Genomic DNA, 67,472 nt, shown 5'->3' on the forward strand with positions numbered 1-67,472 from the left:
CAGAAGTTGCAGTGAGCTGAGATCGCACCATTGCACTCCAGCCTGGGCGACAACAACAAAACTCTGTCTCAAAAAAACAAATAAACAACAACAACAACAAAAAGAAAAACAAGCAAACAAAAGCAGGGCTGCCCATAACCTCTGGAAAGAAAGAACTCTCGTGGTCAGTAATCTCCTCTTGGGCATGAGCGTGAAAATAAGGACTCTTGAATTTGCTCGCCACATCAGAGGCAGCATTATAGGGGGGCTTTTACATGTGTATGTCATCCAGCCTCAGGGCAGCCCCTTGATGATAGATTGTGTTACCCTCATTTTCTCCAGGGGAAAACTGAGGCTCAGAGGTCGTCTTGCCTACAGTGACTATTGGCAGGACTGAGGTCTGACTCCTCCTTGTAGGTTTTCCCAGAAATCAAAGCCTCACGTGACCCCCTCCTCTAAGGCATGGCAGAACCCAGCTGTCTGTTCAGGCAACGGGAAGGAGAGGGTGGCCCACCTGGTGGATTTCAGGGGTGCTGCCACCTGGAAAGTGTCCCTCAAGAGCTCACCAGCAGTGCCTGGAACTCAGACCAAAATCACTCTCTTGGGTGTTTAAATTGTAAATATGTTTACCTGTATTCAGTCTCATCCTGTTTCTTGTTTGCTTCTCCTCAGTCCACAAAGCATTCAACACTCACCATTCTAAAAATAATAAAACTGAGCTGGGTGCGGTGGCTCACGCCTGTAATCCCAGGACTTTGGGAGGCCGAGGCAGGTGGATCCGCTAAGGTCCGGAGTTCGAGACCAGCCTGTCCAACATAAAGAAACCCTGTCTCACTAAAAATACAAAATTAGCAGGGCATGGTGGCGCATGCCTGTAATCCCAGCTACTCAGGAGGCTGAGGCAAGATAATTGCTTGAACCCGGAAGGCAGAGGTTGCGGTGAGTCAAGGTGGCACCATTGCATTCCAGCCTGGACAACAAGAGTGAAACTTTGTTTCAAAATAAATAAATAAATAAATAAATAATAAAAATCATAATAATAATACTGGCTAGGCATGATGGCTTATGCCTGTAATCTCAGAACTTTGGGAGGCTGAGGCAGGAGGATTGCTTGAGCCCAGGAGTTCAAGACCAGCCTGAACAACATAGCAAGATCCCATCTCTACAGAAAGTAAATAAATAAATAAATAAATTAGCTGGGCGTGGTTTTACTATAGTCCCAGCTACTGGGGAGGCTGAGGTGGAAAGATCGCCTGAGTCCAGGAGTTCGAGGCAGCCGTGAGCTATGCTTGTACCACTGCTCTCCAACCTGGGCAACAGAGCAAGACCTTGTCTCTTAAATAATAATAACAATAATAAAACTGAAAACGTTTCACACCTCTGCCTGCCCCTCTATTTATAACCTTATCTTTGATGTTTCAGCTCTTTGAAAAAGTGGGATCACAGCACCACTGCATTTTCTTATCCCCCTATAACAAGTTCTGGAGTTGCTAAAACAATGTATTCCTAAGGTGACTAGTAGGTGACTCCTACTTGTCACCTGTAATGGTATCTTTCAGTCTTCTGCTTACATGACCTTTCTGCTTACATGACCTTCTGACAAACTCATTTGTTCTGATTTATGGCACTCCGATGATACTCTCCTTTGCCTGCATGGTAGATTGATCTCCAATTTGCAATCTATCCCTTCTTCCGTTCCTCCCTCTTTACCTCCCTCTCAGCCAAAGATCTCTCTTTAGAAACCATCACCGAAGGTAGAGGTACCAATCTCTATGCTTTGACACCTCCTTCTGCTCCTCACTCTCCACATTCATTTTTACAAAGTTTTTTTTTTTTTTTTGAGACGGAGTCTCACTCTGTCACCCACGCTGGAGTACAGTGGCATGATCTCGGCTCACTGCAACCTCCACCTCCAGGGTTCAAGCGATTCTCATGCCTCAGCCTCCCAAGTAGCTGGGACTATAGGAACCCGCCACTATGCTTGGCTAATTTTTGTGTTTTTAGTAGAGACGGGGTTTCCCCATGTGAGTCAGGCTGGTCTCAAACTCCTGACCTCAAGTGATTCACCCATTTCAGCCTCCCAAACTGTTGGCGTGAGCCACTAAGCTCAGCCACGAAGTCTTACAAATTCTGCGTTTTTAAATTCATCCTGCCGCCCGCATTATCTCTGCTCATACCCGCTTTTAGGTCACTTTTAAGGAGAAGGCTCCTAGCTGGTTTTCGTGCTGACAATATTTCCCCAACCTCCACATGGCTGTCAAAGAGATCTTTTAGAAAAACAAATACAGCAAATACAGCCACGTTAAAACATAAATGCAGGTCTGTCTGACTTCTCCTTACTTACTGTAAGTTCAGGTCTGAATGCCCCCTGGCTGGTGTGTAAGCCTCTTTTTACAGGAATCTGACTGTGCTTTGCCAGACCTGCCTACAGCTGCCACTGCCATTATCTGCCCTGAGTACACCTGCCACTCCTCCCTGTCTTTACTGCTCAATTCCCATTTAGTAGAAGCTACTCTTGTCTATGCTTCAAGGTCTAGCTCAAATGTCACCTCCTCTGACCAAGTTTCTCTCTTCTACCCTTACTCCCTTCCCCCAAGAATGGCAGAAGGCTGGGTAGGTCGCTTTGTGCCCCCACCTCACTTGAGTCCTCCCACTTCCCAAAGCCCCTCTATTATATGGAGGTGCTGGGCAGGCAGAGCCAGGTTTTATCCGACTTTGTTTTTCTGGTAGAGTAACTGAAACATCGTAGGTGCATAATGAATGATCATGATGACCATGGAAATAAATGAATGAGTGAGTGAGCTACTGAGTTACAATCATTCTTTCAAGGACTTTCAGGAAGGAGGGAGGGAGAGAGACAGGGATGCGGATAGAAGATAGTTTACTGGGTCACCAGCCAGAGTTCAATGAAGGACCAAGTCAGTTTCATTGGACAGAAGCAGGCTGGTGGCTTAGAACCAGAGAGCTGCCTTGAGAACCCCAGGAGAGGGGAGAAGCCCTGGTGAACAGAACACAGATGAGACAGAGCGAGGGGTGCATCGGGCTCTGGGTGGCCTGTGCATTCCAAACTGAAAGGGGGCAGAACATTGACCAGAATACACCACTTCACAATTTTTCCTTGAGCCTTTTTGTAGAGTAACAGTTTTCCACGCTTGTAGAAAACTCCCTATACTTAGAAAGCTAGATGCCTCTGAGGAGTCAGATTTCAGTAGTGTGATAAGGGCTCCGCCTGGTGGATCTACATAAAATGAGAAAAGAATCTTTTTTTATTATTATTATTATTATTATTATTATTATTATTATTTTGAGACAGGATCTCACTCTATCATCCAGACTGGAGTACAGTGGTGCAATCAGCCTCAACCTCCCAGGCTCAAGCGATCCTCCCACCTCAGCCTCCCAAGTAGATGGAACTACAGGCACATACCACCACACCTGGCTAATTTTTAAAATATTTTGTAGAGACAGGGTCTCACTACATTGCCCAGGGTGGTCTCAAACTCCTAGGCTAAAGCAATCCTCCAGTCTTGGTCTCTCAAAGTGCTCAGACTACAGACATGAGCCACCATGCCTGGCCTAAGAATCTTTCCTATTTCTCTTCCTCTTATCCAGTTATTGAATTTTCTCTATTTTTGTGGCTGTGTTAGTTTTCTCTCACTACCGTAACAAATTATGACAAACACAGTAGCCGAAGGCAACACACAATTATGATCTTACTCTTCTGTAGATTAGAAGTCCAAAACCAGTCTTACTGGGCTGAAATCGCGGGGCTGGCAGGTGTTCCTTCTGAAAGCGAGGGCTCTGGGGAGAGCTCCTTTCCTTGCCTTTCCAGCTCCCAGAGGCCACTGCATGCCTTGGCTCATGGCTCCTCCCTTCACCTGCAAAGCCAGCAAAACGGCGAATCTTCCTGGCCCTTCTCCAGCTGTCGTGTTGTCCCCTGACCGCGACCTCAGCTGGGGAAGCTTCTCTTCTTTGAAGGATTCGCTTGATTAGATTGGACTTGCAGGAACACCTCAAGATCATCTTCTTATCTCAAGATCCTTAACCTGAATCACAACTGCAAACCCCTTTTGCCATATAGGGATCATATTCACAGGTTCTGAGGATTGGGTTGGGGACATTTTTGTTGAACCATCATTCCACTATCACTGATTGCCACATTCCAAGTGCCAGAGTAAATAATGAAGAGTATGTTCCCTCCCTCATGGAGCTCTCACTCTATCAAGGGAAATGGACTTGGAAACAGCCTTGGCATCATGCACCTTATATAAGGCAGAGACACCGTGGGAACACTGAGGGGGAAACGCTATCTATATTAGTTCTCTCACTGCTATAAAGAAATATCTGAGGCTGGGCCCAGTGGCTCACACCTGTAATCCCAGCACTTTGGGAGTTTGAGGCAGGTGGATCACTTGAGGTCGGGAGTTCGAGACCAGCCTAGCCAACATGGTGAAACCCCATCTCTACTTAAAATACAAAAATTATCCGGATGTGGTGGCACACCTCTGTAATCCCAGCTACTCAGGAGGCTGAGGCAGGAGAATCGCTTGAACCTGGGAGGCAGAGGTTGCAGTGAGCCGAGATCACGTCACTGCACTCCAGCCTGAGCAACAGACACTCTGTCTCAAAAAGAAAAAAAAGAAAAAGGAAAAAGAAATATCCGAGACTGGGTAATTTATAAGAAAAGAGGTTTAATTGGCTCATGGTTCTGCAGGCTGGACAGAAAGCATAGTGGCTTCTGCCTTTAAGGAGACCTCAGGAAACACAGTCACGGCAGAAGGCAAAGGGGAAGCAGGCACATCTCACATATCCAGAGCAGGGTGAAAGGTCTCGCGAGAACCCACTCACTATGGTGATGAAGGACGATGATGCTAACCACTCCCATGATCCAACCACCTCCCTCCAGGACCCACCTCCAACATGGGGGATTACAAATGAACATGAGATTTGGGTGGGAACACAGAGCCAAACCATATCACTAGCTCTGCCTGGAGACCTCAGAGACAGGTTCCCAGTGGGGAGGCTTCCTCAGCCCGGAGATGAATTAAGAACAACATTGACGGGATGCTGCTGTGGCTTCAATGTCCCCCGCCAAACTCACGTTGAAACTTCATCCCCAATGTGGCAGTATTGAAAAGTAGGGTCCTTGAAGAGGTGATGGGATCACAAAAGCTGTGCCATCAGGAGTAGATTAATCCATTCATAGACTAATGGGTTAATGGATCAGTGGGGTATAAAGAGAAACTAAGACCTGAGCGAGCATATTAGCACACTCAGTCCCTCCCCGTGTGACACCCTACACCACCTCAGGACACTGTCTAGTCCCCACCAGCAAGAAGCCTCTCACCAAATGAGGCCCCTTGGATTTCTCAACCTCCAGAGCGGTAAGAAATAAATTCTTATAAATCACCCACTTGCAGGCATTCTGCTATAAGCAGCAGAAAACAAACTAATACGCATGCCTTATCTACAACTGGAGCCTACTCCACCCACTCTGTATAGACTGTTTTACTACTTGGCTTCCAGGAGGGAGGGAACAGTATGAAAAGAACACAGATGCATAACTACATATAGAAATGGTTCTCGGCCGGGCACGGTGGCTCAAGCCTGTAATCCCAGCACTTTGGGAGGCCGAGACAGGCGGATCACGAGGTCAGGAGATCGAGACCACCCTGGCTAACATGGTGAAACCCCGTCTCTACTAAAAATACAAAAAACTAGCCGGGCGAGGTGGCAGGCGCCTGTAGTCCCAGCTACTCGGGAGGCTGAGGCAGGAGAATGCCGTAAACCCGGGAGGTGGAGCCTGCAGTGAGCTGAGATCCGGCCACTGCACTCCAGCCTGGGCGACTGAGCGAGACTCCGTCTCAAAAAAAAAAGAAAGAAAGAAATGGTTCCCAAGGGGCCTGGGAGCTGTGTCAAGTGTAGCTTTAAATGTTTCTAAATGACTTTTATCCTCAGAAAACTTGGTTCAAATGCAATCTTACCTGGATATGCAACAAGTCAAACAAATGAAAATAATGATTACACTGGGGCTTCACTGACTGGGTGTGAAGGAAGCTTTGGCTGCTGGAAGTGTGGAGGATCCCAGAGACCGTCTGGAGCAGTGGTTCCCAGTGTTTTGTCTTTGCTTTTCAAGCAGCATAAACATTCCTTTAAACAAGATTTTAGGTGAACATGTGAAGCAGGGTAACCCCAAACTCTGGCCACCCATCTCCAGGGACAGTCTAGAGCTCTGGGGGCCTGGGTGAGCATCCCCAACCTAGACCAACCAAAGATCTTAACCAGACCCAGAGAGCAGCCAAAGCTAGTATGGGAAGGGTGACAGAGAGGACAACCTGTCACCTGCATGCTTCCCCACACTAAGGCTCCGGCACGCATGAGAGAGCCACGAGAGGCATGCTATCCTGAAACAAAAGAGATGCAGAGAACGTATTCCAGACGTCACTGTTAAACAAACCATGGTGGCAGTTTCTGCCCATCAGATTCCTGTACGTAGAGACTAATGAAATTCCCCAACCCGAAACTCTAGAGAAGTTCAAGATCCCCACCATCCCGGAAGGGTGAAAGCTGCACTGGAGTCCTGTTAGGAGCAGGAGGAGCCCTCAGCCCTCGGGGCCCAGGGCTGTGGAGAAGACAGGGTGCCCCGCTGACTGTTTCACCTCAGCACACCCTGGGTTTCCAGGAACAGGCAGGGAGCTAAAGATGATGAAGTTTAGGGGCCTTTAGGGCCTCAAAACTACAAGCTATTCCTCAAAGACCAAGCCTCACGTGCCTCTGGGTCCAGAGGTGCTAAGGCGGGGCTGTGGTTGAAGGGTTTCTAAGGCAGTCTTTCTCTTGCCCACCTCAAAAATCCTACCTGGGCAGGCACCTCTGGGTCCTCTACAGTTTGGGGCATGTATCATTCATTCTCAGTGGAGAGTCATGCAGATGCTAGAAATCAAAAGCGTTTTTATTTATTTTTAATTTTTAATTTTTGTGAGGTGGATTTTTGCTCTTGTCACCCAGGCTGGAGTGCAATGGTGCAATTTCAGCTCACTGCAACCTCTGCCTCCCGGGCTCAAGCCATTCTCCTGCCTCAGCCCCCCAAGCAGCTGGGAGTACAGGTGCCTGCCACCATGACTGGCTAATTTTTGAGTATTTTTAGTAAAGAAGGGGTTTCACCATGTCGGTCAGGCTGGTCTTGAACTCCTGACCTCATGTGATTCACCTGCCTCAGCCTCCCAGAGTGTTGGGATTTCAGGCATGAGCCACCACGCTCCGCCAAAAGAGTTTATTGGCTGGGGCAGGACGATGGAAGTAAGAATGCAGGTCAGACTCAAATAACAGCCTTACCTCTTCACTTAGATATCCAGATGTTCTTTTTAGCAAATTAAATTTTCCAATTTGCTTTTCCTTTGTAAAAATAAAATTACTTTGATATTCTAAGTATAAATGCACTAATTGTGCTACGTTTAAACGCATCCAACACACATAATTTTAAAGTGTTTTATGAGAAATTCTGAACCTCCAATATACAACGACCCTTCTCCTACAAACCACAGTTATTCCAAGGGCATTTCACTCTGTCTTCCACATGCAAGAGCTTGTAGCAGGAAAAAAAAAAAGAGACAAATGAGAAAGAGAGAAAGAAAAAAGAAAAGAGAGAGAAGGAAGGGAGGGAGGGAGAGGAGGGGAGGGGATAGGATGGGAAGGGATGGAGGGAGGGAGAGGAGGGGAGGGGAGGATAGGAGACGGGAGGGGAGGGGAGGAGAGGGGATGGGATGGGAAGAGAGGGAGCGAGGGAGGGAGCGAAGGAGGGAGAGAGGGAGGGAAGAGAGGAAAGGAGGGAGAGAAAAGAGGGAGGGAAGGAGGGAAGGAGGGAAGGAGGGAGGGAAGGAGGGAGAGAGGGAGGGAAGAGAGGAAGGAAGATATGCATGTGTATATTTTTATCTATGTCTATGTCTAAACGGGTCAGCACATATATTGAATTCACACTATATGTGACCTGCAACAGATACTGAGGATGCCAGCATGGATATGGGAACAGTAATTAGCCTGGAAGAGCACATGTATACTGAGGGAGATGGTTTGTTACAATACAACTGCTATGTTATGTTCTCTTGCTATAGCAGAGGGAAGAGCCCAGTGTTCTGGGGATGCTCTACGCCTCCCATCTAAGCTGGGTTTAATAGCTTAGCGGTAAATATCTGTGGTCCATTTGATTGATGGATTCGAGCTACAACTATAGTAGCCTTTGTAGGAGAAAGAAGCACCATAGGGAGCGCCTAAGACCCACAGCAGACACTGATGTTCTCCGTTCTGTCATCTCAGGCTCTGTCTGAATTCTGCACCAGGATAAGCAGAAAACCAGCAAAACAGTTGCCATCTTCCATGAAGTCTTCCTAGATTTATGCCACACGGCTCCCCGTCTGCATCCCCAGAACACTGAGCTCTTCCCTCTCTTATAGCAGGAGAACATAATGCAGCAGTTGTATTTGAGCGAGATCTTGAAGGAAGACCGCAAGCTTTCTGTCTACTGTAAGGGAAACTCATTTCAGACTGCAGAAACAGTGTGAGCTGGGGTGTGGAGGATGAGGAGGGATGGCAGCTGGTCCAGGCAAACGACAGAACCAGGGAGAACAGCGGGCACTGCTACTGCATCACCCTCCTTGGCAGCAGCTTGGCCCTGACTGCGGAGGGGCAGGCCAGCTCAGGGGCATCTCAACTCCCTGAACCAGTGCTGAATATTCCCTCATCAACCTGGCTACCAAACCTTCTTCTGAAAATGAGAAGTAACTTGTTAACTATCAGAGCTTTCTCACAAAAGAATGGGCTTCAGGAGTGGTACTGAGGTCCCTGTGAGAGGAGGTATGTAAGCAAAAGTGATAGGATAGGCCTTTTTTTCCAGGCTGTAGTAGAAGGGAGGTTTGGGACTAGAGAAGACTGGCCTAACAGACCCCCCCTCAGGTTTCTTCCAGAGCTAAGAGGCCATGATTCCCTTTGAAAGTAGAAGTTCCTGCTCTCCTATGGGGAATGGAAAAACATGTCCAGAGAGGTTAAGTGACTTACCCCAGGGTACACAGAAAGTTATCTGAATCATTCTCCAAACATTTCTTTCTTTTTTTTTTTTTTTTTTTTGAGACGGAGTCTTGCTCTGTCGCACAGGCTGGAGGGCAGTGGTGCGATCTCAGCTCACTGCAAGCTCCGCCTCCTGGGTTCACGCCTTTCTCCTGCCTCAGCCTCCTAAGTAACTGGGACTACAGATGCCCACCACCACGCCCAGCTAATTTTTTTTTGTATTTTTAGTAAAGACGGGGTTTCACCGTGTTAGCCAGGATGGCCTCGATCTCCTGACCTTGTGATCCACCCCCCGCTCAGCCTCCCAAAGTGCTGGGATTACAGGCACGAGCCACCGCACCTGGCCCAAACATTTCACTTTCTACGATCTGATCTCAAGTGGACCTTTAGACAGCTGAGAACAGATGCTGGCTCTTGTCTCTCTGCATCCTCTTTACCAACTTTGCAAGCATCAGACAGCAGCTGGACCACACCTAGATATGCCTCATGTATGCAGCTTCAGTTCTGCCAAGCAGGGCCATGCCCAAATGTGAGAATAATATGTTTATGTGGACCTTGAGCAAGACACTGTGAGTTGAGTCCTGACTTCACAACTGCAAGCAGGAGGCTTCCCTCTGCAAGCGGCACTTGTTGTGACTAATTGAGGGGTTTGCAGTGAACATGTCCCTTTGCCTCCTGCAGGTCCTGGCATCCTAAAGCAAACCTTGGATCTATCAACACCAGTGATACTGAGAAGCAGATATTCTCTTCACTCTGTTCTCCTTCCCAGCATCCATCATGCCTCTGGGCTACAATCCTGCCTCCAGAAGTCCCAGCTGAATTCACAAAGATGTTCTGGAAAGGAAGGCAATCTTCCCAAAGTTCTTGAGAGCCTGGGACATGCCATTTGTACAGAACTCTAGAGTATGCAACATGGCTTCACACAGGTCACTCCATTCGGACCCAGGGCTCTGGTACAGGTGTCATCCAAACCTTCTCCTGCACACACGCAGCAAAGCGAGGCCCAGGGGTGACGCCCTCTTGAAGTCATGGAGAGAATAAGTGGAGCAGCAAGAAATTGCAGCTCACTTTTCTAACCCTGAAGCCTGGGTTCTCCTCTGCACACACCAGATGGCCTGTTGAGCAAGGCTTGGGTATTCCTTGACAAGGGGTGAGCAGGGCTGGGATCCAGGATGAGTTGAAGTGGGTTGAGGATTTTCCAGGGCTCGCAACTCTAGCCGGAATGTGAGCAGGCCACAGGCACAGAAATCAGTCTTTAGAGCTCGCTGGGGCCACACGTGGGTGCTGGGCTGAGGTGGTGGCTTGTGGTTGTGAGTGCTGGAGATCACTGTTCAATGCAGGCCAGGTCCCATCCAGGCAGGAGGACCAGGCACTAACTGGCCTGCTCTGCCCTTGATCTGGTGTCTGTGCATCTGCCCGGCAGACACAGCTCAGAGGCCACCAGGGCTGAGCTGTGGCCCCGGGGCCACCCTCTGTGAGGCTGTCGGGAAGACAGAAAGGGCCACAGGGCAGCTACAGGGACAATGAGTGGCTTGCTGGTGAGGCACAGTAGGAGGCCAAAACCAAGGGAACGAACGAGAGCTTACAACCCCAAAAACAGATGGTGTCTTGTAGCAAACAGACACTGAGAACCCACAGCCGGGGCTCTGAAAGGGGAGGAGGCCTGCCGGGATTACCATTGAGTCCCATATGGGCCTCCCTGCTTCCCGTTCATCCTGTGTGACAGCCACACCAGTCTTGCAGGCCTGTCTGTCTTCCTTTGGTTTCAGTGCCTTAGGAGACAGTTCACAGACCCTGGCCCGAAGACCACCTGCTTTTAGAATCCAGCCCACCCCATCCTCCCAGCCTCGCTGCCTCCTCCCGCACCAGCTCCTCACTCACTGCCTCACCTCCTGGCCTTTGATCACTGTGGCCCCTGGCTCCAAATGACTCCACCTGTCATCCGGTCATTTGATTCCCTCCCATCCTTGAGGACCCACTTTTTGGGACCGCAGTTGTCTATAAAGACCTCCCTGGCCCCTCACTCTGAGCATCACTCTCTCTAATCCCTCCAGGGCTTGCCTGGCCCCACCACATACTGTGCTTCTCCTGCACTGCCTGCCTAGGCTCTCCCAGCCTCTAGAGGATGGGCTGGCCATGCCTTGTCTACACCTCCCATGTAAGCTGGGTTTAATAGCTTAGCGGTAAATATCTGTGGTCCATTTGATTGATGGATTCGAGCTGCAACTATAGTAGCCTTTGTAGGAGAAAGAAGCACCACAGGGAGCGCCTAAGACCCACAGCAGACACCAATGTTCTCTGTTCTATCATCTCAGGCTCCGTCTGAATTCTGCACCAGGATAGGCAGAAAACCAGCAAAATAGTTGTCTTGCCACTCAATCCACAGGTGCAGTGACCTGCAGACTAGCAGTCATAACTGGCGTATTGTCTGGTTTTCGCAGTTACGAGCACACACTTCCCCTCCTCTGGTGCTTGCAGCATTCCTGGGGAAGGCAGGGTAAATATAGTCACCAAGTCTTACCACACTCCATGAAATAAGATTCAGAGAGGAGAAGACATCTTCCCACGGCCTCCCAGGGCAGGCAAAATCCAAACCACGTCTTTGATTTTGAAGCCAGACCTCCATCCAGTATGACATGGTTATTTTAGAAAATGAACATGCCAGAACTAATTATTTTTCAGGTGTTTAGTACCCACGACGTGTGTCCAGTGCTTGTAATGCCTAATCTCTGACTCTCATGCCTTTTAATGGTCTTCCATGCCCAACATTAAACCTCATTTCAGGTCTGATCAACGAGGAAAAGTTAGGTTTTGTAATGGAATGAAAGTGATGCGGAGGAATTGAATCAACTGTAAGATAACATTTCACACAGGATTTGCAGGGCATAACTGTATTTCATCAACAGAGTTACTCAAGTCATTCATTTGAACGCAGAATTTTTTCTTTAATGCAGTCCTATGCCAAGGAAAGCCCTGCCAGTTTCTGATTCTCAAAGAACATAGAAGGCACGTTCTCTCTTTCTCTGCAGCCTTTCAGTGATGCTATTTGCAATGCTTCTTTTGTTTCTGAAGAGGCAGACAGAGGCCCAAGCCTGGTGCCATCAGGGAACTGAAGTTTTATCTGACGTGGTGGACACTTCCCAGGGATCTCCGCAGCCCAAACTCTGTCTCTCTTTCACTACTGAGCACTGATCTGAGGAGTCCCATGAGAAAATGTCAATATTCAAAAGGCTTAGAAAACAGAAAGTAAACAGATTTGCCAGTCAGAGGTGCGTAAAACATTCCACTGGTCCACCTAAGGAACTCTGGCTGATTCCAGTTTAGTGTTTCTCTCTCAGGTCCTAATAAAAGGTAAAAGCAGGATATGCAGAATCCTAGAATAGTTGGGCTGGTAAAGACCAACCTCCCTGTTTCATAGATGAGGATGCTACACCCAGATTAGGGAAATGACAGCTAGTGAGTACTCTCAGTGGGATTCCCTCTCCAAGTTCCAATCAACCAAGATTTTCCAAGCTCGTGTACTGTGGAAAGTTCTGAGGAGGGCAAGAGAAGTGTGTGGCATAGAGGTACCCTTGACCACACAGTCTGGCCTGGGGAGATACCATTCTTACACCCTGAATAGTAACAATAACACTGGCAGTGGCTATGGCTATCTGGGTAAGTGACTCTGGGGTCTTTTTTTGTTTTTTTTCTTTTAGGAGGTAGGGTCTCATTCTGTTGGCCAGGTTGGAGTGCAATAGTACCATCATAGTTCACTGTAGCCTCTAACTCCTGGGCTTAAGTGATCCTCCTGCCTCAGCCTCCTGAGGAGCCAGAAGTACAGGCACATGATACCACACAGTAAGTGTTTGTTATTATTTTTGGTTTTTTCTTTACAGAATCCCATATAGATTTGATTAGTACCAGCCAGATGGTAGGCAATGCTTGTTGCACTGAAGTCAGTCATTACAATGTTGTCACTTTGAGGTAAATCATTGACACATCCAGTAAGCTACTTTTTAGGATTATCCTGGGGGTGGGGCGGGGAACACAGCCTGAAGAAAACAGAATTTTCACCCACTTATTTTGAGAGCTGGGAGAAGTTCAGAGGCAAGACAGAGCGAGAGGCAACCACCCTTGGCTCAGGAAGGCTGGAGTTGGAAAGGAAGACAAGAATGTAGACAAAGGAAAAGCAGGGAAGGGAGAAGAGAAGGCGGAAAATAAACTGTATGAGTCCGTTTTCACACTGTTGTAAAGACATACCAAAGACTGGGTGATTCATAAAGAAAAGAGGTTTAGTTGACTTAGAGTTCTGCATGGCTGGGAGGGCCTCAGGAAACTTACAGTCAGGGCTGAAGATGAAAGCGAGGCAAGGATCCTCTTCACACGGCGGCAGGAGAGAGAAGAGTGAGCGAAAAAGGAATTTGCCAAACACTTGTAAAACCATCAGGTCTCACGAGAATTCCCTCAAATCATGAGACCAGCATGGGGGAAACAGCCCCCTGATCCAATCACCTCCCACCAGTTTCCTCCCTCAAAACTTGGGGATTCCCATTCAACATAAAATTTGGGTGGGGACACAGAGCCTAACCATATCATAAACTTTACTTAAAATGTGTAAAGGTGTTACTTAAAATGTGCAAGCCAGTGTGTGTAAGGCCCTATTACTTTCTTTAATAGAAAGTAAAGTGCATCAAGTCTCAAGTCTCAGAATTTGGTCCAGGCAGATCCAATCTACCAGTTTGGTGTCTGAGCAATTTAGTATGGGCTCTACTGCCCTCTTCTGGAAATTCTGGGAATTGGTCTTCTGGCTGTCCGTCACAAATACTAGAAATCTGAGGCCAATTTCATTGTCAAAGTTGAGACAGAATTCAGCAGGTGGCTCAGAAGGAAGGAGAAGCAAGGTGAAGGTAACATAGCACATTTCTTAAAATATGCAGAAAAGTTTCTACAGCCCATTTAAACATTAATAATAAAATTCACTGTTGCAAAAAAAAAAAAAAAGGAAAAAAGCCTTGTATTGAGTTTTGTTCGTAAGCAAAAGGTGTTGAAAGACTGATTACTTAAGGAAAGGCCTCAGACTTTGGAGTCAGACCCACCTGAGTTCAAATCTGGGTTCTGCTGCTTGTTGCGTAAGTGACTATGTGACCTCAAGCTGATTATTTAACCTCTCAGGCTGTTCTCAGCTGTAAAATGGGGACCACAATGCCCACCCCAGGGGGAGGAAGTGAAATGATGCATTTAAGAGAACCAACATGTCATAGACTCCCTTTCAAGAAATTCAGGTAGAGGAAAGTATACAATCCTGATGAGAAAAATGAGGAGAGACCCGCGTAAGTGGAGAAGCACTTATTACGGTCAAGAATAGGCAGAAGTAATTGATGGGGAGAGAAGTCAGAACAGTGGTTACCTCTGGAGGTGGGTGGGTGTTGACACAGGAGGGATGGAAGGAGCTTTCTGGAGTGCTGGGTGTGCTCTCTATTTGGTTCTGAGTGGTAGTTACACAAACACATACATTTGCCAAGCACACACTTAAAATTTGTGCACTTTACATACATAAAGTATGTATGTACTCCCCCTTTAAAAAGAGGGGAGAGGAGGAGAAAGAAGAAGGAGGAGGAGGAAGAGGAGAAGAAAAAAAAAACAAAAAGCCTTTTTTTTTTTTTTTTTGAGATGCTGGAGTGCAGTGACACAATCTCGGCTCACTTCAACCTCCACCTCCTGAGTTCAATGGATTCTTCTGCCTCAGCCTCCTGAGTAGCTGGGACTACAGGCATGAGCCACCATGCTCAGCTAATTTTTGTATTTTTAGTGGAGATGGGGTTTCACCATGTTGGCCAGGCCTATCTCCAACTCCTGATCTCAGGTGATCCACCCACCTCGGCCTCCCAAAGTGCTGGGATTACAGACGTGAGCCACCGTGCTCGGCCCAAGAAAAAGGTTGAAAACAGTGTTGGGGCAGGGGAGATCCTAGAACTTGAGTCAGGATAGTTACCTCAGCTCTTTAAAGTCTGTCTCATCTCTTCTACCTGTTCATGACACGATCTGTATTCGTTCCGAAAATTATGGGAGGAGGCATCTGCGTGCAGACGATGAAGAATTTCTGCTGCCACAGCTATGAGCAGATGGCGTGAAGGCGAACTCACCTGTGATTCAACCCAGACGAAGGCAAAGCCTGTGAGACGTGAATGAGTGGACGTGATTTCCAGAAGAAACCCCTTGGCTCAGGGTGGCAGGGGCTGGAGGCCAGGATGGACTGAGAGGCAGGGGCTGGAGGCCAGGATGGACTCAGAGGCAGCCAGAGTCGAGTTGAGGGATGCGTAGGTTTTGCTACTATAATTTCTGGAAAATGTTTCAGGTGTGGGGCGTCAACAAGAGTGGAAATTGCCACATCAGCTCCCACACCTTTGCATACCAAGAGTACTACACATGCCACAAGCAGTTCAGCTAGGGCTCTGCTCCAGCTACTTGCTAAGAAGAGTTGTCATGCCACATAGAGAAGGAGAACCCTTCACTTCGGCCTCTTCCTACAAGCATGACAAACAAACACAGGCCCACAGGCCCATAGGCCAAACTCTCTTCCACAGTGAAGGAGCTCAAAACCGGATCATTCCAATGTCCTTATGAGCAAATTAAAACTCTGAGGAATTTCCCCCCATTTTCCTTCAAATGTGCTGGAAAGATTTGAAGAAAGACTCTTGTAAGCTCTGGTAGCTACTGTATGAAAAGATTTAAAAGGAAATAACTTGGGGAAGTAAGCAATAGCCCATGAAAGATAGAAATGCTTTTTAGACATTGTTGGAATGAAAATGTTGGGTGAAAACTGATAAGAACATTAGCAAAAGTAAGCTGTCTGAATACCAAATTACACACAAGGAGACGCCAATAAAAATAGTCAACTTTTACCACAGAACGCAAGACAGAGGAATTGAAGGTGATGTAAGGTATGGGGCTGGGGGGAAAAAAAGGCAGATTCATGGGAAAAAAGAAAAAGTGTAGGGAAGGACACCTCAGTCCCATCCACCACGCCCTGAAGTCAGCCAATAGCCCTGTCATCATGCAGGGGGAAGGGTTTATTATGTGGAAAACTTGAAGCGGAGAGGGTACAAAGTGAGGACTCGCCATGGAGGCAGGGGAGCGGCACCACACTTCACACAGTGAGAGTGACCTGGCTGAGAGTCTGCTCCCCACCCTGAGCCCCCATTAGCCACTTTGTTCCAAGAAGTTTGACTCTACCCATCCTCACCACCAGGAGGAAGAGTCTCCACTGGAGGAATTACAAGAAAAGTCCTACAGACACTGATATTGGGGAGTTCTCCAACACAAGAGCCAATGCCTACCAGTCACCCTAAGAGCTCACAACCCCAGTCTTGCATGTAGACTTCCAGAAGCTTTACAATGCATGCAAGATATTTGAAGACAGTCTCTGAGTGAAAGAGCTCAAAACAAGCAAAGATTGGAACTGAGGGCTGAGCGCGGTGGCTCACGCCTGTAATCCCAGCTCTTTGAGAGGCCGAGGCAGGTGGGTCATGAGGTCAAGAGTTCAAGACCAGCCTGGCCAACGTGGTGAAACCCCATCTGTACTAAAAAAATACAAAAATTAGCCAGGCGTGGTGGCGGGCACTTGTAATCCCAGCTACTCAGAAGGCTGAGGCGGAGAATTGCTTGAATCCAGAGGCAGAGGTTGCAGTGAGCCAAGATTGCACCACTGCACTCCAGCCTGGGTGACAGAGGCAGACTTCATCTCAAAAAAAAAAAAAAAAAAAAAAGATTGGAACTGAAGAAACATAAATGTATGGAGAAAAAATAGCTTGACCCACCCTCAGAGAGAGAAAAAATATCTCAACCATAAAATGAGATTAGGAGGCCATGAGGAAATTCCGAGAGCTCTTATAAATTAAATTACGATCGCTGAAAAAAAAATCTGAAGAACAGCTAAATATAGAATTGAGAAAGTCTCTTAGAGAGTGGAATAAAATAAGTTAAAATGATTGAATAGTAGGAAAAGGAAAGATTAATCAATCAATCCAACATCCAACCAATAGGATTTCTGAAAGAAAGCAAAGATGTAGCACAATCAAAGATAATAGTACAATAAAATTGCCAGAACAGACAACATGAATTTCCAGATTGAGAGGGCCCACTGGGTGTGCAGCACGATGAATAAAAAAGACCCCAACAAATACTTATTATTGTGAAATTTCTAAAGACCTGGAATAAGATTCCAGTAACTAAAAGCAACCACAGACCTCATTCAAAACATGGAGAATCAAATGGCACAGGGCTTCTTAACAGCAATGCTGAGACCGTGTCCAAAGAACAAGCACTGGAAATATGAGGGAAAATAATATTCATTTCAGAATTCTGCACCCAGGCAATTATCAGTCAAGTAGGACATTTTCACACACATCTGATGTCTCAGATTATATGCCGCCCTTGCACCCATCGGAGGAATTATTGGAGGACATACTCCACCAGAAGATGAAAATGCACCAAGAACAAGAAACCAATTTCAGGAAACTAGAGTCCAGTTTAGGAGAACCACACAAGAAAAACCAGCCCAAAGCCCATGCAGGTGGCTTTGAGAATGAATCCAAAGGACACAGGGCTGGAAACAAATGAAGCCAATAGATGACCTGCTATGCTCAGAAACGAATAGTCAAGAGGCTTCATAAAACGGTTAGTGGACTTGAGAAGAATGGGTGAGAGCAATCTGGAAAATGAAGTAAACAAAGCAACTCCAGAAACAGCAAAGTAGACATCATCAGCTTCACCAACAACAAAATGCAGAGCAAGGTGGTGAAATCAGACACCATCCCTGGTTCTGCAGAAAGCATTGCTAATAAGGTCATTATAATGCAAATACTTAAGTGACTAAATAATGAAATAATTAAGTTTGAAGGTTGAAGGACGGGAAGAAGCCAGTAAAGATACTCAATCTCCACCTATCATTAAAGAAAGACAATAGGCATGACCAAAAAAAAAAAAAAAAAAAAAAAAAAAAGGCAAATCAAGAAAGAACTGAGTAAGCAGACTTTGTAGATGTAAAAAAGTAAAAATAATAAAATAGATAAAAGTGTGAAAGTGGAGGACAGGATTCGGGAGTGGGAAAAGATGACAGAAAAGCCTGCTGTTTTCTGTCATATACTTGAGGTATTATTACTTTTTAACGATGTGATTTTAAAACTTACTAGACAGTTACATTAAGACATGAGATAGTAGCAGAAAGAGAAAGGCTGACAGATAGATGACTAGAACTGAATTGAGAATCCAGAAATAAATGTTTACATTTATAGTCAATTGACTTTCAGAAATGATGCAAGTAAATGCAATGGGGAAAGAATCGTCTTTTCAATAAGTAGTGCTGGGGCAACTGGATATCTACACGTAAAAGAATGAAATTGGGTCTCTACCTCCCACCATATACAAAAACTAATACAAATGGATCAAATATGAAAATGTAAGAGCTAAACCTAAAAACTCTTAGAGGAAAGCATAAGTGTACATCTTCATGACCATGGGGTAGGCAACGGGTTGTTAGATGTCATGCCAGAAGCATAAGCAGTAAGAAAAAATAGACACATGGAGGACTTCATCAAAATTAAAACCATGTGTGCTCCAAAGGACACCATCAAGAAAGCAAAAAGACAACACACAAAATGGGAGAAAATATTTGCAGACCACATATCTGATAAAGAATTTGTATGGAGAATATATATTTTAAAATTCTTACAATTCAATAATAAAAAGACAAATTTTTTTTTTTTTTTTTTTTTTTAGATGGAGTCTCTTTCTGTCACCCAGGCTGGAGTGCAGTGGCACAATCTCAGCTCACTGCAACCTCTGCCTCCCGGGTTCAAGCAATTCTCCTGCCTCAGCCTCCTGGGTAGCTGGGACTACAGGCACACGCCACCACCCCTGGCTAATATTTCTATTATTAGTAGAGATGGAGTTTCACCATGTTGGCCAGGCTGGTCTTGAATTCCTGACCTTGTGATCCATCCTCCTCGGCCTTCCAAAGTGCTGGGATTACAGGCGCGAGCCACCAAGCCCGGCCAAGACAACCACTTTTTAAAAAATGGACAAAGGCTCTGAATAGACATTTCCGTAAAGAAAATATATACATGGTCAATAAGTACATGAAAAGATGCTCAACATTATTGATCATCAGAAAAATTCAAATCAAAACCACAAGCGACCATTTCGCACCCCCCAGGATGGGTATAATTAAAAAGACAGACAATAACAAATGTTGGCAAGGATGTGGAGAAATTGGAACCTTCATCCACCGCCTGCGGAAATATAAAATGGTGCAGCTACTTTGGAAAACAGTCTGGCAGCTCCTCAGAGTTTTAACATCAAGTTGTCATAGCACCCAACAGTTTTTTACTCCTAGGTATATACCCAGGAGAAATGAGAACCTGTGCCCACACAAAAACTTGTACATAAATATTTAGAGCACCATTATTCATAATAGCCCAAAGGTGAACACAACCCAAACGTCCATGAGCTGATGAATGAAATAAGATGAACAAATGAGATGTAATATATTCATATAATGGGACATTATTTAGTAATTAAAAGAAACGAGGTACTGATACATACCACAACACAGATGAACTTTTAAGTTTTTTTTATGTTTACTTAATCCCAGGTGTGGGATTACTTAATACAGATAAACCTTGAAAACATGCTTAGTGAAACAAGCCAGTCTCAAAAGACCACATATTGTATGATTCCATTTATATCAAGCATCCAGAATAGGCAGATCTATAGAGAGAGAAAGATTAATGGTTACCTGGGACTGGAGGGTGATGAAAGAAAACTCAGGGATAGTTAATGGGCACAGAATTTCTTTCTGGGCTGATGAAAATATAAAATTTATAGCGGTGATGGTTGCACAGTCCTGTGACTATACTTACAGCCACTGAATAGTACACTTTAAATGGATGAATTGTATGGCATGTGAATTGTATCTCAATAAAGCTGTTATCAAAAAATGGCTTTTGGCTGGTGGCAGTGGTTCATTCCTATAATCCCATTACTTTGGGAGGCCAAGATGGAAGAATCTCTTGAGCCCAGGAGTTCAAGACCAGCCTGGGCAACATAGTGAGACCCATCTCATCAGTTTCCTCTTCTGTGGGATAAGATAATTGAATTCACTGCTAAAAGAAAGTAGCACTTAAACAGGATTTTTTTTTTTTTTAGGCAGAGTCTCGCTCTGTTGCCAAGGCTGGAGTTCAGTGGTGTGATCCTGGCTCCCAGCCACCTCCACCTCCCAGGTTCAAGTGATTCTCCTGCCTCAGCCTCCTGAGTTACTGGTGTGTGCCACCACACTCAGCTGATTTTTTTGTATTTTTAGTAGAGATGGGGTTTCTTCATGTTGGCCAGGCTGGTTTCAAACTCCTGACCTCAGGTGATCTGCCCTCCCCAGCCTCCCAAAGTGTTGGGATTACAGGTGTGAGCCACCGCACCTGCCTTAAATAGGGTTTTATGGTTGATAAAGTATGTTCTTTCTCTATTTCTTATTACCTCATTCATCTTAATTACACTCCTGTTACAACCGGGTCATTGTTATTCTCATGTTACAAATAAGAAAGTTTTCACTGTCACATGTTTCTATGTGGTGGAGATGCCCCAGAGGGCTTTGCTTTGCAACACTGTAACACTGCTGCCCCACCTGCTCCCTGTCATTCCATGAATATCATGGCAGATCTACTTTGAGCACCAGGCCACCTGCACATGAACACACAAAACTTCCTGCTTTCCTGTGATGATTTGTTCAGCAACCTGTTGTGACCTGCACCCTGATCAGCTGCCCCTCAGCACACCCTAATTCTACCTAATAGGTATAATTGCTGGCTGGGTGCGGTGGCTCACACTTGTAATCCCAGCACTTTGGGGGACCAAGGCGGGTGGATTGCCTGAGCTCAGGCATTTGAGACCAGCCTGGCCAGCATGGTGAAACCCTGTCTCTATTAAAAATACAAAAAATCAGCCAGGCATGGTGGCACATGCCTTGTAATCCAACTACCCCTTGGGACACTGATGCAGGAGAATTGCTTGAACGTGAGAGGCAGATGTTGCAGTGAGCCAAGATCGTGCCACTGCACCCCAGCCTGGGCGACAGAGCAAGACCCCGTCTCAAAAAAAAAAAAAAGAAAGAAAGAATAGAAGAAAAATTGTCAATTACTGACCTAGGGTCGGTAGTCAAAACAAGCAGAGTATGATCCCCAAAATGCACTCTTCTCCCTTATGATTTCCAGAGACTACATAATGACTCAATTTCGATGACAAATCCTAAAAGACCTTGACCATGCTCATGCCTCTAACACTGTACTCTTCATTCTCCAGAAGAAAAAAGAAAAAAGGGGAAGAAGAAGCAGGGAGGAGGAGAGGAGGACAAAGGGGAGGAGGAGAAGTGGGGGGAGGAGGAGAGGGAGTAGGAGGGAAAGGAAGAGGAGGGAAAGGGAGGGGGAGAGTGAGTGGGAGGGAGAGGAAGAGGAGAGAAAGGGACGGGGAGGGGGAAGGGAGAGAGAGGAAGAGGAGGGAAAGGGAGGGGAAGGGAGGGAGAGGAAGAGGAGGGAAAGGGAGGGGAAGGGGGAGGGAGAGGAAGAGGAGGGACAGAGAGGGGGAGGAGAGGAGAGGGGAGGAGGAGGGACAGGGAGGGGGAGGGGAGGGGAGGAGGAGGAAGAAGACAAGGAGAGGAAGACAACAAGGAGGGCAAGGAGGAGTGGAGGGGAACACAACACACTTTACTTCTAATAATTTCTTGATAGCAACAAATGAAAACCTGACATGACGTTTGTGTTTCTGGGGTGATGCTGGCTCTCAGCTTTGTGTGACTGCTCAGATTTGTCTTTGGTTCCTCGCTCAGGTCCTGCTCCTGGGCTCACAGAAGGCCATCCCAAAATGGGCCAGTGGCAGATGGAGCCCCAGAAAGCCAGAGCTACAGAAGTGGATGCCAAAGCCCAGAGACGTGAAATGACTTGTCCCAGGTCACACAGCTAGTTAATGTCATAACTAGGCTAGGACGTCAGGATTAGGTCTGTTTATTCCTGATCTGGTCCTCCCTCAACCACCTTGTGACTTGACCATTTCTCTCTTCAGCCCCTCCCAGCAACAGCAGAGAGCGCTGTGTACCAAAGCCACCATGCTCCAATCCTGCCTTGTTGCAGAGAACGTTATATTATCCTGTCCCATACACGAAATTGTAGTGGTGAGCTCAGCAGAACTGAATTGTGTACTGCAGCAGCCATGGGGTGTCAAAGCCTGCAGAGAATCGGCCACACATCCAGGGAAGGTGTGTGGAAGGGCTGCACCGCCCTTTCTTCAAATAAGCCTCAGAGGACTGACTCCTACAACCATTACAGAGCTGCCTCCAGGAATAGGGAGCTAAGTTACTAGTGAATTTATTTAAGGCTGGGCAACAAAGCAAAACCCTGTCTCTACAAAAAGTAATAACAATTTAAAAAATAAATAAATAAACTGGGTGTGATGGCATGTGCCTGTAGTCCCAGCTAGTCTCAGAAGGCTGAGGTGGGTTGAGCCCAGGAGGTGGAGGCTGCAGTGAGCCATGACTGCACCATTGCACCCCAGTCTGGGTGACAGAGCGAGACCCTGTCTCTAAAATTTTTTTTTAAAATGATTTTAGGTAGTTTAGGCTTTACCTTGGAAAAATTAATTCCATATGTAAGAGAACACAGTGGGGGAAACTATTTCCTAATATTCACCCTAGAGTTAGCCCTCTAGTGATTTCAGGCTTCCTCCAGTGGTGTTCTGAGACTGTGGCCATCACAACAGGCCTTCTTAAAGGTGTAGGCTACCTTAATAGGATTAATACCTTAATCCCCTTGAGTTTGGTTCTCTCCCCATAAGAACTTTCCTGTCACTTGCCACACTGCTGTTTCTGCCACCCATTCATCATCCCATGCGCTCTCTGCATTTCTGCTTAATTTAAGGTGCTGTAGCTGCCACTCTAGTGTGGAATTGCCATACTTCTCCTGCTTTTGCACTTGGGAAAGGATGTGTCTTCTGATTTGTTTCTAATGCTCTGATAAACTCCAACATTTTCCTAGCTTATTGAGCACCATGGCTCATTAGTTGCACTGTTTTCTTTGCTCCATGGTAATTGGTGGTAGAAAGCCCATCTTTCTGTAAAGAGTTTTATAGTCTCTGCACCTCCTCCCTTTCACCAGGGAAAAATGCATCTCTTCAGCTGTCCCACAGTGGAGTGGAGTGCCATTCTATGACACTTTCATAGAAAATTTCTTGTGGCTCATCTTTGCTGGGTGGCATTTTCATTGTTAGAAGAAATTCATCTGACCTGTGAATATGGGAAATTGACCATGCATTCTCTTCTTTACAATAGTGGCCTTCTTTATAAGGCCACTAATAAAGGCTAATTCCATTTCCTATTTTTGTGGAATTCTCCTTTTCATACTCTTCCATATATAGGCTACATTTATGATCTTTAACCTACCTCTGGTCTATAATTTTAAAAAGTGTTGTGACTTACTTTGTAGTGTTAGGTGTTGACTGTTTTTTTGTTTTGTTTTGTTTTGTTTGTTTTTTTTGGTTTTTTTTTGAGACAGGATCCCCCTCTGTTGCCCAGGCTGGAATGCAGTCACACGATCATGGCCCAGTGCAGCCTCCACTTCCCAGGCTCAAGTGATTCTCCTGCCTCAGCCCTTTGAGAAGCTAAGACTACAGGAACACACCATTATGCCTGGCTAATTTTTCAATTTTTTGTAGAGAAGGAGTTTCACCATGCTGCTCAGGCTGGTCTCGAACTCCTGGGCTCAAGTGATCCTCTTGCCTCGGCCTCCCAAAGTGCTGGGATTATGGGCGTGAGCCACTGTGCCTGGCCTGGTGTTTACCCTTGTCGAGAATTGTTTTAAAAGTCCCACCACTTTGGGAGGCCGAGGCGGGCGGATCACAAGGTCAGGAGATCGAGACCACGGTGAAACCCCGTCTCTACTAAAAATACAAAAAATTAGCCGGGCGCGGTTGTGGGCGCCTGTAGTCCCAGCTACTCGGGAGGCTCAGCCAGGAGAATGGCGGGAACCCGGGAGGCGGAGCTTGCAGTGAGCCCAGATCGGGCCACTGCACTCCAGCCTGAGCGACAGAGCGAGACTCCGTCTCAAAAAAAAAAAAAAGTCTCGAATTGTATCCATTAGCTTCCCTTTATCCACATCTTTGCATATTGTTCAAACAACGTTAGCTGGCAAGCCAGGAATCAGTTTCTCCGAAAAAAAAAATTGTTCCCATTGTTTAAATGCGTTCATTTCTGCAACAAGCCCAGTCTTGGTTATAAACCCTGCCCCAGGTGAATGTCAGAGTCAGCAGACTGTCATTGCCAGAGCTCCGCATCCCGCCCCACCCCACTCCCACCTGTGTAAGGCATCCCAGTGGTCCTTCACTCACTCTGCATGTGTACTTATATATTTCGACAAACACTTTTCTAATTTCACCTTTGGGCTCCTTCAAAATCTGAGAAAGATGTCATCCTGACCGAAGATGAATATAATGCATCTGGTTTTGGAAATCAGGTGAGTCTAGTTAATGCCAGCCCCCTAAAAACATGTCTGTAAGTCAGGTATCTACCGTGTGCATGATAAAGATTCATTGAAAGGTTCAGCTTGAATGTGCTCTGGTGATTCAGGGTTTGTGTTGGAGCCAGCAGACTCCTACAGAGCAGTGCAAAAATCAGAGCCAGGTGTCATTCCAGATAAAGTCTGAAAACCCCAATCTGATATCCAGGCATCCCAAAGCCTGTCTCGGTGGGTCTCTCCATCCTGCTTCTACCTCTATCTCTGCCATGATTTCCCACCCAGCCTGTGAACATCCCACCTCGTTGTACTTGAACACAGAATGTATACTAACTTGCAGCATCAATCATTTTTTATACTGTCATACCCTGTTTGTCCAAATAGATGGGGAGCTACTTAGGTGGGTGCCACGTCTCCCACCTCTTTGAAATCCCATCACCCAATCAGTGTTTCAAAAAGGTAGCAAAGTATGATAATATTTATAGTATTTGCTCTATTTGCCCAATACTCTCGTGCTATAAAACGACATCTAGTTTATCAGGTCTGAATTAGGCAATAATGTATTTATTAGCAAGTATGAACAATGTCTCATTACACTCCTCCTATTAGGAAATCTACAACTGGGAGGGATTTCAAGGCAGTTTCTTTTCACTTCTTCCCATGAAATCATGGGTCTAATCAATTATTTTTTCTGTCTGTCTTCTACTTTTGTTTCTAAGAGTCTAAGAAGTTCAGAAAACGTAGGAACACACAGGGAGGTCAGGAGAATGTCGATAACTCCACAGAAGAGAAATGGGCTCCTCCTCTTTCCCAATGATAATGAAAATAGAAGATGCTTTTCACTGAGGATAAAGCCCTTTTAGCAGCTGTAGATTTAGCCACAGAAAAATCGCTCACTTTATTAAAGAAAAATGCAAAAAAAAAAAAACTCTTCAAGCTGGCACTTGGCAGCAGGACAATGCTGAGAACATTTTCTCAACTCAGCTGGGATACCCCAGGAAGGAACATGTTGAGGAACAGAGGGTAACACTCTTCCAATCTGTTGGGACTACGCCAGAGAAAATCAGGCAACAGATAAACGAGGCTTGTCAGTCGCTCCACTGGTTTCAGGGGCACATTGCTCACTACCGCCTCCACACAATGAGTCACCCCTTGCAGAACCCGTCGCAGCTCAAGTTTAATCAACCTCACAGCAGGGGGAAGGTGCGTCACTCTGTCTTGCCATAAAAGTTGGGCCACTGCAGCACCAAGGCGTAGAGGGAGAGCTACAGGTTACACAGGTGAGAAGAGTATCAGGGACAGTGTCCATGGGAGGGGAGGAAAGAAGATTTCCAGGAAGAGGTATGTGAAGCCCACTGAGCCGTGCGCTCAGCCATGGTGATCTGGTCCCAGGGAAAGAGGTGGTCACTGAGGCGTCATGAATTCAGGGAGCACTTTCTGCAGCTACTCCTCATGGTCAGGCTCGTCATCACTGTCCTCGCCCAGGGGAAATTCCTTCGTGGGCTTCTGGGTTGCATATGTTCGGGTCTCCATGGGGCAGTCCTGACTCAGAATAGCCTGCAGAGAGAGGCAAGAGGAGAAGCCACTGCACATGTTTTTTGTTGTTGTTGTTGTTGTTGTTTTCCCACCAGTCTCCCCATTCTGTTCTCCCACTAGTTCATCCAAGTCTGGCATTGCTAAGTACTCAGGAAACATGCACAGGACCCCCTGCCTGTGCATGCACCAGCCTCCCAAGGTACCCAATATATCAACCCTTGTCAGGACAAATATCTCATACGCTTTTAACTGAATCTAACGGTGGTAGTGGAAGTTACAGCAGGAAGACAAATGGAATCAACATCATTCCCTATCACACCTTCCTGTCTTCTTTTGTTCCCTTGAGCAGCCTCTGTCGCCATCCCAAACCCATCAGGCTCTCAGGATGTCTGTGCTGCAGTAAGAGGGAAGTGCTTTATTAAAGAAAATCCTATGGTATGGATCTCTTCCCTGGGATTTTTGTACTTTTAAAAAGGTGACCTGCTGACCAACATGGAGAAACTCCATCTCTACTAAAAATACAAAAAATTAGCCAGACATGGTGGTGCATGCCTGTAATCCCAGCTACTTGGGAGGCCGAGGCAGGAGAATTGCTTGAACCTGGGAGGCGGCGCTTGTGGTGAGCCGAGATCACGCCATTACACTCCAGCCTGGGCAACAAGAGTGAAACTCCATCTCAAAAAAAAAAAAAAAAAAAAAAAAAAGACCTGATAAGGATAATGGTGCGCTAGAGTGAGTGAGAGGATGAATGGATGTGCCAATGGAATTCTGCCCACTTATGAGGGAGATAACTTGGTAATTCACATCTTGCTAGTAACTAGCAAGTTTGGAACAGTAACTACAGGATGTCTTTGATGGTCTTCTGCCCCCATTTCCCTTGTCTACTGAAGACCCTTCCTGATAGCCCCAGAAAGAGAGGAAGTGGTAACTTAGAGAAGGGAAATTAAGAAAGTGCACAAAAGAAATATGAAGATGAAAGGGGATTGGGAAACATGGCAAAGCAGAGAGAATATTAATAGAGCAACAGAGGGAGGAAATAACAGCCCAGGATGAAAGGGAATGAGAGAGATGATGGAAAGAAACAGAAGTGAATTTTTTTTTTTTTTTTAAGCAATCGGCGCTCCTTACAAGCTTCTCCTCCTTGGCTGGGGGACTCCGCAGGTAGTAGCAGAGTGGAGCATAGACGATGTTGACGACCCCAATGATGACCATGAGCCAGGGGAAACCGATGGCCTGTACAATGGCACCCCCGGTGGATGGACCTGGGAGGGATACATCAAAGTCACAAGTGTCTATGGAGCCTCCATATGGAGCGTCCTCCACGTAAGACGCTATGCTAGGGGCGGTGGGTGACCCAGAGGACGTCTCAGGGTCACAGATCTCCAGAACCCTAGGAGGATAGCTTCCTGGCTGCACTTCCAGCTGGAAAACAGTAGATAGGGGAAAGTGAGACACCAGGTCCTGCCAACATACCTATAGCAAAGCCCATGCAAAAAGCCACATCAGCGATGGCGTAGACACTCCCATACACCGAGGTGTGGCGTAGATCCACCAGGTGCCCCATGATGGGCATCATAGAGGAATCCACCATGCCTGTGGCCAGAGCAAACAGGACACAGTCAGCACCACCCATAGTCAGTACCATCCCTCCTCTGTTCCTCCATTTAGTCCACTCGCTTTGCCTGTGGTCTTCTCCCTCGGACCAACACCTGTTCCAGGTGGGAATTACGAGCTCATCTCTCCACACCCCTGCCAGCTGCCCTCCTCCTCCTTCTGCCTCTCCACCTACCTCCTCTGATAAGAAAAGGGGGAGGAAAGGCAACAGACCCAAAGCCAACATTCAGGGGCTTCTCGTTTTCTTCGAGGGTACTTCTTACCTATGGCAAGGCCAAGCCCTGCATTGGGGCCAATGAGACCAAAAATATTGTGAGCCAGAGGAACCTGCAAGAGGAAGGAGGAAGAGTCATCAGGACTCCAGATGGGTCAGGTGGGAGCAAGGTTCCAAGAGTTTTCACATGAAATGCATTTATTCAGAATGCACTATTGGCCACAGACATCATCCTCCTGCCCTCTCATACTTCCTCACTGAAAAGAATCCATACCTCCATTTTAAGGATGTGAAAACTTGACCAGCGCCATTGTGTTTATTGCTCTATCCAAAGTTACAGATCTAATGAACGGCAAGATCAAGTTTGGACCCCAGACTTGACTCCATTGTGCTCTAATGAGGGTCTTCCTCTGTCGCATGGATACCTTCTCCCCTTCCTCTACCCCCTCCACCTAAACATACACTCCTGGCCTCATTCTTCATGGAATAAAGTTGCCTCTGTTTTCCATTATGGACATCACCGAAACGTTTTATTTAGACTTCTAACTTGGTAACTGTTGGAGAAAGAAGACAGAGAAGAGACCCCAAAAACCAGTTAGCTGTAAGCTAGAGAGGGCAGATGGTGTGGCTTGAGTGCCGTGTCAGAAAGCTTGTGAGACTCATTCCTGTTGCCCTCCCAATCCCCCAACAAAAACCCTTTCTTCACCCTTTTGCAGGTTCCTCCCCTCCCTTTCTGGGCACCTGTCATTCAAACCTGTTACCCCAGGACACTCACCCCTCAAGGGTTTAGCATACTATTTAGATGTTACTCTCTGATAACAATTTTTCGGGTTCATGCCTCAAGAAATGTTTATAATTTATCGATAGTACTGGCTGAGATTCACTACGGGCTCACCACATGCCAGACACTGTGGTTTATGTGGATTACCTCGACAACTCTGTGGACACTATCAGAACCCTCTCTACACAGATGAGGATGCTGAGCACACAGAGATGAGGCAACCTGCTCAAAGTGACATGCATAGAAAGTGGCAAACCTGCCATGGAACCCGGATCCCATGCTCCTGCTCAGGACCTGCAGCTGGTCTTGAGCACAGTGTATAGTGCCTTGTAGCCCTGTTCTTCTCTCCCTCAAGCCTAGGAGATTTGTGTGTTTCTCATCCCCACTGCGGAGAGGAGGAAATGAAGGCTTAAAGAGCTTGAGGGGGACTCTTGGAAATGGAAAAGTCCTTCTTTCTTTCTTCTTCTATCAAGCTCTGGTGCCAGAGACTGGAGCATAGGTGATGGTTCCCTGGGGACTTATGAGGCTGTCTCAGAGTGGGATGAGTAAATGAAGTCACACAATGCACCATTTTGCCATTCCCAGAAATGGACACCAACATGTATCACTTCATGTGCCCACACATACAGCCTCAGACCTCTGGCTCCAGCTGCCCTACAGCCCTTTCCCTCTCCTTTCCCACTTCCTCTCAATGGAAAGCCACTGCAGCTGGTGGCATCTCCCCAGTGCTAAATTCCTGCCTACTCAGAAACACTCTTTCTGACAGTCCTTGCCAAGCCAACTCTGCTCATTTTAAAGGAAAGTAGTCTTTAAATGTCTGGGTCGGTCTCTCTCTCTCTCTCTCTCTCTCTCTCTCTCTCTCTCTCTCCTTCCCCTCTCCCAGGTCTCCTTATACTTACACAGAGCAAGCTGGTACCTACTGCCAGCATCCCAATTAGGGAACACAGCCACCTGGAAGAAAAGGGCCATCATCAAACACCGACAGGGGAGAGCTCCCCTCCACCTGTACCCCATCATCACCATGCTGACCTGTTCCACCAGCCCTAATCCCAGCAACCCCTTAGGACCTGAGGACAGCACCCCACATGACCAGTTTGTACCCAAGTGAGCTCTCTCCCTGCCCTTTCCTTGTCCTGTGCTGGCTCCACACCTTTTTCTATAGGCAGAGGAGGTGCCATGGGACACAGTCTTCCTTCCCTTACAGGAGGAATCAGCTGACTCAGAAGGCACTTGGTCCTTGGAAAGAACCCTCAAACTTAACTCTTGCTGTTGCCCAGCTCAGACTGCCTCCTACCTGTCCATATTTTATTTGGTCCTTGAGGTCCGTCTCAAAAACCAGAGAAAGTACCAAACTTCTTTCCTTCTCTGATGTCCTATGGCAGTGCTTCTAAAATCTTGGTGCTGAACTCCAAAGATAAAATTAAAGCTGTCCTTATTGTGGTGGAGGGACAGAATCTAGACTTATACCTCTTGGCCCCCAACCCTTCCTCCTCAGTGGCCTCTGGGGTGCCTCTGTCGAACTCCATAGGGTTCCATGGAACATAATTTGAAAACCACTTTCCCAAAGTACTGCGTTTTTAATAGCTGTTCTCCGATGTGGTTATTTTATCTCTTCAACTGGACAGCAAATGGACGGAAAGTAAGGGGTGCCCCTCATGTATCCACTGCCTCTTCCATACCAATCAGCTTAGAGCTCAGGACTATCCATTCTCCATACCACCCTCACCACCCTCGCGGTGGGAAGTTTTTATCAGTGTGTACTTGTCCTAAACTTTCAACTGTGGGGAAGCTGTTCATCATTCCAAGATCAGGGACAGGCGCTCTCCCATCTCATATTTCTATTGTTTGTCCCAGATCCCCAGGCTACATACCGACCCATCTTGTTGGCCAACACACCAAAGAGGTTGGTGCCAATGAGGTAGGACACGCTGGCAGGCAAGAAAGCTAGACCTGTGGAAGGACACAGATCCTTACCTTAGGACATGCCCAGTTTATTCTAAAATGCCTTGTCTCCTATGAGACAGTGAAGTCCAACCCTGTAACCTTCCAAGATCCCCAAACCACTTTGTTTTATGATTTGGGGATCTTTGTGCAAACCCACAGTAGTTGCCATAGGACCCCCACACCTCTCCTTTCTTCAGGAGCAGAGTTTTGTGTAGCCTCAATCCTTTTTTTTTTTTTTTTTTTTGAGACAGGATCTCACTCTGTCACCCAGGCTGGAGTGCAGTGGTATAATCTCAGCCCACTGTAGCCTCGACCTCCTGGGCTCAAGTGATCCTCCCAGCTCAGCCTCCCAAGTGGCTGGGACTACAGGTGAACACCAGCACACTTTTTTTTTTTTGTACAGATGGAGTCTCATCATGTTTGCCAGGCTGGTCATGAACTCCTGCCTGCCTCGGCCTCCCAAAGTGCTGGGATTAGAGATGTGAGCCACCGCACCTGGCCTAGCCTCAGTACGCTTAATGTGCTTCCAGCTCCCCTCTTAGATTCCTCATGAATGGCCCTGATGAGCCATTCTCATGTATAAAATACCCTTGATTATCAGCATGAGAGTGTGAGCTTCAGAGGTGGCATGTTTGGGTGCCACATACCCATACATAATTCCTGGGAAGTTAATTTCTGCTTTGCTATTCACCTGCCCTTCTATTGCTCTGAGAGGGATCTTGGATTAATTACTAAACCTTTCTGAGCCTTAGTTTCCACATCCGGAAAAAGCAAAGCTACGATTATATCATACCAGGTTACAGTGTGGAGCAAATTACGTAATGCGTGTAAAAATATTTTATAAATTGAAGTCCTGACCACACGGCTTTTTGTGACAGTAGAGGCAAGTGTTCTGGAAACGTGGGCTTTGGAGACACACAAAGCTCCAAATTTTGCATTCAGATCATGGCTTGACGACTTGTTAGCTCTGTGACCTTGGACAATTTACTCACCCTCTCTGAGTCTCATCCATCCATTCATTCATTCATTTTAACAAACTTTTACCATGTATCAGGTACTCTGGGGTCTGAGAATACAGCGGTGAATAAGACAAACAAAATTCTAGCTCTCAGCTAGCTTATACTCCAGGGGAGGGAGACATACAATAAACAAGTAAACAAATATACATGAAAGAGAATTTTGAAAAGTGTTATGTGCAGGAAATTGAATGTGGTGATATGGCAGAGCGACTCAGAAGGGCTACCTGGGTTTTCAGGGTTGGGGAAGGCTTCTCCGGGGAAGTGACATTCAAGCTGAGACTTTAATAACCAAAAGAGAGCATTTCAAGCAGAAGATAAAAAGCACCTAATGCAAATTGAAAGGTCTTAAAGAAATCATTTAGTTTGCTCTATAAGTAGAAAGGATATCCCTGTGGCTGAAACATAAGAGGAAAGTGGAGGGTGACAAAATGAAGGTCCTAGAAATGAACCTGGAATTTATTCCAAGAGCAATGGAAGCTTTGGAAGGAAATGACATAATTGGATTTATATTTTCTAAAGTCCTTTAGAAGAATGGGTTCATGGGACAAGAGTGGAAGGCAGACTATTTGCTGAATCTAAGAGAAAAGTGATCGTGCCTCAGATTAGAAGTCATGGAGGAGAGAAGTGAATAAAATGGGAGGTTTTGGAGGTAGAGTCGGTGACACTTTCTGTTGGATTGGGTACAGATGTAGCAGGACTGATGAGGGGAAGTGAGAAATCAGGGATAACCTAGGTTTTTATGTTAATCAATTGGGTAGCTGGAGATAGGGAAGACTGGTGGAAAAGCAAGAGCATGGGGGGAACACGAGAGGTTTGAAGTGACTGTTAGATATCCAAGCAGAGCTGTAGGCAGTAAGACATACAAATGTAGAGCTCCAAGGAGAGAGAAATTTGAGACATTGGTTTACACATGGTTCTTAAAGTCAAGCGAATGGATGGGATTGCCTATGAAAGAATAAATAAAGAATAGAGATCCAAGGACTGAGCCTTGGGGGACTCCTATCTTTAAACGTTAGCACAGAAGGCAGAGATAGCACAGGTGATGAGGAGTAGCCAATGAAGTAGGTGAGGGGAGATGGAATGGATAAGAGGAGTCTGGCCTTTGATCAGGGCTGGGATGCTCCAACCATAATTAGAGAGAAGGCTGTGAAGGCGTGAAGTAACTCCTAGATACTAATGCTGCCGACTTTCACTTCCTCTCCCAAGTATTAGAGCAAGTTGTATCTCCAAAGGGGATCTAAGGAAGCTCTACACTGCATCCTTAGGCACCAAGGCTATGAACCCAGGGAGTCTTGCCCCTGGTTTCCCTCCTAATTTAGGTATACAGCTCTCAACATGGGCAGTTACGTGGGACCCGTTCCCCACCACCCTTGCCAGGGCCTCAAGTTTGTAAATGGCTAGGAGAATTGCTCTGCCATTGTGTAAGATGCTCTCCTCCCCCAATTTCTACCCAGCTTACCCACCCTGTGCAATACAATCTCCAAGCCTTGGCTCCTTGACCAGGGCCTTAGAACTGATGACCCAGTACTTTAACAATTGGAACTGCAACAACATGAAAGCGAATTGAGTAAATATAAAGGGATGGCCCAAATGCATTCAATCTGTAGCGTCAACTGCTTTGCTAACAGAAGAAAGTAGAAAATAACTTTTGGAGGAAACCTCATTGTGAGCACACCTCACCAGTTCATAACTATCCTAAGTCCAAAAAAAAAAAAAAAAGGTAGCTTACTAACTCAAAAATCTTAAAGTATGGGGCTATTCTGTTTTAAAAAAGATGATTTAACATTAACCACTGAAAATTTCCTTAACCCAGCAGATTTCCTAACAGGGGATTTAAATCTTAATTACCATACAAAGGTCTGACCAGACCTAGGAGGAACTCCCTTCAGGATAGGAGGATAGATGGTTCCTCCCGGGCGATTGAGGGAAAAAACCATAACAGGTATTCAGTAATTGATAAGGAAACTCTTGGGTGATTGAGAGAAAAAAACCATAATGGGTATTCAGTAATTGATAAGGAAACTCTTGTAGAAGTAGCTACGAAAATTGCCTAATAATTGGTCTGCTCAAAGGTTCTAGCTGTTTGCACTCAGCCACGCCTCAAAGTACTTAAAAAACCAGCAAGCCTATCTTTTTCTCCTCGCTCTCCTTCTTGTAGGAAAAAGGCACATAGGATAAACAGGATCCATCTCTCATATTTCATACCCAAAAGGACTTAATCCAGGGCAACCAAAAGTTTAAGATCGATAATTAGGGCATATTCCTACAAAGGAAAAGAAGGACAAAGGCCCTAGTGGGCAAAAACTATCTTAATCCTGACTCAGAAGGTTACCTACACCCTCTCTGAAATGAATTTATATAAGACCTGTTGTTTATGGGAATGCATCTTGATGGGGAACTGGGTTGCCCAGCCCAGCGCTAGAACTCATCACTGAGCGCAAAGCCAGTGTTGGGCACGCTGGTAAAGGACCACTAGAATCCGGCAACCTGGACCCCTTTCTTTGTGTTCAAGAAAGGTTTGAAAACAGGTGCAGGACTGCTACATGGGTGAGAGTAACTAATCCGATAAGCAGAGGTCCACGGGTGGTTACGCATCCTGGAAAGGAATAAGCATTAGGCCCATAGAGGATGCTCTAGGACTAATGCTCACTGGAAAATGACTACGGGTGCTGGCATCCCTGTGTTCTTTTCTCAGATGGGAAACGTTTCTCCCCAAGGCAAAAACGCCCCTAAGATGTATTCTGGAGAGGTATAATGTTACTGCTAGATCAGACACTAACCCCAAATGAGAGAAGTGCCACCATAATTGCAGCCCAAGAGTTTGGCAATCTCTGGTATCTCAGTCAGGTCAACGATAGGATGACAACAGAGGAATGAGAACCATTCCCCACAGGCCAGCAGGCAGTTCCAGTGTAGACCCTTACTGGGATGCAGAATCAGAACACGAAGATTGGTGCCGCAGACATTTGCTAACTTGCAGGCTAGAAGGACTAAGTAAAACTAGAAAGAAGTCTATAAATTATTCAATGATGTCCACTATAACACAGGGAAAGGAAGAAAATCCTACTGCCTTTCTGGAGAGACTAAGGGAGGCATTGAGGAAGCACACCTCTCTGTCACCTGACTCTGTTGAAGGCCAGCTAATCTTAAAGAATGAGTTTATCACCCAGTCAGCTGCAGACATTAGAAACAAACTTCAAAAGTCCACCTTAGGCCTGGAGCAAAACTTAGAAACCCTACTGAACTTGGCAACCTCGGTTTTTTATAAGAGAGATCAGGAGGAGCACGCGGAACGGGACAAACGGGATAAAAAGAAGGCCACCGCTTTAGTCATGGCCCTCAGGCAAGCGGACTTTGGAGGTTCTGGAAAAGGGAAAAGCTGGGCAAATCGAATGCCTAATAGGGCTTGCTTCCAGTGCCGTCTACAAGGACACTTTAAAAAAGATTGTCCGAAGAGAAATAAGCCACACCCTCGTCCATGTCCCTTATGTCAAGGTAATCACTGGGAAGGTCCACTGCCCCAGGGGACAAAGGTCCTCTGAGTCAGAAGCCACTAACCAGGTGATCCAGCAGCAGGACTGAGGGTGCCCAGGGCAAGCGCCAGCCCATGCCATCTCCCTCACAGAGCCCCGGGTATGCTTGACCATTGAGGGCCAGGAGGTTAACTGTCTGCTGGACACTGGTGAAGCCTTCTTAGTCTTACTTTCCTGTCCCAGACAACTGTCCTTCAGCTCTGTCAGTATCCAAGAGGTCCTAGGACAGGCAGTCACTAGCTACTTGTCTCAGCCACTGAGTTGTGACTGGGGAACTTTACTCTTTTCACATACTTTTCTAATTATGCCTGAAAGCCCCACTCCTTTGTTAGGGAGAGACATTCTAGCACAAGCAGGGGCCATTATATACCTGAACATAAGAGAAGGAACACCTGTTTGTTGTCCCCTACTTGAGGAAGGAATTAATCCTGAAGTCTGGGCAACAGGACAATATGGACGAGTGAAGAATGCTAAAGTTAAACTAAAGGATTCTGCCTCCTTTCCCTACCAAATGCAGTACCCCCTTAGACCCGAGGCCCAACAAGGACTCCAAAAGATTGTTAAGGACCTAAAAGTCCCAGGCCTAGTAAAAGCATGCAATAGCCCCTGCAATACTCCAATTTTAGGAGTACAGAAACCCAACGGACAGTGGAGGTTAGTACAAGATCTCAGGATTATCAGTGAGGCTGTTGTCCCTCTATACCCAGCTGTACCTAACCCTTATACTCTGCTTTCCCAAATGCCAGAGGAAGCAGAGTGGTTAACAGTCCCGGACCTTAAGCCTTTTTCCACATCCCTGTACATCCTGACTCTCAATTCTTGTTTGCCTTTGAAGACCCTCCGTACCCATACTTGCCTGGTAAGCCCATTTAATACCACCCTCACTGGGCTTGATGAAACCTTGGTCAAAATCCTACTAACTGTTGGATATGCCTCCCCCTGCACTTTAGGCCATACATTTCAATTCCTGTATCTTTAACCTCCTTGTTAAGTTTGTCTCTTCCAGAATCGAAGCTGTAAAACTACAAATGGTTCTTCAAATGGAGCCCCAGACGCAGTCCGTGACTAAGATCTACCGCAGACCCCTGGACCGGCCTGCTAGCCCATGCTCCGATGCTGATGAATCAAAAGCATCCCTCCTGAGGAAATCTCAACTGCATGATCCCAGTACGCCCCAATTCAGCAGGAAGCAGTTAGAGCGGTCGTTGGTCAACCTCCCCAATAGCACCTCGGTTTTTCCGTTCAGAGGGGAGACTGAGAGACAGGACTTGCTAGATTTCCTAGGCTGGCTAAGAAGTTCTAAGCCTAGCTGGGGAAGGTGACTGCATTCACCTTTAAACACGGGGCTTGTAACTCAGCTCACACCTGACCAATCAGATAGTAAAGAGAGCTCACTAAAATATCGATTAGGCTAAAAGCAGGAGATAAAGAAATAATCAAACCATCTATCACCTGAGAGTACAGGGGGAGGGACAACGATCGGGATATAAACCCAGGCATTCCGCTATCAGTGGCAACCGCCTTTGGGTCCCCTCCCATTATACGGGAGCTCTGTTTTCACTCTATGAAATCTTACAACTGCAAAAAAAAAAAAAAGAAAAAGAAAAAAAAAAAAGAAAAGAAAAAGAAAAAAAAGAAAGTAAGAAAAGAAAAGAAAAAGAAATCTCTGAAATACGGGGATAATCATAATTTCTACTGGCCATAACAGACAGGCCAGTTGTGAGGTTTAAACGAAATAGTGCATATCAAGCATTTTGCATAGTGCCTGTCACAGAGTAAGGGCCCTACAAGCGCTGGTCTTGATTATTATCATCATAACTGGTGAGTGACAGTGTCAGGACTGGAGTCCAGGCCTTCGCACTCTAACTCCAGGCGTTTCCACTACACCACATCCCCAGTGTGGTAGCACAGATGGCTCCGGTATAAGGGACTGCTTGAGATCAGCAGAGTGAGTTTCTCTGGATCTCTCCAGCCCTTTTAATCCCTCTCTGCACCTAGAGAAAACAATGCAGCCTGACAAAAAATACCATGGCAATTACAATTAAATTAAAAGTCAACAATCGACCAGTTATTGGCTGACAACTTGTTTGCTTTTAATATTCTCTTCTATGGAGTAGAAGTAAACACACCTTAGTGTATTTGTGTAGGCTATCTGGACAGGTGGCAATCTGTTGCAAACTGTACCCATTCGTTTATATTTAATTGCTTAAAAAAATTAAAACTACTCAATTGTTTATCTAGTATGTGGAAGTAAGCACCTCTAGGAAGCCTACAGCCTCCTGGATACAGCTCCTTGACATCATTTTAAATGGTGCGAAATTTCCTGAATCAGATTTTTCTCAATCCATGTTGCTTGTTCTTTAGGATCTGATTATAGCTTACATTTTAGCAGTACTTTGTGCAAAATAGATGCTCCAGAATATGTATCTATGGATCCACATCTGTTTTTAACAGTGAATCTTTAAGGGATGAGGGATTACACATTTTGTGACTACCAAAATGGTTTAAACTAAAATAATTATTAAAATTGTACAAAGAATTTTTTATTTACTGACAGTATCCTGTATTCCACACACTGGGCTAATCCATTTAGGATCCCAGATCAAAATGACCCTAAAAAATATCTACATTTTTATAAATTAAAAAACTGGAGTTTATCTTAGTCTGTTTTATTTTTGCTGCTGTAACATATTACCACAGATTGGGTAATTCGTAAAGAAAAAAGATGTATTTGGATCACAGTGCTGGAAGCTGGGAAGTGCCAGGGCATGGCACCAGCATCTGCTTGGCCATCTGGTGAGGGACCTCTTGTTGGGTCATCATACGGCCGAAGGGTATCACATGGAGAAAGGGCATTTGAGAGAGAAAGGAGAAAGGGGCCAAACTCCCCCCTTTTGTAACTAACCCACTCCTGTGATAATTGTTTTTATCTACTCATAAAGATGATGCCCCTAGGGCTTCATCGCCTACTAAAGGTTCCACCTCTCAACACTGTTGCATTGGGGATTAAGTTTCCAACACACAAATTTTGGAAGACATAGCATTCTACCCCTGACCTCCAAAATTCGTGTCCTTCTCACAATGCAAAATGCATTCATTCCATCCCAATAGTTTAAGAAGTCTTAAGTGGTTCCAGTATAAACTCAAAAGTCCAAAATCCAGAGTCTTGTCTAAATTAGATATGGGTGAGATTCAAGGTATGATTAATCCTGAGGCAAATTCCCTCCAGCTGTGAGTCTGTGAAATCAAAACAAATTATACTTGGCCCTTTGTATTTGCAGGTTTCACATCCTTGGATTTAACCAACCTCAGATCAAAAATGTTGAGGAAAAAAAATAAAAATAACAATACAACGATAAGAATAAAACAAACAAGAAAAAATACAGTATACCAACTATTTACATGGCATGATAGAGATGATTATAGTACATGGAAGGATGTGTGTAGATTAAATGCAAATACGATGCCATTTTATGTAAGGGACTTGAACATTCTTGGAGTTTGGTAGCCATTAGGAGTCCTGGAACCAATCTCTTATGGATACCAAGGGATAATTTATCTACTTTCAAAAACAGTGGTGGGACAAGGATAGAACAGACATTCCCATTTCAAAAGCAAGCAACAGGGAAGAAGAAAGGGGTAACAGGTCCCATGAAAGTCCAAAACCCAAAATGGAAAACAATATTAAGTCTTAAAGCTGGAGAATAATCACCTTTGACTCCATGTCCAAAATCCTGGGCACACTGGAGTGGAGATTGGACCCCCAAGGCATCAGGCAGCCCCACCCCTATGGTCTTGTTGGACTCAGTCCACCCAGCAGCAATCATGGGTTGGAGTCTTATGCTTGCAGGCCACCATGCTGGTGCCCCTACAGTTCTGTGATCTTGGAAGTGGCTGTCCATGACATCTTTTGAAATTTAGGTGGAAGAAGTCATGCACCCATAGCTCTTGCATTCTGTACAAGTGCAAAATTTGCACCACATAGACACCACCGAGGCTTACCACTTCCACCCTCCAGAGTGGGAGGCCAGGCCACTTCTGGGCCCACTTGAGCCATGGCTGGCACAGTTGAGGGGCACTGCACTGAAACGAAGAGAGCAGAGTCCCAAGGTGGTCCTGGGCCGTGAGCCCATGGAGGATGCCCCAGGTTTATTCCCAAACCATTCTGCCCTCCTAGATCTCTGGGCCAGTAATGGGAGGCACAGTTCCAAAGATCTCTAAAATGCCTTTTGGGGTCTTTCTCCCACAATCTTAATAAACGGTACCTGGCTCCCTTTTATCCATACTAATTGCTTTAGGTTGCTTGGCCCCACTCTTGGTGTGCTCTCCTAAACATGCCTTTTCCTTCTTTCCAAGGCCAGGCAGCAAATTTTCCAAGTCTTTCTGTTTTGCTTCTCTTTTAATTATAAATTTCACCTTTAAATCATTTATTTGCTCTCACATGTCACTATATATGCAGTTAAAACAGCCACATGCAGCCTGAAGCTTTGCTGCTTAGATATTTCTTCTGCCAGTTATCCTAGTTTATTGCCTCTAAGTTCTTCATTCCATAAAGTCCTAAGCTATGGATACAAGTCCCCCAAGTTTTTTGTAACTGTATAACTGTATAACAAGGATGGCCTTTACTCTAGTGTCCAATACCTTGTTCCTCATTTCTATCTGAGACCTTGTCAGAATGACCTTTACTATCCATATTTCTATCAACGTTCTGGTCACAACCTCTTAACCAATGTCTAAAAAGATTCAGTCTTTCTCTATAGCTCTCTTCTTCTTCTGAGCCCTCACCAGAATCACCCTTAATGCCTTAATCACAGCAATACAGGCTCTTTCTAGCCTGCTCCTCCAAATTATTCCAGCCTCTACCAATTTCCCAGTTCCAAAGCTGCTTCCAAATTTTCCAGTATTTGTTATAGCAGCAGCCCTGTTTCTCAGTACGCATTTTCTGTCTTAGTCCATTTTCTTCCTCTATAATATAACAGAATACCGCAGTGTGTGATTTATAAAGAAAAGAGATTTATTTGGCTCAGGGTTCTGGAGGCTGAGACATTCAAGGGCAAGCCTCCAGCATCTGTTTGGCCATCTGGGGAGTGCCTGGTTGCTGGATCACAACATGGCCAAAGGGGATCACATGTAGAGACAGCACCCACAAGAGAGAGGTGAAGGGTACTGAACTTCCCTTTTATTATAACAAACTCAATCCCATGATAATGGTCTTCACCCATTCATGAGGGTGCTCCCATGACCTCATCATCTCTCAAAGGTCCCACCCCTCAAGACTGTTGCATCGGGGATTCAGTTTCCAACATATAAATTTTGGGGGACACATTCAGACCACATCAGAGGTCAAAGAGGTTAAATAACTTATCCAAGGTCACAGTCAGGAAGTGGCGTGGTCAGGATTCAAACCTGCGTGGATCTGGGCTATTTCCTCCCCTTGGTGAAGCTACCTAGCATACCGTGGGCCACACAGCAAGCACTCAGAGGCAGACTACACATTACTTTCAAAAGCACGGACTCCTTTGTTCCTCCCAACACCCTCGAGGGGTGCTCTTCATGTACAGCAGCAATTTTCTAGGTGTGATCACTGACCAGCTACATCAGCATCACCTGGAAACTTACTAGGAATGAAAACTTGTTTTGACTGAATTGCTCACTGTCTTTTGACTGAATTGCTCACTGTCTCCCAGCAATCAGAGTTTTAACAAGCTCTCTAGGTGATTCTGATGTAGTTGTTGGATAATCTTTGATGTCAGACTTTACAGACCACGTAGCATTGAGGAAGCTATAAAAGATGGTGGTAACTGAGTGACTGGTAAATGAGTAATTGGTAACTGGCAACTGAGGCTGGTGCCTAGGCTGCTGGGGAGGAGCTAGTCTGTGTTGCAGCTGCTCACCAGTAACGAGAGCCAGACAGGCCAGAGCCTTAGGGCAGGGGATGCATTATCTGCACTGAACACCAACTAACTCAATTAATCGTCATGGTCAAAAGCACTTGCAACCCATAAAAATTCAATTTGTCACTAGGAGTACAGCTGGGAGTCTTGCTTAGAATTGTCCCCCCCAAAATTAGATTTAGTGCTTTTTATTGCATGCTGAACTATATCAGGTTCTTATCAGCTTCCCTTCTGGCCCCGTAAGCCTCTCCTCCTGACAGTGATGGAGCAATTTGCACGTAGCCTTCCCCATCCTCTTTCCTCAGGGTTCCTGGGAAGGGCTAGAGCCTCCTCCCCAAGCTCCTCTCTAAGTCTCTGCATGAACGAAGGAAGCTGGAACCCTCTCTCCTGGGCCCATTGCTTTTCCTAAGTGAGTGCTACATAAGCACCTTTATACAGGTGAAAAAAAAAAAAAAAAGATAACCAAACGATAGTCTTGAGGATGAGGAGCTGAAGGGAGAAAAATATGGATGGTAATGGTGCACACGAATATTGTACATGGAACAAAGCATTTTCACCTCATATGTCATTTATTCATCCTATTTCCCTTGAACTAGATAGTATTTTGATGCTCATTTTAGCAATGAGAAAAGTGATGCTCAGAGAGTTTAAAGTCTTTGCACAAATTTTCATAGAAAATCAAAGGAGCTGAAACCAAAACCTGAATCTTTGGACTGGAAATCATTAATCATTCTACTGCACAGCTAGGTATGTGACCTCTCCATAGCCCCTTTCATCCTCTCCCACCCTCCCCTTTCTCAGACTGCTTCTTTGAGGGACTGCACACCCGCTTGGGCTTGATTCATGGGTGTGGACATGGGAGGTCATTCTATAAAGGAAGCACATTGTCCCCGTGTAACACTGAGCAAAAGGACTCATGGCACCCACCTCCTCCTGCCAGGCCCTGAGCGGGGCTGAGGGCACTTACCCAGCTGCCACTTGGGGGAGCACATGGTCTGCATCATCCAGATGGGCAGTGTGGGCTCCAGGATGGCCACTCCCATGTTGGCAAAGCAGATGGACCCTGGGGAGACCGTTTTGTGAGCAGCCGTGGCTGCCTGAAGCCCAGACACTCCCCGCCCAATGGGAGGTCATTGCCAGCTTACCTGCAGCCACCAGGATGTAAGGGTCTTTGAGAAGCATAAAGAGTGGAGTCCCCTTGGCACTCTGAGAACATGGATGACAAAAAATGTCCATTTGTACAGTGCATACATCTCTCCTATTTTCACAGAATCTGAGAAGATGCAATTAGGGGCTTAGAGACCATCTACAGCAGCTCCTTTACTGCAGAGACCAGGAATCCCAGTGCAGGGAGAGAAAGTGACTTGTCTGATGCCACAGAGGAGCTGGAGGCAGGGCTCCTCCTGTGCCCAAGGTAGGCACTGTAGTAGTCACAGATAGAGAAGCAATATATTCCAGCTGTGATTCCTGCCTTCACATGACCATCAACAAGGTCAGAGTGAATTGGTAGCAAGGTCAGGGTTGGATATAGGTGTCTGGACTCCTGGTTTCCGGTAGATCTCCCTGGTACTAATGTTTGTCCTGGGAGAACCACAGGCAGAGCACCGAATCCCAAAAGCAAGCACAGAAGCCATAACTCAGAAAGCCTCTCAAGCTTTCTGAATTCATTCTGATCATTTTGAGCCACACTGGACTAAGGTAGAAGAAGCAGAGTTAAAATGCAGCCTAAACTCGCAGTACCCACTCTCATCACGACACACTCTCATCTAAACTTGGTCACCCCACCCTCCTTCCATGCATCCCAGCAGTCCCTCAACCATCGTTATTGCCTTTGCCTGAACTACACATCCTTTGCTTCTCCATAGTTCCAAGTTCTACCCACTCTTTAAAGTCAAGCTTAAATGGCTCCTTCTTTTCCAGAGTGCTCCCTGACTCAGCAGCTGGGGCTTCTCTCTCTTTCAAACATCCTGAACACTATGTCCTAATTCTTCATGGTGTTTACTACATTCTGTCTTGTAATCGATTTGATCATTTTGGTACGATAATCCTCTCTGCACACACACAATAGTGGATTGAGAAATTTAGAGATTCTAAAACTAAAAGGATCACTCTCTCACCCCATTATTATTCAAACTAAAGAAACTGATGTAAATCATTAAAATATATATTTAAAAGTCCAATAAACCCTTTGACCCAACAGTCCCACTTCTAGGAATTGACTCTAAAGATGAATGCTGACATTATAAAAATGCACACATGTAAATTACAGCACTATTTGTAACTACAAAATACTGAAAACTACCTAAACACAGGAGATGGAATAAAATATGGTGCACATACAATTGTGTACCATTGTGTACACATACACAATTGTGTGTGTGTGTGTGTGTGTGTGTGTATCACACAGGTGTAAAATAATGAGGAAAGATTCTATGAATTAGTAGAGTAATTTTCAGGACATATTATTGAGAAGAAAAGGAGAATGCAAAAAAGAATACACAGTGTGCTGCCTTTCACATAAGAGAAAAGAGAAAAATAAGAAAACACATAAGCTATTTATTTTGAGGAAAAAATACAAAGACACAGGAAAGACAAACCAGAAGGCATTAAGATTGGTTACCTACGCGTGGTAGGGGTGGGGGAGGGGAAGGGTTAGAAAGACTGGAAGGATTGACACTTTCTGACTACCTTTTTGAATAATTTTGACTTTTAGATGGTAATGTTTTATATATTCAAAAAATAAAACTATTTTAGTGTTTTGGGATGAATTGAGCCCCACCTTGGTCAAATTAGTATGTTGAAGTCCTAACCCCTAATATGACTGTGTTTGGAGACAGCATCTTTAGGGAGGTCATAAGAGTGGGAGCTCCAACCTGAAAAACTGTTGTCCTTATAAAAAGAGGAAGGGACATCAGGGCTCTCTTTGTCTGTGCACACACACTGAGTAAAGGTCATGTGAAGACACCTGAGAAGGTGGCTGTCTGCAAGCCAGGAAGAGAGGCCTCACCAGAAACCAACGCTCAATAGTACCTTGACCACGGACGTTCAGCCTCCAGAGTCATGAGAAAATAAATATGTGTTGTTTAAGTTACCCAATCTGTAGTATTTTGTTCTGGCAGCTTGAACAAGTTAATATAATTAGCCAGAATGGAGAAAAAAAAACTAAAACTAAATGCCAAAAAAAAAAAAACCACCCACAAATGGATGCAAATGAATTTCAAATGCATTATGCATTATATAATCACACTAAAGGTGGAAAAAAGAACCAATGCAAGTATGGTAATTTCTAGATGTAGTATTTGGCTATATTCACTAAGTCTAAGAGAGAAAGATCTGAAAAAATCTTGAATATTTCTTGGTAGGTTTGTTTTTTGTAATAGCGTGGGTAAGTATACAATTATACAAATAGGTAATTGTTTTTATCTATTTGTATAATAGGTATTTACCTATTTTTATAATAGGAGGAGACAAATTTCTTACTTTGAAAGAAGGAGAATACTTGTATGGAGTGGGGCAAGCAGGGAAAAATCCCGCGGAGTTGGGCTGGAAGGGGAGGTCTCAGTACGAACTCGTGTGTGTGTATTAGCTCTGTCATTAAGATGGCAGGGAAACAAAGTGACCCCAATGGCAAAGAGCACATCAAGTGCCCACAGTTTGGTTTCTTCTTTTTCTTTTTTTTCTTTTTTTTTTTTTTTGAGACAGAGTCTTGCTTTGTCACCCAGGCTGGAGTGCAGTGGCGTGATCTTGGCTCACTGCAAGCTCCTCCTCCCGGGTTCTCACCATTCTCCTGCCTCAGCCTCCCGAGTAGCAGGGACTACAGGCACCCGCCACCACGCCTGGCTCATTTTTAAAATATTTTTAGTAGAGATGGTGTTTCACTGTGTTAGCCAGGATGGTCTCGATCTCCCGACCTCATGATCTGCCTACCTCGGCCTCCCAAAGTGCTGGGATTACAGGCGTGAGCCACTGTGCCTGGCCCCATAGTTTGGTTTCTAAACACCATCCATACTAATAAGAACCTGGGCTCCTTGGCAAAATGATTTCAGGGCTGAGGCAGGGAAAGTACAGGATGAACATAGGACATATTTTTGTATCAAAAAGTAAAACATTACTCAAAAAACAATGAAGGTATGTTAAAATGACACAGCAACCAGTTAATGGGCTTTGACTTGTCAAATCTAAGACAATTTGAGCATCAAAACAATTAAGGACTGGAGGCCAGGAGTTCAAGGCCAGTCTGGGCAACACAGGGAGACTCCGTCTCTATAAAAAGTTAAAAATAACTTTTGAGTGTGGTAGCATGCCTATGTAGTCTCAGCTACTCAAGAGGCTGAGGCAAGAGGATCACTTGAACCCAAGAGTTGGAGGCTATAGTGAGCCATGATCTCACCTCTACACTCCAGCCTCAGTCACAGAAAGAGGCCCTGTCTCCAAAAAAAAATTAAATAAGTAAATAAATAAGGAGAGTGATGAGCTACAAAAATAAGACTCCATGATTCTACACTGATAATAATCAGATAAATTATTTTTTGAAGGTTTTTCTGAACATAATCACATGTATATAAAATTATCATATACCTATTTAGGTATTAATATTTATAAATATATATGTATAAAGGCAATAAGAAAGGAATGTCTATTCTTTTTAAGTTTTTTAGGGGTTTTTTTGAGACAGAGTCTTACTTTGTCACCCAGGCTGGAGTGCAGTGGCTTACTGCAACCTCCGCCTCCCAGGTTCAAGGGATTCTCCTGCCTTAGCCTCCTGAGTAGCTGGGATTACAGGTGCGCACCACCATGCCCAGCTAATTTTTTTTTTTTGTACTTTTAGTAGAGACAGAGTTTTGCCATGTTGGCCAGGCTGGTCTCAAACTCCTGGTCTCAAGTGATCCGCCTGCCTTGGAGGAATGGCTAGTCCTTACAGCAAAGTGCCAACCGATGATTTGGACGAATTGGTAAACTAGAAAAACCAGTATTTTGTAAACATTATAGTAAAGGCTGGGTCAGTCAAGAATCATCAATGTATAAAAATATAGGCAGAAAGGAAATTTAAGGAGGAGTAGGAGATTTATATGACTTAACAATGTCTCCCACAAGTTATTTATTAGTTACAAGGTGAAGAAGTAATAACTACACAAGACACCCAGACGACACCTTGACCCAGTGATCAAAATGGACATCATCACTGAGAAGTGATGGGCATTAAGTACCTCCAGACATGACCCTCAGAAGGCCACGGTATCATGAAGAAACATCAGACAAACCAAATTTAGGAATGCTCTATACATAATTGTAGTCTTCACAAATGTCAGTGTCATGAAAGATAAAGGCTGAGAACTTTTCCAGATTAAAAGAGGCTAGAGAGGTGTGATGCACAAATGTCTTATGCAGTCCTGGACTGGACCGTGAACTAGAGAAAAAAAAACTTCCATGGAAGACATTATCGGGATAATTGACACAATCAGAGTAGGCATTGCAAATCAGACTAAAGTGTTATATCAATGTTAAATTTCCTGAATTTGATAGCTCTATTGTCATTACGTAAGGAAATAATCCTGTTCTTAGGGAAAATGCTCTAAAGTATCCAGGGGTAACGGAATGATACAATCAATCTACTGTCAACTGGTTCAAAAAATTAGTAATAATAATAATGTATATTTGTTAGAAAGAGAGAGAATGGGCCAGGTGCAGTGGCTCATGCCTATAATCTCAGCCCTTTGGGAGGCCGAGGCGGGTGGATCACTTGAGGTCAGGAATTCAAGACCAGCCTAGCCAACATGGTGAAACCCTGCCTCTATTAAAAATACAAAAATTAGCTGGGCGTGGTGGTGCGTGCTTGTAATCTCAGCTACTTGGGAGGCTGAGGCAGGAGAATCACTTGAACCCAGGAGGAGGAGGTTGCAGTGGGCCCAGATTGTGCCACTGTACTACAGCCTGGGTGACACAGCAAGACTCTGTCTCAGAAAAGTAGATATTTGTGGGTGCCTCACTTTCCTGGAATCTCAAGCTGGATTTACTTGCTGAATAATTCACCATGGCTGCACAGCTAATAATAAACAATGGCTGAATCACCTGGATGAGTGTCCCTATGCCTTGGCCAGGGCTGGAGGGGTGCCGGGCCCAAGCATATTCCAGGCCTGGGAGCCTGTACAGAGGGTATTTGGTGCTCCTTGCCCTGAGAAGTCCTGGATGGGTGGCGGTTATGACCTCCCTCCCACGGACCCAGACACCCTACTCCTAAAGCCAGTTTGTAAAGAGCAGCAGCATCTCAGCAGACTGCGGGAGGCTCCTAGTCGCTCTGGGGGAATTGGCACTCTAAAAGTATTGATTATGTCATAGTTTCTAATTCTTTCAGATGTTTCTCTGTTTACCCTCGATTTCATTATCTGTAGACTGAGGCTAAAAGTTGTACTTATTTCATGGAATGTATAAGATGCAGCATAGATGGCGCACTGAGCAGAGCTGCTGGTGCATGAAAAGCCCTGAAGAATGATGAGGTGCCTCACGACTTCTGGAGTACCTTGACGAATTGTGGAATGCAAAGTCAAGGCCTTTAGATCAAACTTTTTTACACTTGATGCACTTTCTTACTTTTTTTCCTTCGTGGTGGGATATGGATGTTCCAGAGCCATTTTTGGCTTAGAGTCAAACAAGTACCAACTCTGATACTTATTAACTGTGACAGAATGACAGTTAGGGATGTTCACAGAGGATATCTTTTACTGGAGAAGAGGCTGTCTAGGTGGCCCCCACAGCCTTCATCTCTGAGATGATGTTACAGCTCCAGATACTCAGTCCCCAATGTCATTATCTCCTAGCTATAATTATATGTGTGTGTGTGTGTGTATATATATATGGAAATCTCCAGATATACATGAATATATATGTATACATACTCCATATATGTGTGGAGTATATATACACTCCATATATATGTGGAGTGTGTATACATATAAATATACTCCATATCTATATTCATATATATCTGAAGATCTCCATATATATCTCCATATATAATATATATAACATATATAATATACACATATATATTATATATTATATGTATATGTTATAAAAGGCTTGTGAAGAATCAAAGAAGCCATACAGAATATATATATAAGCCATACAGAATATATATATTATATATTCTATATGGCTTCTTTGATTCTTCACAAGGCTTTTCAACCATCTTTGTCCAACATCAAGCCAAATACCTCACTATCCCCCACACTACGCAAAATGTAGCCCTATCCTAGAATCCAAACACAGTTCTCACTTTCCCTGACTCTATTCCTCTTTACTTTTCTTTTTTTTTTTTTTTTTTTTTTTTTTTGAGACGGAGTCTCGCTCTGTCGCCCAGGCTGGAGTGCAGTGGCCGGATCTCAGCTCACTGCAAGCTCCGCCTCCTGGGTTCACGCCATTCTCCGGCCTCAGCCTCCCAAGTAGCTGGGACTACAGGCGCTGCCACCTCGCCCAGCTATTTTTTGTATTTCTTATTAGAGACGGGGTTTCACCATGTTAGCCAGGATGGTCTCGATCTCCTGACCTCGTGATCCGCCCATCTCGGCCTCCCAAAGTGCTGGGATTACAGGCTTGAGCCACCGCGCCCGGCCTCCTCTTTACTTTTCTTCTGATGACTTGACAGGCATGCCTGGGTTTCTGCATTCAGCCATCCTGTATATCTGTTAGCAACGGAGCTTTGTGTCTGCTTACCTCAGGAGAGACTTTGGAAGGCTGTAGGATGCAAAGCTGGAGTGCTAAGAAAGAAAGAAGGCGAGACAGTTCAGCGTGTCTACTGAATAGCTGGGGGTTCCAATAGCAGCGGTAGTGCTACCACCCACCCTATTATGTACAAATTTAACTCCCTGAGTTTCTTCTGTCTTTTCTACAATGGGGCTGTCCTTGATTCATCAAAACATGTCCAAACCACCCATTCTTAGTCAAGACAGACACCACAACATAACACATTCCCAACCTGACCTGGGCTGTGTCCTGCTGGAGGCTCTGATGGTGACTTACCTCCATCCAGTAGTGCCAGGAAGGCCAGGATGAGGAAAGGTGCAGACTTCCCAACAAACTCATACATTACACTTCCGAAGGGAGCTCCCACTGGAGAGGCAAAGCACACACAGATTCCAGAGGTGAGGGTGAGTCCTATCCAGTGAGAACTGTCCACATTTACCCCGTGAGCATTTGCAGAAGGGCTGCTAGGGGCTAAGCTCCACCAGAGGCTCTGGGAATTCAGAGATGGAGACATGATCCCTGTCCCCAACAAGCCCACTTTCTAGTGGAGGAAATGTATGTGTGTGGGGGTGTGTGGGGGTGTGTGTGTGCAGGGAGGGACCCAAATAATTAAAGCATGGTGAAAGTTTGACAGAAAATGTTGCATACAATGAACGCACAATTGATGTCTCAGGAAGTCCAGGCAGCCACTAGGGCTTTGCCAAGTGCAGAGTATCTGGAGGGGAAGAAGCTTGTGTGAAGAACACAGAGGTGTCAGAAAAGAGTGTGTAGTTAGAGAAAGAAAGGAGAAAGTGGGTGTTAGCAGAGTATGAATATTTGAGAGGAGAAAAGTAGAGCCTTGCATATGCAGGAACCTTGTATACACAGATGAGTCATCTACTTGGCTTTGCAGCCTATGGAGAGACATCAGGGGAGAAACACCACCTACTCTGGGCTCAGGAAGATTCTTCAGGTGGCATCGTGGTGGAAGGAGGGAGTACACAAGAAGGGGGCTGCTGCCAAATTCTAACCCAGAAGTGACAAGGAGCCAGGAGTGGCTGTTGAGGATCTAACAAGCTTGTTCATTTGGGAGTTCACTTGGGACATGATAAAGGACTTCAAGATGCACAGGTTTTAGATTGGGCATTTGGTTTGACAGATACTAACAAATAACAGGGATTCTGTTTCCTGTGCTTCCCATGGGGCTAGAGGGTGGGGCGTAGGCCAGGGAAGAGATTTCAGGTGTTTTCTTTTCGATGTGCTTGTGAGCTCCGAGAAGGCAGGAACTATGCCTGGGGCTTCCCACCCTACAGTACTGGCACTGTGCTTGACATGTAATAAGTGAAATTATGTCAGTTGTCAGTAAAGTAGTATGAAGGATGAGCCTCAAAGAAAGGGTAATTTTATCATTTGGAGCTTGGGTTTCCAAGGCCAGAAAATTGGAGTCTGTATCCTGGCTCCGGCGTTTCCTGGCTGTGTGATCTTGGATGGCTATTTTGCCATTCTTATTTTCATCTCTATAATGGGGAAAATCAATCCTCCTTTCATTCCTGGTGGTGAGGAATAAAAGAGATTATGCTTGTAACAGATTTAGCAGAGCATCTGGCAACAGCCATGCTCTGGTGGTGTGTGCATGGGAACTGAGACGAGGCAGTGGCCTGTAATGCGGGGAGGCTCACTTCCTCCAACAGGCTGGGCTTCCAGACCTTTCCCTGACCCTTATGTGTTTCCCAGCTTCTTAAGGAGAAGGAACTTTTACATTTTCTCAGTGATATTTCTGAAGGAGTTGAAATAGGATGAGGCCAACGAGGGAAGGAAAATACTCATCTTCCACACCTCGGGAACACCTGCTTCCTGGAATCCCACCCTCCCGAACCCAGAGCTCCAGCTGGTGCCACTTACCCAGCAGCCCCAGGGCCAGGCCCCCCAGAGCAATTCCCATGGCTCGTCCTCTCTCATGGTCATCGGTGTAGACACTGGCCAGCATCCCAAGACCTGTGCAGAGAGTGACAGATGCAACTGGCCCCCAGGGGCTTCTATCCACCTCTCAGAGCCCTTGGTCCCACCCTGTTATCTCTTCAGTGACAATCTTAGCTAGAGTTTCAGTTTGAGGGGTTTTATAAAACTTAACCCATAGTATTTTTCAAGTACTGCCCTCCCTAGTCCCCCAAACCCCCACATTGTCCACTCCTGTTCAGAATATTGTTGAAAGTACAAGGCCTCTGGGAAGGATAACACAGAAAATCCATTGTCTGATTATACCATATTTCATAACATTTTCTTGTTTCTGAGCATGTTTCCCTAAACGAGGGGTTACAGAGCAGGTCAGGGAAAGGAAAACCTAGGCACACAGAGACCATTCTATTTAACAGGGATGCCCAGGGAAGAACAGAAAAGCACTGGGGACCTGGAAGAGAGTGTGGGCTAGTGCTGTACGGCAGCTGGACTCTCAGGCTTTCATAGTCATGGGTAAAATGGCATAAAATACCAACTTCATAGGATTGCATTAGATATTGTATTCACCAGTACTGTGAAAACTGTACTGGTATTACCGATAGTATTAACATGATTATTCCTATAAAGTACTAAGAGGGGGACAGACAAAGGACCATTGAGTGGCACTAAATAAAAGCCTGCCCTTCTTCATGGTTTTACTGGAGGCTTGTTCTGACCTGAGCTAGCTGCACCTGAATATTAACAGAGGAAGTTAGGTCAGGCTCAGGGATCTATGGACCCTGTCAGAAATTCTATAATTCCTTTATTTTTATTTTTATTTTTATTTTTGAGTAAGGGTCTAGCTCTGTCACCCAGGCTGAAGTGCAAAGGCACAATCACGGCTCACCACAGCCTTGACCACCCAGGCTCAAGCCATCCTCCCACTTTAGCCTCCCAAGTAGCTGGGACCACAGGTGCATTCCACCATGCCTGGCTAACTTATTCTCTTTTTTTAATAGAGATAGGGCTCTTACTATGTTGCCCAGGTTGCCCAGGTTGGTCTCAAACTCCTAGAATCAAGCTATCCTCCTGCCTTGGCCTCCCAAAGTGCAGGGGTTACAGGTGTGAGCCACTGTGCCCAGCCCAATTCCCTTATTTCTGAATCACAATTTCTACCTATCCAGATGATATTTTCCTTAATTTCTCCATATAAATATAGGATCTGAGGTAGTAAGAGATGTGTGTGTGTGTGTGTGTGTGCATGCGTGCATGTGTGTGTGCATGATGACGTTGCCAGGGTTACCTGCAACAGATGAAAATGAAGATCCAATGCCTTGAAGGGTTCGGGCCACAAAGAGTAGAGTATAGGTCCCAGAGAAAGCAAACACTGGGCAAAGAGAATAGCAAGATAACTGCATTAGCAAATTGCCTTTGCTTCCCTGGCTGCCGGAGAACATGCCCATGATACTGCAGATATGAGTCATGACGCATATGTTTTTAATAAAGCATGATGACTGTTCCCTGTTTTTTGAGTTGTCTTTTCAATCTCCTACTCCTCCATCAGAACCACTTTTTAAATGCAAGAAAACTGAGAAACCACAGAAGTATAAACCAAGTCACCACACAGCAGATGGAAGGCTGAGTCTCTACATCTCTTGCCAAGAACCCAACATTCTGTCCACTGAAATGAGGGATGTCCATGAAGCTCAGTGTCCTGGGCTGGAAACTGGTTCTTAGACCATACTCCTGGATTCTCCATGTGCGACACCCAGATCCGGTCTTTACCATTGCTGGGTCCTACAGGGTCATCTGGAGTACAGTGACAGTAACGGGGTGCTTCGAGGATTATGGGAATTGGGTAGAAAATGATATATTGTGATACAATCAGATCCTTCTTTATATCTTATATTGAATGATCTTTTAACCAGACAAAATCAGCATTTATTGAATTATACTGAATACGCAGCTCTCCTAGACTCTGTAGCAAATGCAAAATAAAAATAGCATCTAGGCCGGGCGCGGTGGCTCAAGCCTGTAATCCCAGCACTTTGGGAGGCCGAGACGGGCGGATCACGAGGTCAGGAGATCGAGACCATCCTGGCTAACACAGTGAAACCCCGTCTCTACTAAGAATACAAAAACTTAGCCGGGCGAGGTGGCAGGCGCCTGTAGTCCCAGCTACTCGGGAGGCTGAGGCAGGAGAATGGTGTGAACCCGGGAGGCGGAGCTTGCAGTGAGCTGAGATCCGGCCACTGCACTCCAGCCTGGGCGACAGAGCGAGACTCCGTCTCAAAAAAAAAAAAAAAATAGCATCTAGTTATTGCCCTTGCAGAGGGTCAGTCTGTTGAGGATGAACACCCATGAAACTGAGAACCAACAGGAATATGTTACCAAAACTAAATCAGAGGGTGCTGCTGGTCAGGGTAGTTAAGTCCAGACATGTCTCACCTCCAATTCCAGAATAATGTCTCCTAGAGTAAGAATAATCTCCTCAAAGTGTCTGAATCAGAAAAATTGTAATCCCTTTGCCCATTCATTACAGATGTCTTTGGTTGTGTTTTTAATCTTCTCCCATTACTTCCCGACAGACATGATCACACTGAACTTCTCCTTGTGTCCCAAAGATGTACATTCTTGGTCTCTCCTTTCCTGGCCACCAGCATCTTTTCTCGGGCTTTGTTATCTCCAATCTTTTCTGTCTACTCTTCCAATGTCCTTTGAGAACAGAGTGGCCCACTCATCTTGGTCTGCCCAGAACTTCCTTGTTTTTAAAACTGAAACTCAAAATACCGCCACAAAAACAGAAAGTTTGACATCCTGGGAAGCCCCTCGCTATAGTGTGGATATGGGTTGTTTGTCCTCACCAAATCTCATGCTGAAATTTGATCCCCAGTGTTGGAGATGGGGCCCAGTGGAAGGTGTTTGGGTCATGGGGGCAGATCCCTCATGAATAGTTTAATGTCCTTCATTGGGTGGTGAGTGAGTTCTCACTCTACAGTTCTCTCAAGAGCTTGTGGTTTAAAAAAGGCAGGCACCTCCCTCTCCTCTCTTTTGCTTCCTCTCTCATCTCTGCACAGCCAGCTCCCCTTCACCTTCCACCATGAGTGGAAGCTTCCCGAGGCCCACACCAGAAGCAGATGCTGGCGCCATGCTTCTTGTAGAGCCTGCAGAACCATGAGCCCACAGACCTCTTTCTAATATAAATGACCCCAGCCTCAGGTATTCCTTTACAGCAATGCTAAATGGACTAAGACACCCCTCAATTCCAGGCAAACCAGGACAGTCGGTCATTCTATTTAGGAAAACCAAAGCAGTTTTTTTCTTCACTTTGGACCCTTTACATGGGCCACCATTTCACTCTTGATTACATTAGGCATGGCGGATGGAGAGGTTAAGGGTAGTAATGGGCATCAACATTCTCTTTTAAGTATTTTTTTGAAACATTGGACAATGCTACAAGGATACCCTAAACATCAAAAGTATTTTCTTTTGGTTAGAATTAGGCCAACTCCATGTAGTCACACAGCTATCCTATGGAAATAATAATTATTTAACATATACAGTTTGGTATAAGTTAAATAATGATTATTTAACATATATAGTTTACTTTAAAAGTAAAGCTTTTAAAACATGAGTTCTTGGCAGAGAATCAGGCAAAGATATCCTGCTAAAACGTCCCAGATCCACTAGCACACCGCATTGTCTTACTTCTCAGTGTGTGTCTCATGTCTCCCCAGGCAACCATCATACACTTCTGATACCTGGAATCATGTCTTTTCATTCTTTATGTGACTATGGCCCTCTGGGCATTATACATGCACTGCATGAAATTGTATGGAATAAATCTTAAGCCTCATTTCATGAAATAGGGCATCTTATTTTTAAATTTGCTGCCTAGCATAGGCTGAGCTTCTAGAAGTTCCATGAACAGTGCTAACTTGAATTTCTGCATTTTCTTCAAGTCCGCTAAAATTTCACCAACAAGATGCAGTTCTCAGAGAGAACCTCACACCTCAAGTTCTTGCACTTTGCAGCCTTCCAGCCCAGAATGCAACAAATTCTTGTTAAAATTGGGTTGATAGGAATCAAGTCCTGTGCTGGGAAAGAAGAGAAGCTGAGGAAGAGGAAGAGAGAAAGTAGATAAGAAACGGAAAGGTAATAAGAAAAACTCGAGGGAGAAGGAGGTATGTTGTTGGAGAGCAGAGGATCAGCAGGGCCATCGGGAACCAAGGCTGGATCCACAGGCTGCCTTAACCTGCAAACGCTAACCCCTTTTCATTCCTTCTTCCTTTACCTCTCAGCATCAATTTCCAGACTTGCTTTTCTCATGTACTGTGTTTATTCCATCTCCATTTTATTAGAAACATTTAGCTGATCCTGGATAGACAATTTGTCTTTCTCTTTCTTATTTCTTTAGAAAATTTACTTTTCTAAGCTTAACCTTTAAAGTCCTTAACTGAAAAGGAGTAGGCTTTTTGGAATTTTCCAGATGTTATTGTCCAATTTCCATTTTTTTTGTTAGTTGCCCTTTACCATGGCATATCGAAATAATATCATTGCTTCTTGTAGATGGAAAGTTTGTATTAAACTTGCTCAAGAGATTACTGATACATATATAACACAAACACACACACACACACACACACACACACCCCATAGCATACACATTCAAACAGCTTTCATTACGTCCGGCTGAAGGGAATAAAATATCTGTTCTTGTATAGCAGAGTAGACCAATTCCAACTAGACTGAATTGTCACTACTGTTATAGTCCGCATACCAAAAAGAGCAGAGCATTTAAATCAGTATCCCACTCTGCTTAGTCAGATGCCTAATTACTTTCTAGGCTACCCTGCTATCTACATCACATTCACTTGATAAAATCAAAGGTAATCAGTGAAGGGAAGAAAAGAGGAAGCAAATTACTTACTAACTGTGGAGAGAAACATGATAACAAAGCCAGCAAACATGGGGATATGATATCCAATCCTAAAAGGGAATTGAAAAAAAAAGATACAATTCCAACAGGCACTCATATACTTGGACTACATTTTTAAATGTAAGTGGGAGCAGAAATGCAGCTATTTGGGAGTATGGTAAAACATGCCTCTGAATGTAGCGTGGAGATGAAATAGTGGATGAGTACGAGCAAATAAACAAACATGCAAATATGACCATATGTTAGGGCCAAAATTCTCATTTCCAGAAAGGATAGCCTAGGTAGAGTATATAGGTAGAGTGTATATCTCTTGAAAATATCAGAATAATCCTAAATACAACTCCTAGGAAGCCAGTGCTCTAGATTACAACAGGACTGTCCCGTTCATACCCTTTTCCCATTCAAGCCACGCTCCAGGTCACTGATATAACATCACAGCACACTGCTGTTCATGGTTCTCTTCTCGGTACTCAATACTCAATATATCGCTAAGAAAATCTGATCCCATGACGTTTCATCAGTAACAAGTTATTCTTTGCATAACGAGCTTTCCAAATAGCTGACTCCCCTGGGGAACCAGACAAGTGAGTATTTCTTCTTTTTCCCTTCCAACCCCCTTTGTATACTTTTCTAGTCCTCCTACTCCTGTGTACCGTGCAGGGCCCTACACCCAGTGAGATACCTGTTGGTGAGAGGGCCCACGAAAGGGTTGACCAGAAGTTGCATCACAGCCTTTGAAGCAAACAGAATCCCAACCCGGGTATTCTCTTCCTCCAAGAATTCTGTGCCTTGCAAGCAGTTGTTTTTAGGAGCTGAGATGGCTTCAGTGGCTGGAGGTGGGATGGTGCTGGCGGTGTCATTCATCCATGCTATGCCACTGGGCACGCTTTCTTCAACAGCCATGGTGTTGTTGTCGAAGAAGGAGAAGATGGTGGAAAAGGGAGGAGAGGCGAGGGCATGTGAGGAACTTCCGGCAGGGCCGAGGTGCAGAGAAGAGTTGACTTCTTCGAACTCCATGTCATATAGGAAGGTGGGCACAATTGGTACTGAAAGTCAGAGGACAGGTTATGGGGGCTAAGGACAGATGTCATCTTACCACTGAAAGCCAAGGGGCTAAGGACAGATGTCAATTCTACTGAAAGTCAAGGAAGACAGGTGATGGAAACTAACGGCAAATGTCATCTTGCCACTACTAGGTTCAGGGGCACTATGATGAGGTTCAGCCTTATGCCCAAGGCTGGTGTCTGGAGTGGCATGGTTTAAAACCTACTAAAAGACTGTGCCTACCCAAGTTATCCTGTTAGCTAAAGTAGCTAAATTCTGACCTTATATAATTAGTTCTCATTCTTCATGGTTTCCACATTGGCTAACTCTCCTACTCACTTAGATTGACATGGAACCCTCCAAACCAACACACACTGAGCTACCACAACATTTCGCAGACATGTCCAGCTCTTACACAGACCTGGCCAGAGGAGGGGATGGTAGGAGGCAGGGCAGGCTGGTCAGAGGAGCCTCAGCTCTGGGACCCCTGGACAGGGCTTGAATCCCAACTCTGGCACCTGTTAGTGGAGAGGCCTTGAGCAAGTCACTTAACACTTCTGAACTTCTTTTTCTCTTTTACAAAGAAAATAGGATTTACCGTGATGTTTAAGATTTAAGATTATAATTGTGTGTGTGTGTGTGTGTGTGTGTGTGTGTGTGTGTGTGTGTGTGTGTGTGTTTCCCCTGGGAGCAATGATTCAGTATTCACTAATTCAGTGTTTGCAGTGACTTTACAGAGCATAACTATAACTACAGAACTATGAATAATGAGAAGTGATTGTATTAGATTAACAACTTGTCTCAGAAAGATCCTTATTTAAAAACATATATTTTGGCCGGGCGCGGTGGCTCACGCCTGTAATCCCAGCACTTTAGGAGGCCAAGGAGGGCGGATCACGAGGTCAGGAGATCGAGACCATCCTGGCTAACACGGTGAAACCCCGTCTCTACTAAAAATACAAAACAAAAAATGAACTGGGCGTGGTGGCGGGCGCCGGTAGTCCAGCTACTCGGGAGGCTGAGCCAGGAGAATGGCGTGAAACCAGGAGGTGGAGCTTGCAGAGAGCCAAGATCGCACCATTGCACTCCAGCCTGGGTGACAGAGCGAGACACCATCTCAAAAAAAAAAAAAAAAAAAAACCAACCAAATATTTTACTCGAGAGGAGAAACCTTTTAGTACCCATTTATATATGGGTATAACTTAATGTAATGATTAGGAGAGTAACAACTAAAAAAAAGCAGGATTCCAAAGGAAAGAAGCACATGGAAGGTAAGGTCTTGATAAGAAATCGGATATCCAAATAAAATATGCTATTTTTATAGAGCAGAGGCCTGAAGGGCACCGCTGTGAGAAGATGCTCACTGCCCCAGAGGCACTTGGAGTCATTAGCATCTTGGGGAGACAGTCTGGGGAGGAAGAAAAGCACAGCCAGTTCTGGCTCCAGGCCATCCTCTTCTCCAGTCAGACCCCCTCTGGACCTCCTTCTTTTTGAACCTCCTGAGTCTTTTAGCTATGTTTGACAAGTTTCAGACTCCATTTTCTGTAGGTTTTTTTTTTTCCTCATACCCAACAACCTCTGTGTGTTTTTGAGCATAAAAAGGAAAATTCTCAGATGGATTCGCTGTTGAACTCAAGCAGGGTGTATGCTGCCTGCTGGGGCCCAAAGCAAATTAACCCTCAGCACAAAGACCCCCAAACGTACCCACCACAGTAAGCAGCATGTTGTCCAGGAGCAGAGCGACGAATACCACCACCAGTACCAGCTGCCGGGACGCTCTCCCTTCCTTCAGCAACCGCTGGGGAGCGACCAGAACAGTCCGGAGCATGGCGAGGGCCAGGGCTGGGGCAGTCTTCCCCTGCAGGCTCTTAGGGAAGGTCCTGTGACAGCTACAGGTCTCCTGCAGCCTTTACAGAAGAGGGGAGGGAGTCTGCCCAGGTGAATGAAACTCACTATTGAAACGAAAAGTGCAAAAGGTTGCAAGTAGTAGGATGATATTTGGAAACATCTCCGTGTCTGTATCACTGTTCACTTCTCATACAACTCAATAACTCACCGGGTTCCCAGAATGCCTTCCAAGTAAGCATAGCTTACTAAATTGCTTACTAAATTCAAGGGAAATTAATGCCTAGATATAAATCCAGATAAAAATAGATGCTCTACAGATCACTTAACCCTGTGTTTTTCAAACATCCAACACTTATTTGCCTATCACACTGATGGTTTATGTCATATCTGAGGACTACCTGTACTATCATTTACTTCATCTTTTCCTCTAAATCCACTCTTTTAAAATACTGAGATACTGCCAGGTATGGTGGCATGTGCCTGAAGTCTCTGTTACTTGGGAGGCTGAGGTAGGAGGATATCTTGAGCCCAGGAGTTTGAGTCCAGCCTGGACAACATAGCAAGACCCCTATCTCTCAAAAAAATTTTAAAACCAACATAGATATTGATATCATATTTCAAAAAGTAATTTTATGTGGCATGCCAAAAAAAAAAAAGTATGGTCTATGTTCTAGGTGCTACCCTAAAATATTTCACGCGGCACAGTGTCACTTGGGCTGCCCCCTGAGAAACACTGGAAGGTTGGTGTAGACCAACCTTCATCTCATAGACAAGAAACCTGAGCCTCTGGAGGTTAGGAGACTTGTTTGGGGTTGCACAATTAGTGTCAAACTGGGATGAAACCCCAGGCTTTTCAACTCGCAGGCTTATCCTCTCCCATTTTCCCTTGCTCTGTGGTTCTAGAAGCACTCTCATGCTTTTGTTTGAGCAGAAACCCCTGCTCAGAAAGATGCCTTCATCTGTGAAAGTAAAATACTGACTTTCCTGATTAGTTTATTATTTAGGATTTCATACAATTAGTCAGCATTAAGTCACAGTACCTTGTCAAACTTCAAGTAAAAAGAATTTCTGGGAAGAATTTCGTTTTCTTTGATGTGGCTTCTGTTGTGGTATCAACAATACCAGTCATTGAAATTTTAAAATAGATTACCATCATGAAATCTATCGGGCCCTAAAAGTTGTATACTCTTTGACTTAGTAACTCTAAGGAAGCCATCCTAAAAAAAAGATCAGAGAGATCGGAGATGTAGCCAAAGACTTATACTCAAAATGACCCATTGCAGAATGATTTTTATTACTGAAGAAAAGTCAAATATGTTAGTGATGGATTATTAAGCAGCTCTTAAAAATTATATTTTCAAATAATTTTAGTGACGTAGAAAATACTATTACTATAATGTTAGGTAAAAAAGGGAAATTAAACAGTATTTTCAGCTTGATCTCTAATGTCTAAAAATAAATATATGGGCACGTTTTTGAGAGAGTGGAAGGATACTCAAATGCCAGTTATTTATAATCAACGACTTCAGTCATCTTCTGTGTATTTCTAAATATTCAATAATGAGCTACTTTCATAATTAAGGACGTAAATAATTTTAAATGATTATCACTGGAGTTCAATAGTCAGCCTCAGATGTTGGGAGTATCCCAAGCACTGAGCTACTCTGTTCTAAGCCCAGGGCTGGAAGAACCCTCTCACTACTACAGATTAATGTGACCAAGGTTCTAAGTGAACCAAACTCTCAGTTAAGTTTTAACCAGTAAATGCATGCAATTACTTAAGATCCTTCATTTCTCTGTATAAATGAGATATTTCTGAATACAAATTGACTTACCATACGTATGGATAAGAATAAAAGACAAGCCAGAGAAAACTAAAAGACATAGCGAATGAAGGAGTACTAAAAAGAGAGAGAAACACACACACCAAAATCCCAAAACAAAAACAAACAAAACCAGGAATTTGCCAACAAGTCAATAGTAAACTTTACTTAACAGTCAAAATCCTCTGAGAGAGACATGAATCACAAGGAAAGATTAAATTTGTCTGGAGAGAGAAAAATCTTACCTTGGAGCCCATCTTGGTGTGAGGCGCTCAGTGAGGTATTGGCAGCTGTTAGCAAGACAGCAGGGACACTGTTCTCTGAACGTGGATGTGCTGATGGATTTATTGCCTCCTGTTATCTGAGGATGCTGTGTATGTGTGCGTGTGTGTGCCCTTTGTCCACAAAGATTTAATTGCAACCTCCAACAGGGTTCATTCAGACCCTTAGCTCCCTGCGTCAAAGGCAGGAAGGCAGGGCTGGAGAGGATAAAGAGAGGGGAGATATTATCCTAAGCAAAGAGGCACTGGACTGCACTGCTTTGCATCTGTGCTTATCTATCATGGAACTCTTTAACTCTTGCCTGGGTCTGAATACAAACTGGAAGCCAAGATGGAACCAGTGCGCAGTTCCCATTCCTTGCTACTTAGTCAAAGAGGCTCCATGTACCAGAGATAGCTTCCTGAAAAGAAACAATGCATGTTGTTCTCAAGTCATAGAACCCCAACATCTATGGCCTCGGTAAAGACTTAGATTGCGCACTGTGTCTTCACATCGCAATACTGCCTCAGTGCCTGATACATGGTAGCATCCAATAAATATTTCTTGCATAAATGACTGGACAGCTAACTACAGGAGAAAGTGCCGCTCATTGTGGGATCTTGAGAGGCTCTATTGATCTATATTATTCTGACATTAAACCATGGGTGGCTCAAAGAACATAAAAAATTTATGAAAAAGCAAATACAATTTATGAGCAAGAGCAGTGCAGAGGTTTCCTATTTGTGGAACTGGTGGGCCCCTCCTAATTAACTAGGGAACTTTCGATTTAATGCTAAAAAAAAAGGACAGGGTATTTTATTTTATTTTATTTTATATTTTTGAGACAGAGTCTCGCTCTGTCACCCAGACTGGAATGCAGTGGCATGGTCTTGGCTCACTGCAACCTCCACCACCTGGGTTCAAGCAAGCCTCTAATCTCAGCCTCCTGAGTAGCTGGGATTACAAGTGCGTGCCAACACGCTCAGCAAATTTTTGTATTTTTAGTACAGACAGGGTTTCATCATGTTGGCCAGGGTGGTCTCGAACTCCTGATCTCAAGTGATCCTCCTGCCTTGGCCTCTCAAAGTGCTAGGATTACAGACATGAGCCACAGTGCCCGGCCTAGATGGAACGAGTTTTAAAATATAAACCTAGAGAGAGAAATAGGAAGCAGAAACGAAGACATCAGCAGAGAGTATTCATTCCTATAGTTTTCTGCTATAACAAATTACTACAAACTGGTGGCTTTAAACAGCCTGTATTTAGTATATTGCAGTTCTGGAGGTCAGAAGTCCAAAATACATCACACTGGGTTAAAATGAAGGTGTCAGCAGGGCTGCATTCCTTCTGGAGATTCTGGGGGAGGGTTGTTTCCTTGCCTTTTCCAGCTTCCAGAGGCCTCCTGCATTTCTTGGCTCCTGGCCATTGCTAGTAGCAATGCATGTTCAACTCTGCCTCTGACTCTGAACCTTCTGCCTCCCTCTTTCATTCTGAGGACTCACGGGATGACCAGGGGCCCACCCAGACAGATATTCCAAGATCACCTCCCCATCTCAAGATCCTTAATCATGTCTGCAAAGTCCCTTTTACCATGTAAGGCAACATACTCACAGCTTCCAGGACTAGGAGATGGTCATCTCTGGGGTGCCACTGTCCCACTCCCTACAGGGAGCATGGCATACAGTCCCCTACTTACATGCAGGGCCTGTGGCCTGAGCCTCTAGGGAATGAGGGGGTTAGGGCCAAAAGATGGAGGAGCTGTATTAATAAAGATATTTGCAAGACTCTGGGCATAAGGCAGCATCCTTTATGGAGTCCAGGTGACAATTCTGCCACCATGCCCTCCACCCTAAGTACAGTGTTGGAACTCTGAGGGTTGACAGCCTCCAGCATAGTACAGCTGTGTCCAATAGAGGGCGCTAGAGGCAGAGGACTTGGGTAGAGCAGCCTCACAGGGATGTTCCGAGATGCCACCTAAGTGGGGATGCCTCCCAAAAATTGGGAAATCAAGGTTTTGGCAAACTGAGGGCCTGGGAAAGCAGGTATAGACTAACAATCATTATATGTTTGGCAATCATAAGAATAAGAGCAACAATAACAGTAGCTATCATTTATAGATTACCTACACTTGGCCATGTTTCTAACACATACTCATACATTATATGGATAATACATATTAGTTCAAATAGATATATTTTTTCAGTTTATTGTAACCATGCTAGTATTCACAGGCTGGCCAAGTCTGGGGTCTCCTCACAAATGCCCATCACTATTAATAATCAATGTGTTGTCTATTAAAAATGAATAAGCACTCATCTTCCTCCCATTAATCATATAACGTAAAAAATAAATAAATAAGCTGTGAGTACGGTGGAGTGGAAATTCACATACACTGTTAGTACCTAGGCAACTACCGTTCTTTTAGAAAGCAGTGTGGTTTTCTATCTTTTGTCTTTGAAGTTATAAAATGTATGTTGCTTTTGACCCAGTAATTTCACTTCTTAGGAATCTATCTAAAAAGGCATGCTAAAATATGGGGGAAGGGAGGGAAATCATAGGTACAAAATTTTTATCATAGGATTTAGAGAAAAACTAGAAACATCTCAAATGTCCAACTGTAGAAATTATTTCAGTGCATGAGCTTGAAGGACTGTCATGTTGCCCTTAAAACAGATTTTAAAAAGGTTATAATGAAGACTACATATCAAGTTGGAAAAAATTATATATATATACATAATTTATATTTATAGATTACATATATAATATGTAATTTATATTCTATAATATGTTATACATAATATATGTCATTTATATTATATGTATATACACACAGATATTGCAACAGAAAGTAAAAAAGTAGAATATAAAACCTTATGTAAATTGGAGCTGGGTGTGGTGGCTCATGCCTGTAATCCCACCACTTTGGGAGGCTGAGGCAGATGGATTACTTGAGGTAAGGAGTTCAAGACCAGCCTGGCCAACATGACAAAACCTTGTCTCTACTAAAAATACAAAAGTTAGCCAGGCGTGGTGGCGCACACCTGTAGTCCTAACTACTTGAGGGGCTGAGGCACAAGAATCACTTGAACCCGGGAGGCAGAGGTTGCGGTAAACCAAGATCACGCCACTGCACTCCAGCTTGGGCGATAGAGACTCTGTCTCAAAAAAAAAAGGAAACTTTATGTAAATTCACAGTAGCATGATGCACAACAGCTAAAAGATGAAAGCAACCCACATGTCCCTCAATGGATGAATAAAGGAAATTCTGATCCTTGCTATAACATGGATGAATCTTGAGGATATTATGCTAAGTGAAAGAAGTCAGTCACCACAGGACAAATACTATGTAATTTCATTTATATTAGGTAAGTGTTATAGTCAATTTCAAAGAAATAAAAATACGATGGTGGTTTCCAGGGTCTGAGGGAAGAGGGAAATGGGAAGTGATTGTTTAATGGGTATACAGTTTCAGTTTTGCAAGACGAAAACTTCTGGAGATTGGTCAGTTGCACAATAATGCGGGTATACTCAACACTACTGAACCATACACTTAAAAATGGTTAAAACGGCAAATTTTATGTCATGTATATTTTGCCACAATTAAAAACGTAAAAGCAATACTTTATGTACATTGTGATTATGTAAGTGGTTAGGCCCAATGGCAAAATTATGGAAGATTTTTAATTTATTATTTAAATAATAGTGAACAAAACTTAAAAATGAAGCATTGCCAGTAAAAAGTAACACTTCAGTCTATACTGGTGGACTCTGAGCCCTTGCAAATAAATAATAATTTCTAACCAGAGCATCCTGTTAAGAACCCTCTGAGACTGAAATTGAAGTTCGAGGGACTTTGATAGCTGCTCTGTTATCTTCCTAAAGTGGTTGGCATACAACATCCTCAGACAGACGGCTTTTTCTCTGGGCCAAATAATATCTATAACCCAATTACATGTACCCTGGGCTGTGGTTGACATGGCCTGCCGGAGGAGACGGTCCTGTGACTCAGAGCTGGAGGGCGCTTTTGTTTCTCATTGCTTCCTGTTTCCTGTGCTGTTCAAATATTTAACAATCAGTTGCAACTTCTTCCATTCAGCACATGTCATTGTCCCAGCCCCAGCCTCGGATTGGAGGCTGACTTTGGTTCAGAAGTCACAGGCTTCTGAAAACAAAGCCTAAGAGGAGTCAGGGCGGATACTTTACGGCCATGATATACAGGGCACTCTGGACCCTGTAGGAGTGGATATGTGTCCATAAAGACCGGGAATTGCTATGTCTGTAAAGCAAGGGAAATGCTGGTTTCAGATCCAAGGGAAAAGGAGGTTCTAAAAAAGTAAAATCAACAACAACTGGAACCCCATTGAACAGTTCTATTGTAGGGACAGTGGTAGCAAACTCAGTAATAAATAAGTGATAGGGAAATTCAGTTAGGAAAATTCAGGACCTACCCCCAACCCACCACCAAAACTGGCATCCCTTCACAACATCAAAAATATTTGGAAAATAAAACAATAAAAAATAACAATACAGACTGGGTGTGGTGGCTGACATCTGTAATCCTAGTGCTTTGGGAAGCCAAAGCAGCAGGACTGCTTGAGCTCAGGAGGTTGAGGCTGCAGTGAGCCACGACTGCGCCACTGCACTCCTGGGTGACAGAGCGAGACCTGTGTCTCAAAACAACAACAACAACAAAATCCAATCAACCAACCAACAAAACAAAACAAAACAAAACAAAAAACAATACAACCATAAAAAATAACCCAAGTAAAAAACCAGTAAAGTACAATAATTACTTCCATAGCATTTACCTTGTGTCAGGTATTAACAGTAATCCAGAGATGATTGAAAGTATACAGGAGGATGTGCATAGGTTATGTGCAAATACCACACCATTTTATATCAGAGACTTGAGCTTTCATGGACTTTGGTTTCTGCAGGAGGTCCTGGAACCAATCCCCCATGGATACGGAGAGATGATTATATACCATTTCAAAAACCCTCTCTAACTATCCAGTGTCAGTCTGCCCACTTTCCCCGATTGTCAGGGTGGATTAACTCTGCCTAGTTTGACTCAAACCTGCTTTGCATGGAAAATGCAGCCACAGTTACATCGACTGGCCAGAACTTCTGCCTCCTTCCCTTTGTTTCATCTTAGAACTATGCAGGAGATGGTTAAGAAGCAGACTGGCCAGATCCAGAATCAGAAATACCAAGTTCTATGACACGTGGGAGACGTTGCCCTGGATTACGGTTATCTGTCTCTGGAGCCTAAACTTTAAGGGCAGGGGTTTTATCCTACCCGTCTCGGTATTCCACCCAGCACCAGGCATCTGGTCCAATAGAGGTGATCAATAGCTATTGATGGTTTTTGTCAGTAATGATGAGGTGGAGTCATTCTCACCTCTCTGAGTATCGCATAAGACTGGCAAAGTATTGGAAGCTTTGAAGTAGACATGCACCTCCTAGAGGCCCCGGCGCTTCAGAATGGGAATAAGGACATTCCAGCTTTTACTTGGAATTCAGCTCTCAGACCCACCCATTCTTGATTGTGTGAGCAGAATTCCACAGGCAGAGCTGATGGGTTTAAAACCCACCATAGATTCTTGAGATCTTAGCCTTGGCAATGGCTCCTTGTTAACTTTAATTTATATGAAAGATAAAGAAAATTCTACCATCCCCAAAATCATTGTGGGTGACCACGGAGTCTGTGGAAATATCCATAATTTCAATGGAGCAGGAAGGGCCAGTGTTAATGTCTCTTAGACAGAAACGGCATGTTTTCTACAAATATCTTCTTAGAAATACTAGCACACAGAAAAGCAGCATCTGAATGATCAGTTTCAGTCCTGGGTCTGCCATTCACTTAGCTGTGAGACTTTGGACAGACTGCCTGATTGCTCGGTACTTCCATTTGCTGACTTAGAGCATTCTTGTGAATATTCAAAAAAATAAATGAACAATAAACACTTAGAAGAGTGTCTGGCACAGAGTGGGCACATAATGTTTATCCTATGCACTTACTTATCAGAAAAACAGTAAACTACTAACTCTGCTCTCACTGAACTCCTCTTTATGTTGAGGGAATTTCTAAACACTAAGTTCCCTAAAATAAATTCCTCTTCTAAGTGCAGCATTCACCGTGAAATGCTTCAGAACTCTTATCTCATGCTGACCCTGAGAATGCATAAACCTTGCTCAAGACTTACTTCCACCCAGTATTGTTCCTCAAATCCAAATCCTTCCCAAGTTACGTCTAACTGAAAAAACCCACCTCCCCTCCCCAGCCCCCCGTGGAGAACCACCTGACCTAAGCCACTCCTCTTTGACCTTTCTCTTACCAGGTAGACAACCCAGCATGCTCTTCCATACTGTTTTGGATGAAAAATCATGTGTGTCCATCTTATCTCTACAATTCAGCCTTTAGCTGCTTTGAAATAATGTATTACATAGTAATGTCGCCTTTGCTTTAAAGATGTAACCCAAACCTAGAGGCACAGAGCTAGTTAGGCGCAAACCTGAGGCTGCTCCTGCAACTCTCAGTCCAATGTACTCACCACTGAGAGCAGAAACATGTCCTGTGGTCCTTCTGCAGTTCTGCAGTTTTCAGCATCACGCTGAGTTCATGAGCACTGCTCACTCGGTAAGTACTTGTTGATAGAAAATGTCATTCAAGTGCTTTGACTTCTCTAATGAACACATCATAAATAAGCCAGGAATTAACGCCCTTTCTGGCAATGGTCAGATTCAGACTTTGAGACAGTGTTGCCACATTGCCATGACAACTGGTGGAAATGATCCAAAT

The 67,472-nt window shown here is 44.7% G+C and overlaps 1 protein-coding gene across 1 annotated transcript; it reads right to left on the reverse strand.

Annotated features, from left to right (window-relative positions):
- Positions 1 to 25,099: 25,099 nt before the first annotated feature.
- On the reverse strand, positions 25,100 to 60,728 carry SLC18A1 (solute carrier family 18 member A1). The gene is made up of 16 exons (XM_005562726.5): positions 60,655 to 60,728; positions 58,443 to 58,690; positions 56,377 to 56,740; positions 55,686 to 55,744; positions 52,059 to 52,142; positions 50,723 to 50,815; positions 49,118 to 49,207; positions 48,812 to 48,855; positions 42,247 to 42,307; positions 42,069 to 42,164; positions 30,583 to 30,661; positions 29,611 to 29,662; positions 27,980 to 28,043; positions 27,576 to 27,695; positions 27,231 to 27,364; positions 25,100 to 26,123 (listed from the first exon to the last, which is right to left on the reverse strand). Exons 2-16 carry the CDS (start codon positions 58,564 to 58,566, stop codon positions 26,010 to 26,012), a joined length of 1,578 nt encoding a protein of 525 aa, XP_005562783.3. The 5' UTR covers positions 58,567 to 58,690; positions 60,655 to 60,728; the 3' UTR covers positions 25,100 to 26,009.
- Positions 60,729 to 67,472: the final 6,744 nt, after the last annotated feature.

This window comes from Macaca fascicularis, chromosome 8 (genome assembly GCF_037993035.2).
Source record: "Macaca fascicularis isolate 582-1 chromosome 8, T2T-MFA8v1.1".
NCBI lineage: Eukaryota > Metazoa > Chordata > Mammalia > Primates > Cercopithecidae > Macaca > Macaca fascicularis.

What these genes read in the sequence shown, in the direction of transcription:
- SLC18A1 (XM_005562726.5), bottom strand. Translation starts at nt 58,566, where the DNA reads ATGCTCCGGACTGTTCTGGTCGCTCCCCAGCGGTTGCTGAAGGAAGGG. An exon ending in CATGCTGCTTACTGTGGTGG is followed by an intron (nt 56,741 to 58,442) that starts GTACGTTTGGGG and finishes TCTGACTTTCAG; the next exon opens with TACCAATTGTGCCCACCTTC. An exon ending in TTACATCCTGGTGGCTGCAG is followed by an intron (nt 42,165 to 42,246) that starts GTAAGCTGGCAA and finishes CGGTCTCCCCAG; the next exon opens with GGTCCATCTGCTTTGCCAAC.